The sequence below is a fragment of the Heterodontus francisci genome, chromosome 4 (genome assembly GCF_036365525.1).
Source record: "Heterodontus francisci isolate sHetFra1 chromosome 4, sHetFra1.hap1, whole genome shotgun sequence".
NCBI classification, from domain to species: Eukaryota; Metazoa; Chordata; class Chondrichthyes; order Heterodontiformes; family Heterodontidae; genus Heterodontus; species Heterodontus francisci.
Window position 1 is genome coordinate 49,749,643 of NC_090374.1, and position 72,089 is coordinate 49,821,731.

At 43.9% G+C, this 72,089-nt stretch overlaps 1 protein-coding gene across 3 annotated transcripts; it reads right to left on the minus strand.

The window, feature by feature from the left end:
• Positions 1–9,117: 9,117 nt before the first annotated feature.
• On the minus strand, positions 9,118–32,025 carry LOC137369014 (proteinase-activated receptor 1-like). Of its 3 annotated transcripts, XM_068029495.1 has the most exons (3): positions 31,877–32,025; positions 16,444–16,572; positions 9,118–13,093 (listed from the first exon to the last, which is right to left on the minus strand). In XM_068029495.1, exons 2-3 carry the CDS (start codon positions 16,445–16,447, stop codon positions 11,907–11,909), a joined length of 1,191 nt encoding a protein of 396 aa, XP_067885596.1. In that variant the 5' UTR covers positions 16,448–16,572; positions 31,877–32,025; the 3' UTR covers positions 9,118–11,906. The 3 variants fall into 3 exon arrangements, with proteins under 3 accessions (XP_067885596.1, XP_067885594.1, XP_067885595.1); XM_068029493.1 differs by lacking the exon at positions 16,444–16,572 and having other exon boundaries at positions 31,786–32,025; XM_068029494.1 differs by lacking the exons at positions 16,444–16,572; positions 31,877–32,025 and adding an exon at positions 19,658–19,750.
• Positions 32,026–72,089: the final 40,064 nt, after the last annotated feature.

Consider the following 72,089-nt stretch of genomic DNA (forward strand, 5'->3'; position numbering starts at 1 on the left):
GACCTGGAAATGTTCTAGGCATTGGGTTCCCGATCCTGTAACGAAAATTCTGAGCCATGTTTTTGCTCCCTTTCCTGGAAACCCTTATGGTGTGATTCATTTTCCTGGGTACAGACAGTCCTCTGTGTCTTTTTCAAGTTGCTTTCATCATCTTCATGCCTGGACAGTGAGTGTCATCAGAGTATTGTACCATGGAGTGGGGGGACGTCTCACTTGAAGCCAACTCTTACCCCACACACTGTCAACACACATGCACTTCCTAGCAGCAGTCACCAGATAATGCTGAGAGGGAACTCTCTCTAATCCAGTACCTCTGTAGCCAGTTGCCCTGCCACCACTGTTGCCCCGCTAACTCTACACCGACAAGAAAGTGAGGCTGGGACCTTCGGACTTCTAATTCCTCATGGTGATTTGACCGACCAAACAACTATTGTTTCGTCCAATACATTTAGCGTACCACATTTTCCAAAATAGTTTCTATACTTGGGCGGTACAGTGGCGCAGAGACTAGCACCACAGCCTCACAGTGACCCGTGTTCGGTTCTGGATACTGCCTGTGTGGAGTTTGCAAGTTCTTCCTGTAACCATGTGGGTGTGCTCTGGTTTCCTCCCACATGCCAAAGACTTGTGGGTTGATAGGTAAATTGGCCATTGTAAAAAGAAATTACCCCTAGTGTAGGTAGGTGGTAGGAGAATTGAGGGAAGGTGGGGATGTGAGAGGGAAAACGGGATTAATGTAGGATTAGTGTAAATGGTTGGTTGATGGTCAGTGTGGACCTGTTGGGCTGAAGGGCCTGTTTCGGTGCTGTATCACTCTATGACTAATTTGTTACTGCTTTTGCTAATTTCAGCCCCCTACTAATAACATCATCATGCATGTTACTCAAGAGCTTCCTCTATTCCAGTAAATTTCCCAAAAATTGCTAAAGGAAGGAAGCAATTTAAATTTGAAACCGGTGCAAATATTCAAGTGAAAAAAGTTATATAAATAGGCTACATGACAGGACAGACTGCAGTTATTTACTGGTGTACTATTTAAAAACCTCATTTGTACCTTCTACTTAAATGGCATATTTAATCATTTAATGAGGCGAAATAGAAGAGACTGGATTAAGATGTGCGTTCTGGGCTAGGGCTGGAGGACCCTTTGTGGAAGTTTGGCTTGATGGGCAAGGTGAAGAGTGCAATGCAGAAGAGGAGGCTGAATGAGTGGTTTCAATCTTAGTGACAAAGAAGTCCATGAACTCCTTGCACTTATTGTTGGGACAAAGGGTGGAACAGGCAAGGAAGAAGGGTTTAAGGAGATGGTTGGTAGTGGAGAAAATAAGCCAGGGGTTATCTTTGCAATCCAGGATGAAGCCGGGTTAGTGATCAGTTCTGGCAGTGGAGAGTTGGGCTCGTTATTGCTTGATGTGGTCCAGCCACATCTGGCAATGAAGGGCTAAACCATAAATGTTCAAACCTACATTCCTTGGACTTAAGGGAGCAAAGATGGACACCTTACCAAGGGGAACAAACAGGTTGGTAGAGAGTAAGGGTTTTACTGGAGGCCAGGGCACTGAAGGTGGAGGTGACGATGTGATTGAGCAGATTGGTAGCTGCAGATGTATCGTAGTGAATGGAAACTCAAAGGCTAGGTAGTTGGCAGAGAGTATTTTCAGAGAGATGTCACTGAGGTGGTGAGCACCCGCAGCATTATATCAAGGACATGGCTGCAGTGCAAGAAGAGATTCAATGATCTGATGAGGACAACAAGGGTGAGATGAAGGTCTTCCTGTCTCCAATTATTAGTCACACCTCTCCATAGTGTTTTTTTGTCACCCTAGCCCCATGCACTCTTCTCCCCTACTGCATACTTCTTCTGACAGATGTTAGATGTTAGATCTGGCTCAGTGGCAATACAGTTGCTTCTGAATCAGAAGGCTTTGAAATCAGAAGAGACTTGAGCACAGAATCAATGCTGACACTGCAGTGCAGTAATGAGGTGAGTGCTGCGCTGTCGGAATTGCTGTCTATCAGATGAGGCATTAAACTAAGGCTCCGTCTTCCCTCTCTGGTGGACTGAAAAGACTGCATGGCTCGATTTTAAAGATTAGGGGAGTTCTCTGCAGTGTCCTTGTCAATATTTTTCCCTTATCCAACACTTAAAAATAAATGAACTGATCCTTATCACATTGCTGTCTGTGAGCACTTGCTGCACACAAATTGACTGCCACATTTCCTATATTACGCTCAAAAGTACTTCATTAGCTGTAAAGCACTTTGAGATGTTCTGAGGATGTGAAAGGTGCTATATAAATTCAAGTTTTTCTTTTGTTTCCTTACTGTTCCTGCTGCTGGTGTGGCTGTTTTGCTTGCTCCTGTTCCTCCTCTTCTGCCCACAAATGAGAATGTAAAGGGAGCTCGGTAGCGGATGGTGATACTGGAGTCTATCCCTCAGTATCTCCTCCAGCAGCTTCTCTACCACTGACGTCAGGCTCACCGGTCTATAATTACCTGGATTATCCCTGCTACCCTTCTTAAACAAGGGGACAACATTAGCAATTCTCCAGTCCTCCGGGACCTCACCCGTGTTTAAGGATGCTGCAAAGATATCTGTTAAGGCCCCAGCTATTTCCTCTCTCGCTTCCCTCAGCAACCTGGGATAGATCCCATCCGGACCTGGGGACTTGTCCACCTTAATGCCTTTTTGAATACCCAACACTTCCTCCTTCCTTATGCCGACTTGACCTAGAGTAATCAAACATCTGTTCCTAACCTCAACATCCTTCATGTCCCTCTCCTCGGTGAATACCGATGCAAAGTATTAATTTGATAATTTCCACCCTCCAAGCAACCCTGGGTATGTGGATAACTGATGTGGGAAAATAATGTGATGTGTTGGTTTGAAGTTAGAATTCAGGCACAATGTTGGGTTTATGTAAAGGACCAGTAGATATTATCTATCTGTACAGAGCCAATCAAAGAATGCATTGTGATGTAAAGCAAAGAATGAGAAAAAGTAACTTCAAAAAATGACGTCCAAAAAGAGAGCCCAAAATGAAATAGTCTTTGAAGAAATGAACATATTGAGTTAGCATTTCTTGTTTCTCAGTAATTCATTACATAAGTTTATTTTTGAATCAACTTCAGTTGTTTAGGGGATTATTTTGGGGAAAGGGTGTAAACAGGCATTAAGTGAGCGCAGGGCTAATAAGACATGCCTGTTTAAAAGTTGAACCCACAACTTTGGGACTAATTGGTAATTGCCATGATTTAAACCTGCTTGGAGTGCTAAACCCTGCAGAGCCCTGCACCTTTAGTGCTCAAGCGCTGAACAGGAGTACTTTTTGAGGAGCAGTATATGTAGCCTCCATGTACACACACTTCCACTGAAGGAGTGGAGTGCACTAGGTGACAAACAATGGTATGTATCAGGATGGCTCAAGGACCGAGGGAGAAGGTTCAAAGCTTATTGGGTGTGGCACTGGAGGTCCTGGTGGAAGAAGTACGGATGAGGAAGGATGTCTTGTTCCCACAGTGGAGAAGGAAGCCACAGAGGCAAAAAATGCAGTGGATGAGGCAGGGGATCGGTGAGGCAGTCACACCCAAAAGCATTGCATCCACGACATGGCTCCAGTGAGTCAAGAAATTTAACAATTTGACATGAGTGGTTGAGGTAAGATCCCATTGCAAACAGACTTCTCAATAACTGCACCACTGCCAGCATCACAACTTCAACACACTTTATCCGTCATCTAACTATAGGCTGACATTCATGCACCCGACACTATTGTATCCTTCACAGGCACTACTCACACCTCAGACACATCTCACAGCTTTTCAACCATGTGAGGCATCAGCCACAAACACAATTGCCAATACACTCATTCACATTCACTACTCTTTCTGTTCCATGGCAACATAGCACATAACAGGTGCCAGAGGACTTGACCAGGGGAGGGTGAGCATGGCTGCTTGAGATCATTCCCCTGAGGAGTCAGAGCTGGCAATGATCGGGCAGGGAGTGGCAGATGCTGTGGCCACAGGCAGAGGACATCTTAGGAACATTGAAACATAGGAGCAGGCGTAGGCCCTTCAAGCCTGCTCTGCCATTCTAGATCATGGATGCTCATCTACCTCAACACCATATTCCCACACTATCCATATCTCTGATGTCATTAGCAACTAGAAATCTATCGATCTCGGTCTTGAACTTATTCAGTGACTGAGCTTCCACTACCCTCTGGGACAGTGAATTCCAAAGATTCACCACCCTCTGAGTGAAGAAGTTCCTCCTCATCTCAGTCCTAAATGGCTTGCTCTTTATTCTGAGATTGTGCCCCCTGGTTCTAGACCCCCACAGCCAGGGGTAACATCCATTCTGGATCCATCCTGTCTATCCTCTTAAGAGTTATGTAAGTTTCTATGAGATTGCCTTTCATTCTTCTAAACTCCAGAGAATACAGGCCCAGTCTCCTCAATCTCTCCTCATAGGACAATCCCGCCATCCCAGGAATCAGTCTAGTGAACCTCAACTGCACTCCCTCTATGGCAAGTATATCCTTCCTCAAGCAAGGGGACCAGAACTGCACACAATATTCCAGATGCGGCCTCACCAATGCTCGTTTCAACTGAAGCAAGACTTCTTTGCTCCTGTACTCAAATCCTCTTGTGATAAAGGCTAACATACCCTTTGCCTTCCCAATTGCTTGCTGCACCTGCATGTTAGCTTTCAGTGACTTATGAACAAGGCCATCTAGGTCCCTCTGGACATCAACACTTTCCAATCTCTCACCATTTAAGAAATACTCTGCACCTCTGTTCCTCCTACCAAAGTGGATAACCTCACACTTATCTACATTATATTCCATCTGCCATGTTCTTGCCCACTCACTCAGCCTGTTCAAATCCCCTTGAAACTTCTTTGCATCCTCCTCACAACTCTCATTCCCACCAAGTTTTGCGTCATTTGCAAACTTGGAAATATTACAATTGGTCCCCACATCCAAATCATTGATATAGATTGTGAACAGCTGGGGCCCAAGCAGTGATCCTTGCAGTACCCCACTAGTCACAGCCTGCCAACCTGAGAATGACCCATTTATCCCTACTCTCTGTTTTCTGCTTGTTACCCAATCCTCAATCCATGCTAGTATATTGCCCCCAATTCCATGTGCTTTAATTTTGCTTACTAACCTGCTATGTGGGACTTTATCAAAAGCCTTCTGAAAGTCCAAATACACCACATTCCCTGGTTCCCCCTTATCCACTCTGCTAGCAACATCCTCAAAAAACTAACAAGTTTGTCAAACATGATTTCCCCTTCATAAATCCATGTTGACTCTGCCCAATCAGACCATTATTTTCTAAGTGCCCAGTAATCACATCCTTTACAATAGATTCTAGTATTTTTCCTACTCCTGATGTCAGGCTAACAGGTTTGTAGTTCCATGTTTTCTCTCTCCTTTCTTAAACAGTGGGGTTACATTTGCAACCTTCCAATCTGCAGGTACCATTGCAGAATTTATAGAATATTGAAAGATGATCACCAATGCATCCACTATCTCTGTATCCATCTCTTTCAACACTCTAGAGTGAAGATCATTGGGTTCCGGGGATTTGTCAACTTTCAGTCCCAATAATTTCTCCAATACTACTTTTTTACTAATCCTAATATCTTTCAGTTTCCATTCTCACTGGGCCCTTGGATCTCAATTATTTCGGGGAGACTTCTTGTACCTTTCTCCGTGAAGACAGACACAAAGTAAGGTTGGGCAGTCTAGAATCAGGGGACACAATTTCAAAATAAGGGGAAGCCACTTAGGACAGAGATGAGGAGAAATTTCTTTACTCAGAGGGTTGTGAATCTTTGGAATTCTCTAGCCCAGAGGTCTGTGGAAGCTCAGACATTGAGTATGTTTAAAGCAGAGATTGACAGATTTCTAATTACCAATGACATAAAGGGATATGGGGATCGTGTGGGAAAAAGGCATTGAAGTGGATCATCAGCCATGATCTTAATGAACGGCGGGGGAAGGCTCATTGGGCTGAATGGCCTACTCCTGCTCCTATGTTCCTTTGTTTCTAATTATTTCGCCTCTCTGCCATTTCTCTGTTTCCCATTATAAATTCCCCTGTTTCTGCCTGTAATGGACCCACATTTGTCTTTGCTTTTTTTTTTCCTTTTTACATACCTATAGAAGCTTTTACAATTTGTATTTATATTTCTTGCTTGTCTACATTCATATTCTAGTCTCTGTTTCGTTATCAATTTCTTGTTCCTCCTTTGCTAGATTCTAAAATTCTCCCAATCCTCCGGCTTACGACTTTTTTTGGCAACTTTATAAGCCTTCCCTTTTGATCTAATACTATCTTTAAATTCTTTTGTTAGCCACGGCTGACTTGCATTCCCTATTGGGTTCTTTTGCTTTAAAGGAATGTATGTTTATTGAAAGCCATGCATTAATTCTTTAAATACTAGCCATTCCCAATATACTGTCAAACCTTCAAATGTTCTTTTCCAATCCACCATGGCCAACTTGCTCCTCATATCTTCAAAATTGCCTTTATTTAGATTTAAGACCCTAGTTTTGGATTGAACTACATCTTTTTCAAACTTAATGGAAAATTCTATCATACTGTAGTCACTTTTTCCTGAAGGTTATTTTACCACCAGATTATTAATTAGCACTTTCTCATTGAATAATACTAGACACAAAATAACACATTCCCTAGTTGGTTCCTCAACATATTGCTCCAGAAAACCATCTCAGACACATTCCAGGAATTCTTCTTCCACAGCCTTGATGCTCATTAGATTTACCCAGTCTATATGTAGATTGAATACACCCATGCCCTTGCTACATGTACTTCTAATTTCCTGATTTATACATGCCCTACATTATCACTACTGTTTGGTGGCCTGTAAACCACTCCTACCAATAATTGTTGCTCCTTGCTGTTTCTTAGCTCCACCCAAACAGATTCTACATCCCGTTCTTCCGATCAAAGATCCTCTCTCACTAATGCACTGATCCCATCGCACCTCCTTTTCCTTTTTGTCTGTCCTTCTTAAATGTTGAATGTCCTTGGCCAGAGATATGTGGCCACTCCAGCTTTCTTACATATCCACAGCAGGCTGATCCCTAACACCCACATATATCCTCTATCACAAGCTCCACATGGTCTCATCACAGTGGTTCATGAAGGCGGCTCCCATTACCTTCTCAAGGGTAAACGCTATCAATGAAAACATGACATAACCAACAGCACTTACAAATATTAAACTGGTGCTCATTCTTAGTGGCTATCCTACAAATACTCTTGCCTGTTCTGGTGCTCCTATGAAGTGCAGCCTAAGTGACATCAGCACTTAAGGCTGTTGACATCCTGAAGAGGATAGTTCAGATGTCCTCCTGGGACACCCTCGAGAGGCTGTGGGCCATGATGGCCTTTCCTTAAGCTGCACCATCTCAGCATGGCCTTGAGGAGTCTGGGCCACCTGGCTGACAGGCAACTGGACATTGGGAGTGGTAGGGGAGGGAGCAGAAATGCTGCCTTCTGGAGAGAGGCCAGTAGGTTCCTACTCCATGATTCCAATGTCACTACCTCAGAAATGTCTGTTCAGCCAGCACACTGATTTACTGGATGGCAGATCTGTGAGCAGTTGAGACACTCTGCAAGCCCCTTTCAGCCGAGGAGCCCAGAGCCATCATACTAGCTGCCTGAATTTCCATTGTAGCACTTTCCATTCCTTGGAAAATGCTAGTGGTGTAATGGAAGCTGTATTTTGTTTATTCATTCACAGGACGTGGGCATCGCAGGCAAAGCCAGCATTTATTTATTTTTTATTCATTTCATGGGATGTGGGAGTCGCTGGCTAGGCCAGCATTTATTGCCCATCCCTGATTGCCCTTGAGAAGGTGGTGGTGAGCTGCCTTCTTGAACCACTGTAGTCCATGAGGTGTAGGTGTATGTGGCTATAGCGCTCTGAAGGTGGAGGACATCTCTCAGAAGTGCTCTTCGATTAGATGGCTACGAGTGTCCCTCCCAGGTGCACGCCATCTACCTGGTACAGTTACCCCTCGTCCTCCTCTTCCTCCTCCTCTTCCAGCTCCTAAGTTTGACCCTCGGACACAAATATTGGTGGTAACATACAGTCTCTCATGGTTGTCAGATTGTGGAGCTTGTCGCAAGTCACCGCAAATCTGGAGCGCTCCTCACCCTGCCTCCTCCAGCAGCTGCCTGACCTCATCACTCATCCAGCAGCACTCACTCTCTTTTGGTGAAGACCTCAGAGAATTTGCGAAATAAATGTTGAAAGAGTGTTGTTGAAGTCTTGACAAAATGCCACAGGTATCAAAAGTCCTCTTCAAACGCAGTGTGGTTAATCAATCTCCAGCAGCAAGAGAACAGTGAAAGTTGAGCATGGCCGTAAATAGCACTCACAATCCTTACGAACAACTTCTTTACTCCTGTTCAACTGATTGCTGTTCGGAGATGTCATTAATTATAAGCCTGCAAGATGGCTTGCAGCCTCTTTACTGAGCATCAGGAGCAACTTTAATTGGTCATCAGAGCCTTAATGATTCATGGGGTGGGTGGGTGGGGCATTCCTCGAGCATGCTTAAGTCTTTTCCCAAGATGGTGTCTTGCGCTAAAGACAGGCTAACCAGATGTTGCAGCTGAAGACCCCATCTTGGCCACCTCAAAGACTCATTAGTGCCTAAAGTATCTGTGGACAATCGCTCCCTTAGTTTCTTAGAAATGTCAATGATAAAAATTTTCCTTGTAATTCTTTGGGGCAAAGAAATAGTAATCATCCATGATGTCAGTGCAAAACCTCAAATATGTTTACTTTCAACCCCGTAGCTATTTTCTCACACTGTCTGAAATAATCTTGTTCATTCAGGGTAAAAACTTTGATCTCTTTATACATCAAAAGGAGTCTGAATTTTTCTGACATCGAGAATCCATTTCCTACCACATCCAAATTAGCATCAGGGTCAAAAGAACCACTAAGAACTGGCCCTGCTCTGCAGCACATTCAGAGGCACTGAAGCTGACAAACTGACAGAGTCTCCTAATGGAATAAGGCCCAGGATTCACAATATAATCCCCAAGATCTACTGCTTTGCATATTTTCTTTAATTGTAAACATATTGATGAAACATTGGTGTTACAGCATAGTTACAGTATTCTTTTAAATTTATTCATGATTAAAGCATTTACATAACATCATTCATGACCTCACTTTGCAGCCACTGAAGTACTTTAGAGGTGTAGACACTGTTGTAATGATTATTTATGGAAGCATAGATACAACAGTGCTGAATTTCATCTGGAGGGATTTTACATCTCATGTAAATAAACAAACATGCCTACATCTCCAATTCAGAATGAACTTAAACCTGAATTCATTTAATATGATCTGTTTATGAACTATACCTGTACAATATGGACAAATATTTTTCAAGCAACAAATCACAAATACAAAAGTGAAATACTGCAGATGTGAAGAAGTTGGAAATACTCGCAAGGTCAGGAAGCATTTACAGAGTGAAAAACATGTCAGGTCGATGAGCTGTCATCAGAACAAGTCACATATTTTGCAGTATCAGAGATATACTGGACAAATTTTAACTATATTATTGAGACAGTGGTACAAAGGTACAAAATCTTCATTGCCATACTTTGTTCAATTTATCATATCTACCAAAATGTTTTATTGTTAAATTTTAACTTATGCCAAGATAACAATCAAGAAATATAAATAATAATACATAAAATAGGAAATTCTTCTATGTCTCCAAATCAGTCTTAAATCCAAAAGTTTATTTTCTCATTACAGGAGACGTGTCATTTTTCGCTTTTCATAAACTGTGGGAGATTTTGGTACAACAGAATTCTCAGCCTTTGGATTTGCATTGTCACTGCTTTGTGGCACTGCACAACATACTTCTCTTGACAGGCTGCTATCTGTTTTACATATTACATGGAGAGCCTTTGTAAATGACACTTAATGGGTTCAACAGCAGGTACAAAGGTGTTCTTAGTGGATTCCGAGTAAGTTTGATGTAATAGCCTTATGACAATGAAAAAAAGATTTATCCTTATCATTATTTAAAGTTGATTACTTTTACAGCTTATGAAATTGACGAGTGAATTATGACCCGTATGAATCACAAACTTACAAGGAAAGTAGGTTAAGGACATGCAACAGGATGGAATTTATTTGACCAGTGATGTTAAACCAGTATTAAATGAAAATGTGACTGTGGTTGCACTTCCTCTGTTCTTAGACAGAGATTTAATCTGGTCCAGTCTGTGGGTTACTACTTGTGGCATACTTGCAGTTCAATAGTTAAAATGCTGATAACAACAGCAATTGAATTACCGTTGACACTGTGGTCTGAACTTACAACACACAGGTGAAACCTAAACTGACAGGGTTAAAACACGATTAGATATTGTTAGAAGAACAGTAAAATTATTTATTTTTTTTTATTTAGAGATACAGCACTGAGACAGGCACTTTGGCCCACCGAGTCTGTGCCGACCAAGAACCACCCATTTATACTAACCCTACAGTAATCCCATATTCCCTTCCACCTACCTACACTAGGGGCAATTTACAATGGCCAATTTACCTATCACCTGCAAGTCTTTGGCTGTGGGAGGAAACCCGAGCACCCGGCGAAAACCCATGCGGTCACAGGGAGAACTTGCAAACTCCACACAGGCAGTACCCAGAATTGAACCCAGGTCCCTGGAGCTGTGAGGCTGTGGTGCTAGCCACTGCGCCGCCCTTCAATGACTTCAATGACTGTAAAGCATATTGGGACACTCTGATGTTACTAAAGGTGCTATATAAATGCAAGTTCTTTATTTCTTCATAAGTGACAATATTTGGGATGTTTCATAGAGGCAGGACAAGATGCTTTATAAATACAGGTTCTCACTTTGATCAAAGATGGCACAACGTCAACAAAATTACAAACTGCTCAAATACTTGCTCTAGCACCACAAAGCTTAGTCAGGAAATTCGTTTCCTTTAAACAGAAATAAATATAAAGAAAAAAACTTGCATTTATGTAGCAAATTTCACGACCTCAGGATGTCCCAAAGTGCTTTACAACCAATCAAGCACTTTTGAAGTTTAACTGTTGTAATGTCGGGACCTCAACGCCACTTTCCCACGCTATCCCCATATTCTTTAATGTCATTAGTATCCCGGAATGACCAGAGAACCTGTTTAAGTGATGTTGGTTGAGGGATAAATATTGGCCAGATCACTGGGAAGAACTTCCCTGTTCTTTGATCTTTTGCAACCACCTGAGGGAGCAGATGTGGCCTCAGTTTAATGTCTCATCCAAAAGACGATACCTCCGACAAGGCAGCACTCCCTCAGTTCTGTACTGGACTGTAAGCCTATGTTATGTGCTCAGGACGCTGGAGTAGGGCTTGAACTCTCAATCGTGTGATTCTGAGGCAAAAGTGCAACCAATTGACATATGGTAGCAAAGCAGACCACTGGCTCATAGGATTACATAGGATTGGTATATTTGTACTCAGAGCTCCCTTTGTTCCTCTACCCCACTTAGACTGGTTGCATCTTCCAAGTAATAAGTGACCTCCCTATTCTTCCTACCAAAATATACCTCAGATTTATGTGTTGAACTTAATTTGCCAATTATTTGCCCATTCTGCAAGTTTACTAATGTCCTCCTGTAATTTGTTACAGTCCTCATAGAACATAGAAGATAAGGTTTGATCAGAGGTACCAGTAAAGCTTTGTGCACAGACACAGTGAAAGAGTATGAAGAACAACACACACTAATTTGATTTCTGCTAGCTGGCTAATGCTATCCCTAACTGGAGGAAATCTGTTGTGCTTTATAACATGATCAAAAAAAAAATAGAACTTATACATCAGTGTATGGTAGCAACTTTTTGTCGATGCAATAATTGGGAGTGGAAGTTCCTAATTCCTTGTTCGACTCTTTTTTTTGACTACCAGCAACCTCCATAGGATAAAGGAGATGATGTAACTTACTCTGGAACACTGATGAGACATAATAATAAATTAAAGGGTCGAGACAACAGCTCACACTGCCTATGCACACACACAGCATATAGACGAAGTAGAGAGAGTCACTTGCTGCATAATGAAAATGAAGATAGTGTATGAGCAAAATGATATTAGTTGGTGCAAAACAAACAATAAACACAGAAAGCACAATAATAGCTAGAAAAAAAGCCCGTCTCTTTCCACACTGGTTTGTCTGATTTGCCGAATGAAGGGTTGAGATAATACATATATAACAAACAAACATCACAAGCAGGGGAATTACAAAGTACAGAATACACAATGTGGGAAAATAGTAGATGGAATAACTTTGTAGTGTAGACAGGGGTAGCACGTCATGGCAGGTTGTTATGTTCAGGTCAGTGACATACACTGTTTGCTCAGTAAGGAAAAGTGGTGTAGCACCACCAAAAGCTACAATCCACACAACAAGGCAAAGTACAACCGCACGTCCCTGGGTCCTCCAGGAGGCAGATCGTATTGGATAAACCACAGCAAGAAATCGGTCAACACTTATACACATCATCAGCAGCACTGAACAGTACATATAAGCATAAAAACCACCAGTAACCAACCGGCACAGGAAAGAGCCAAATTCCCAGTCATTACCAGAAAAATGGTAAGTGATCTTCAGAGGAAGTATCAGCACAAATAGCAAATCTGCTGCTGCCAAATTCATCATGTAAATTATAGCCGGCTTTCTCAATCCCATTTTAAAGAGGAATATTAAGATTGCCAGGAAGTTAAGAGGCAAACTTGCAGTAAAAACAATGGTGTAAACAAAAGGAATCACTAAAGTCGTCCATAAACCCGTTAGGTAATGTCTTGCTGTATCAGAAACTGTCACGCCAGCCATTTTGTATTTCTGCAAGTGCTGCGAGGAGTCTTTTTCATTAAATCCACGACTCGAAGAAGCTCCAGATATGTTCTGCTGCGGCTGAATCCCAGTTTCATTGTTACAAACTTGAGTGTTACCAGCAAAGCTTTTGCCTATAGATTTGATTTTACACCTTAAGTTCCTATCTGAAAAACAAAATAAATATGTAATTAATATCTTCTTATCACTCAATGTCATAAGCAAAAGATATAGGACCAGATGTAGGCCATACGGCCCCTTGAACCTGTTCCACCATTCAATAAGATCATGGATGAACTTTTACATCAACTTCACTTTCTTTGTTTTCTTAGTGCCCCAAAATCTATTGTTCTCAGTTATAGTGATACTGATCGACTGAGCATCCGCAGACCTTTGGGGTGAAGAATTCCTAAGGTCCACAAACCCCTGACAGAAGAAACTTTTCCTAATTGCTTGCTATATCTGAATGTCAACTTCCTGTGATTGTGTACAAGGACCACAAATCCCTCTGAATCCCAACATTTACTAGTCTCTCACCTTTTAAAAATATTTTGCCTTTACATTCTTCCGACCAAAGTAGATAATTTCCCACTTTATACTCCGTCTGCCACCTTCTTGCCCAATCACTGAACTGGCCTATATCTCTTTGCATGCTCCTCCCAACGTACTTTCCCACCTAGCTTTGTATTGTCAGCAAACTTAGAAAATAAGACACTCATCTAAGTTATTGATATAGTTTGTAAATAGCCCAAGCACTGATCTTTGCGGCACTCCATTTGTTACACCCGGTCATCCCGAAAATGACCCATTTATTCCTACTCTCCATTTTCTGCCTGGCAACCAACCCTCAGTCTATGATAATATATTGCCTCCAATTTCATGAGCCCAAATCTTGTGTAATAACCTCTTATATGGCTACAGAAATGCATGAGTGGCAGTTTGGGTCAGCGGCAAGTGTTGACTCTCACCTCTGAGTCAGAAAGAGTGTCATGGGTTCATAGGGTCATAGAGAGATACAGCACTGAAACAGGCCCTTCAGCCCACTGAGTTTGTGCTGACCAACAACCACCCATTTATACTAATCCTACATTAATCCCCATATTCCCTACCACATCCCCACCATTCTCCTACCACCTACCTACACTATGGCAATTTACAATGGCCAATCTACCCATCAACCTGCAAGTCTTTGGCTATGGGAGGAAATTGGAGCACCCGACGGAAACCCACGCGGTCACAGGGAGAACTTGCAAACTCTGCACAGGCAGTACCCAGAACTGAACCCAGGTCGCTGGAGCCGTGAGGCTGCGGTGCTAACCACTGCGCCACTGTGCCACCCCCTGTGCCATAGTTCAAGTCCTGCTCCAGAAACTTGAGCATATAATCCAGGCCGACATGCTAATGCAGTAATAAGGGAGTATTGGACTGCTGTCTTTTGCTTTGAGATGTTAAATTGAGGCTCCATCTGCCTGTTTAGGTAGACAGAAAAGATACTATGGAACTATTCAAAAGAGGAGCAGGGAAGTTCTTTCAGTCCTGGGCCACATTCATCCCTCATCAACACCACCAAGAAAGAATAACAGAGAAATTATCTCATTGTTGATTGCTGTGTGCAAATTATGTAAAATTTAGGTTTGTCCAGGATATGAATACTGCTACCATATCTGGAAGAGGAGGAGAGTAGGTATTCAAGCACATTTCATGAGCCTCCAACCTGTCTGGTGCTTAAGTGCCAAATATGCAGAAATGCGTGCATGTTCTTCCCCTCTCTACATCAATCTAGCATGCGATCTTGTAATATAAAATCATTCTTTCCCATAAGCTCATTAAAATGAATGGGTGGAAAATTGTGGGCAGAAGACTTGTGTTTTCCTAATAAGTGCAGTCGGCAAGTGATGCTCCTCATTGGTAAGGCACATCAACAAAATACGGTGGAATTAGTCCGAGGTAGTAGCAAATCAATACCCAGTTTATATCCTGCCTGATTTTCTTTCCCACTGAAGTCAATGGAAAAGAAAATCAGGTTGGGTACAATAGATACTGCTGATGCTGCCATCCGTTTTGTGCTACCACCCAAGACCAATTTCATCCCCTCCAATGCTTCAGCATGAAAGCTCAATTTTGTTTTGTTCATTCATGGGATGTGGGGAGTGGGGAGCTTGCTGGCTAAGCCAGCATTTACGGATCATCCCTTATTGCCTTTGAGAAAGTGGCAGTGAGCCATGATCTCATTGAATGGCAGAGCAGGCTCGAGGGGCCGAATGGCCTACTCCTGCTCCTGTTTCTTATGCCTTCTTGAACTGCAGCAATCCTTGTGGTGTAAGTGCACCCACAGTGCTGTTAGATAGGGAGTTCCAGGATTTTGACCCAGCGACGATAAAGGAACAGCGATATATTTCCAAGTCAGATGGTGTGTGACTTGGAGAGGAACTTGGAGGTGTTTCCATGTGCCCGCTGCTCTTGATTTTCTAGGTGATCAAGGTGACGGGTTTGGGAAGTGCTGTCAAAGAAGTCTTGGCATCTTGTAGTTGGTACATACTGCTCCTAATATTCAAACACATGCCTGAGTTGTGCCTTGTAGATGGTGGAAAGGCTTTGCGGAGTCAGGAGGTGAGTTACTCACCAAAGAATACTCAGCCTCTGACCTGCTCTTGTAGCCAAAGAATTTATGTGGCTGGTCCAGTTAAGTTTCTGGTCAATAGTAACCCCTGTATTATTCTGCGTACTGTTAGTCCAAACAGAATATCTAAAGAGTCAGAGGGGTTAAAGGAAACAGGAGCTTTATTGAAACATATCTTACTGCATGGCTTACATCTTCCAAGACTGTACAGGAGGGATACACATTGTGTTACATCACTTCCTGTGATGAGGTACACAGCATGATTAGCCTATTAACCCAATAACAACCCAATGTCCAGTATACCACATTATACTACATCTCCCCCCCAAATCTCTGACTTCCATTTCTACATGGACAATTGCCGCGGCAATTTTACAAGTCTACCATATCTAGTCCTCTTCCCCTTTGAAGGGGATTGAGGTTTTGAGTCCTCTGAGTGGCCTCTCTGACTACTGTGCAAGAGTGGAATTGGTAGACGATTCAGGTTCATCATTCAGGTTGTCATCTGGATTGGTGGATGAATGCAGCATCTCTGGTCCATTAGATTTTGTAGATAATTGATTCCCCAGGAAAGGAGGCTGCTTTTGTATGGCCACCAATGCACGTCTCTTCCTTCTCACCAATGCTCTGTTTGGATAAGGTAGGACTGTGGATGTAGTGTCTGTTCAACCACTTCTCCGTAACAATTTTGGTCTCGGATCCAAACTGGTACTCCTAGTAGAATGTCTGGTAGGTTTTGTGCCTTGTGATATTTGTCATAGTTCCACATCTGGCTGAAACAATCTCTATCCTCTTTCTCCCTCACTTTGTCCAAGTCATCAACTTGTACATGTGACATAAGTGTGTGTGTGTGTGTGTGTGAGTGTGAGTGTGAGAGAGAGTTCACATGGCACTAACCCATTTTGGAGTGCAGTTGAACGATAGCTCAGAAGTGCAAGTTGGACTTCATCATTCTTCTTTAACCATACTTTCATTGCATGCATTCCTCTTTCAGCTTCACCGTCGGCTTGTGGGTATCTTGGTGAGCTGGTGGTATGAACAAATCCATACAATACCATGAACTCTTTAAAGTATTCATTGGCAAACTGCAATCCATTGTCTGAGATTACAAGGTCTGCGATTTCATGTGTTGCAAATACCTCCTTCAACAATGTAATTACTGCTTCAGAACTGTGACCCTGCAGTTGCTTGCCTTCTATCCATCTACCACAATGAAGAACATTTGACCTCTATGTTCAAAACAGTCCATTCCAAGACGTTCCCATGGTCTTGACGGAAAGGGAGGTGACCTCAACGGTTGTCTTATCTCTTGACGATTAATAGCACAAGTAATACATCTTGATATCATCTCTTCTAGTGATTTTGATAGACTTGGCCATCAAACAGAATATCTTGCTCTGGCTCGACATTTTGTGATTCCAAAATATCCTTGGTGCAATCTTTGTAGTATCATACAGGCCCCCACCTGCCGACAATGAGGCATATTAATTTTTCCACAAGGATATTAAATTTCAAATTGTTGCTGGGAAGAAGAGAAGGCCAGTTACAAGGGTTTTTTAAAACTTTTTTTTTTATTTAGAGATACAACACTGAAACAGGCCCTTCGGCCCACCGAGTCTCTGCCGACCATCAACCACCCATTTATACTAATCCTACATAAATCCCATATTCCTACCACATCCCCACAATTCCCCTACCACTGACCTATACTAGGGGCAATTTATAATGGGCAATTTACCTATCAACCTGCAAGTCTTTGGCTGTGGGAGGAAACCAGAGCACCCGGCGAAAACCCACGCGGTCACAGGGAGAACTTGCAAACTCCGCACAGGCAGTACCCAGAATCGAACCCGGGTCTCTGGAGCTGTGAGGCTACGGTGCTAGCCACTGCACCCCTGGCTGGAAAGACATTTTTGCATATTAACAGACAGTGTTTGTAGTCACACACAATACACAGAGCCAAGACATGGTCAGATCAATTAGTCACATGACCTACCTGCTTGGCAACCTGGGGGTTTCTGAATTGTACAGTTTTGAACTGAGAGAAAGCAGAAAGCTGTTTGCTCCTGGACTGAAAAGACCTTTCCAGGCTGGCTCGCCACAGCCTCTCCTTTCTGCTCCCATCTCTTTCTCACAGAACTCCAAAACCCACTCAAGACACATGAACCCCAAGAGAGAAAAGTCTCCTACAGTGAACAAGTTTTAAGAATTATACTGGGCCCCAACGAAAAGCAAGATCTATCTACAATCAAGGACTCTACAATGAGCTCGAAACACAGTAACAAAAAACCCTCTTCAGAGATTGCCTCAAACTTTTCCACTTTATTTTTCTTCTGCTTTTTCTGTCCCTATCTGCATGTATGTATCGTGTATGCATGCTAGCATGGGCACGTCGTGTATCCGTAGGCGTTAACCGAATTAGAGTTTAAGTTTAATAAGTTTCAACTTTTCTTTTTTAAACCTGAGAAAGCCTGTCTGTGCTGGTTTCTTTGCCTTATAATTGGAAAGCGGTGAACAAGGATTCACCAAGGGGGAGATAAAAACACGGTGTATTTAAAATTAAACCCTGTTACACTAAGACCAGATGAAAGCTGAGAGGAACCCTAGACCTCTTTCTCACCTGGTTGTAACAGTAATATATCGAGTCTCAGAACTCTCGGAATGACCACTCTCTCATCATAGATGAGTAAATCATCAATGACACAGAGATGTCCTCTCTGTTCAGAGTACTGTGTGAGAATAGGATTTGTGGCATGTATGCTGGCCATCCTTTGATGCAGTACTCTCTGACCTGTGCACATGCTTCATCAGATTTCTGTGCATTTCTGATTTCCTTCAGTCGCTGAGTTGTTGCTGGTAGAGTTGTGGTTGTTGCCGATGCAAAGGTTTTTATCTCTTCAACAAAGGATAAGTCACCTTGTTCAGTTCTTGCAACTGGGATATGAGACAAAGCATCTGCTGTGATCCGCTGCTTTCCTAGAACATACTCTGTCTTTACATCAAACCACATCATTCTCAGTCTGAATCATCATACTCATGGAGGCATTTTTGCTAACTCTTTTGAATTTAAGAGAGTTACCAAAGGTTTGTGGTCTGTCTCCATCTTGAAGTGAAGACCAAGAACATAATCTGCAACTTTACACATGCCCAAGTAGCTACTAATGCTTCTTTCTCCATCACTGCATATTTCTGTTCCATCTTTGTCAGTGAACAGGATGCGTAGTAAACTGGTCTGCGCTTTCCATCTGTCCATACCTGAAAGAGTACAGCTCCCAGTCCTGTAGAAGATGCATTTGCAGCAATGATCATGGGGAACTCTGGGTCTTAGTGAGCGAAACCATCAGGTGATATCAGCATCTCTTTTATTCTCTCAAAAGATCTCTGTTGTGCTTCCTCCCAGCACCATGTATTGTACTTTAAAAAAAAATTAATTCATGGGATGTGGGCGTCGCTGGCTAGGCCACCATTTATTGCCCATCCCTAATCGCCCTTGAGAAGGTGGTGGTGAGCTGCCTTCTTGAACCGCTGCAGTCCATGTGAGGTAGATACACCCACAGTGCTGTTAGGAAGGGAGTTCCAGGATTTTGACCCAGCGACAGTGAAGGAAAGGCAATATAGTTCCAAGTCAGGATGGTGTGTAACTTAGAAGGGAACTTGGAGGTGGTGGTGTTCCCATGCATTTGCTGCCTTTGTCCTTCTAGTTGGTAGGGGTCATGGGTTTGGAAGGTGCTGTCTAAAGGAGCCTTGGTGCGTTGCTGCAATGCATCTTGTAGATGATACACACTGCTGCCACTGTGCGTCAATGGTGGAGGGAGTGAATGTTTGTGCATGGGGTGCCAATCAAGTAGGCTCTTTGTCCTGGATGGTGTTGAGTTTTTTTTGAGTGTTGTTGGAGCTGTACCCAACAGTTGACATAGTTACTCATTGACTACAGCTAGGCTGGGCAGAAACTTTCCAACTTGGTTTACCATCCCTATGAATCTCTGTAGCTCCTTCACATTTCTAGCAGCTGCAAACTTCTTGCTTGCTCTTGTCTGCTGTGGATCAACTCTTACACCACATCCATCTACAATATGTCCAAGAAACTTGGTAGTCAGCTGGTAGAACTCACATTTGTTATTGAGTGCAAGTCTTGCTGTCTGAGTGGATCCATGAATTAGGGCATCATCCATATGACAGACCACTCCAACCAGTCCTTCTAGAATGCTTGACATTGTCCTCTGGAAAATTTCAGGCACTGGATGTGATACCAGAGGGTAGTCTGTTGAAACAAAACCTTCCAAATGGAGTAATGAAGGTTGTGAGCAACTTAAGACTCTTCATTGAAGGATACTTGCCAAAAAACACTATTTTATCTAGCTTCCTGAAGATTGAACTCTTCCCCAATTTAGCCAAGCTCTTGTCTTCAGATGACATAGGATGGACTTTGCGTTCAACTGCTTTGTTCAGCTGTATAAGATCAATGCAAATTCTAATAGATCCATTTGGTTTTGGTACTGGTACCGTCCCTGAGTACCAGCTTGTAGGCTCTGTCACAGGCGAAATAACTCCTTGCTTCACTATAGAGTCGATTTCTTTCTTTATCTTTGGCAACAGTGGGTGAGGGACTTTTCTGGGTGTAAACAGGCACACTGGCTTCGCTTCTAGCCGTATGCTGTCTTCAGCTTCCCTAGTCCTGTGAACAGCTGAGGGAATTCAGCTCAAGTTTCTGCGCTGATCTCAGCTTTCCAGTTCCTCTATTCTGCAAATCAGATGCAAATTGGTACAAGTTTTCCTGCTCAAAAGTGAACAACTCTGATTTTGAATCACATACAGTGTTTCAGTGATTTATTTTTCCCGATATTGGAGGGTTGCCTTCAGTTCTCCTAAGACTTTGAATTCTATCCCTCCCGGCCCATATAATTTTTTGCCTGATGGCTGAAGAATGCCCCTCTCTAAGCACGGTTCAGCATCAAAAAGAACCAAAACTGCTGTTTCAGTGTCTAACATAAAGTGCGTCTTGTTTCCCCCTACAAGGATCTCTGCACTCCAGCAACTTCCGCTTGGTTCCTGGATCTCTCCAAGGAAAGGTACTTCAACATCGTGGATATCCTCTACGTCATGGATCTTTCCCCCTTTTAAAAGGTTTCCCTTTATGTTTATTCTGTGCTGGCTCTTTGCTACAGCACACCGCCTGGAAGTGACCCATCTTCGCACACAAATGGCATTCGGCTTCTTTGGTGGGACAGTTTTCCTGCCCGTGTCTCCCTCAGCCACACCTACTGCAGTTAGCTTGGGCTGCCGATAGACGCTCCTCCTGTCTCCCTTGCTTTTAACCACCAGCTTTCCCTTTCTTATATTTAACAAACTCAACTGAGTCGGCTGCCCTCGCAACTGGACTCTCCCTGTCACCTCGGACCATGGATCGATTCTGTTTCCTGACCTCCACTTGTCTGCTCCGTTGGATTGCCTTTGCTAAGTTTAGATAATCTCTTCACGGCAAGTGGTCAAACAAGGCATCATCAAACAGTCCAACAACAATTCTGACTCTGATCAGTTCATCCTTCAAGCCGCCAATCTCACACAGTCTTCTACAAGCTTGTGTAGGTTGTTTATAAATGCATCAATGCTTTCCCCTTGACGTTGGGTACATTGGTCAAGTTTAGCCCGCTCAACAATAATATTCTTTCACAAATTAAAATATGTATCGAGTGCTTAGATTACTTATTTGCATGCGGCTTTCTCCTCATCGATACTTTGCATGACAAGAATATCATCTGCTCAGTCCCCCATCGCATGCAACAGCATATTGACCTGCTCACAGCCTGGCTTCATCGCGAGACCCAATGCGGTGCGATACCTGGCAAATATTCAATACCCACTTCGGCCATGCTTTGGCTTGATTTGGGCCTGCAACCTTTTCGAAGCTTTCTGGGAAAGGTAGGGATTTTTCACTGTTGTCTCCATATGATATTCTGCGTACTGTTAGTGTCATACAGAATATCTAAAGAGTCAGACGGGTTAAAAGAAACAGGGGCTTTATTGAAATACGTCTTACTGCTATAGCTTATACCTTCTAAGACTGTACACGAGGGATCCACATGCATGGTATTTCAACACTTCTTGTGATGAGGTACACAGTATGTTTAGCATATTAACCCAATAACAACCCAAATTCCAGGATACCACATTATATTACAATCCCCTGGATGTTGATGCCAGTTTCACAATTAAAATTCAATGCGAGGTGTTTGGATTCTCTTTTGTTGGAAATGGTCGTTGCCTGGAACTTGTGTGGTGTGAATGTTACTTGCCACTTATCAGCCCAAGCCTGAATGTTGTCCAGGTCTTGCTGCACGAGGGCATGGACTGCATCATTATCTGAGGAGTCATGAATGAACATGAACCCTGTGCAATTATCATTGAACATTCCTACTTATGATTGAAGGAAGGTCATTGATGAAGCAGCTGAAGATGGTTGGGCCTAGGACACTACCCCTGAGGAACTCCTGCAGTGATGTCCTGGAGCTGAGACGATTGGCCTCCAACAACCACAACCATCTTTCTTTGTGCCAGGTATGACTCAAATGAGTGGAGAGTTTCCCCCCAATTCCTATTGACTTCAATTTTGCTAGGGCTGCTTGATGTCATTGTCTGTCAAATGCTGTCTTGATGTCAAGAGCAGTCACTCTCACATTTTTCTGCATCCAGTGTACTCAGTTGTTCTTGATATCATGTGGAGTGAATTGAGTTGGCTGAAGTCTGGCATCTGTGATGCTGAGGACCTCAGGAGGAGGCCAAGATTGATCAAGATGGTTGCAAATGCGTCAGCCTTGTCTTTTGCACTGATGTGCTGGACTCCGCCATCATTGAGGATGGGGATATTCAAGGAATCTCCTCCTCCAGTTAGTTGTTTAATTGTCCACCACCATTCACAACTGGATGTGGCAGGACTGCAGAGATTTGATCTGATTTGTTGGTTGTGGCATTGCTTAGTTCTGTCTGTAGCATGATGTTTCAGTTGTTTGGCATGTATGTAGTCTTGTGTTGTGACCTCATCAGGTTGGCACCTCAATTTTAAGTATACCTGGCGCTACTCCTAGCATGCTCTCCTGCACTCCTCATTGAGCAAGGCTTGGTCCCCTTCCTTGGATAGTAATGGCAGAGTGAGGGACATGCCGGGCCATGAGGTTACAGATTGTGGTGGAATACAACTCTGCTGCTGCTGATAGATGCCCAGCATTGAGCTATTTTGCCTGTTCTAAATCTATCCAATTGAGTTTAGTGGTACTAACATGATGAATGAAGGGTTTCCTTAGTGTGAATGTGGGATTTCATCTCCACAAAGACTATGTGGTGGTCACTCTTACCAATATTGTCAAGTAGATGAGTGAGGACAAGGTCAAGTAGGTTTTGCCTCATGTTGGTTCTCTCACCACCTGCTGCAGGACCAGTCTGGGAGCTATGTCCTTCAGGACTCGGCCAGTTCGGTCAGAGTGGTGCTACCGAGCCACTCTTGGTGATGGATATTGATGACCTGCACCCAGAATACATTCTGTGCCTTTTCTACCCTCAGTGATTGTTCCAAGTGGTTTTCAACATGGAGGAGTACTAAATCATCAGCTGAGGGAAGGCGGTAGGTAGTAATCAGCAGATTTCCTTGCCCATGTTTGACCTGCTGCCATGAGGTTTCAAGGTTTTCGGAGTCACCCTCCCACATGTACAACACTATGCCGCCACCTCTGGCTACAGAATTAACAATCACTATCCAGGCTGGAGCTTGTGCTAGACTGGCAATTCTGCACCTTCTTCATTATTACCTCAATAGAATTTCTTAAAATCTTTTTGCACTACCCAGCAAGTAAAAGGGTGAAATTCACAATACAGCTTCCCTTGCCACAGTTGACTGTGGCTGCTGCATGTTGCTGTATTACCAAACGCAGATACAAACTTCTCATTTATAAGAAGCCAGGGCCAACTTAGGTTTGTTGCAGATACTGGGTGGGCGGCCAATGTGAGGTTCGCACGGCCCATCCCACTGCAGCAGCAAGAGGCTCAAAGCATCTTGATACTTGGCCTTATTAGCATGTAGGTGGCGAGCTGCCAAACCCCTGCTCCTCCAAGCCTCACAAAAATGAAAGAATTTATTTTGCTCCCATTTTTTGCAGCAAACTGCAACAGTCCCTTTACAAACCACTGGTTAGGCTGCTCTATGCCAGGGACCAATAAGCAGGGCATATGTGGTGCACACCCCACCCATGGTCCACGGAATTTGCTTTGGTATCCTACAGTGAGTGGATTTGAATATTTACACAGGACTTGCCACTATTTTAGGTGGGAGCAGTAGACTCTCATTTTGAGTCACACTCAAAAATCGATTCAGGTGGGCGTTGAGTGGCTGGTGGTTGGATTTCCTTTTTTAAAATTTGCCTTTTCCTATCATCCTGTTTTCCATCAAAAACAAGGCAGCAGGAAATCAGCCCCACCATGTACCTTATTTTGGCAACAATGATGGCTGGAGTATGAAATAGAAAAGAAAATCAGATTATCTGCTGATTCATTTTCAATTTGTGAAATTTCCAAATGTGAATTGGAAATTTCACTTTTAGTCATTTTAGTCTTCCATATTCAACCAGTGCATTTTTTTATCCCCTGGAACATTTGGTCTCAGGAACAATACTATAAACTTTCTGCTCTGAATACTTCCTGATATGTAATTTAAAAAAAAAATCATACATTTCCATCACATTACTTCCCCTATCTTTCTAAAGCCGTTTAATGCCTTCACTGTTATGAACATATCTGTGAAATCCACATTTGATGACTTCACAAACTGAAAATGAATAAGTGGATAATCCGCTAAACTTTGCGTCTGAATTCTCGGTATGTGCTCCTGTTGAGCGAGCCCCACATGGAGAGCATAGGTTTGTAAATTCTACTCTCATTTTTCTTTTTTTTTTTCTTTTGTAATGCTTAATTTTAGTTAACTTTCCCACTTTTTTCCTTATCCCTAATATTTTTAGTAACTGTCTATTTATATCTTATTTTAAAAGTTACGTTCTCTCCTAGTTTGTTAAATAATTTCGGTTCAGTTCTTGAAAGTGACCTCTAATAACTCAGCTACAGCAATTCAAAACTAATACCACTGTTCCACTCTCTTCCTGTAGCCCTGTATTACATATGTAGGTACAGACAAACATACAATTTAGGTGCAGAAGTAGACCATTTGGCCCCTCGAGCCTGCTCCACCATTCAATAAGATCATGGTTGATATGTTTGTGTCTAGAATTCCACACTCCCATCTACCCCCGATAACCTTTGATTCCCTTGCCTAACAAGCATCTATCTACCTCCGCCTTAAAAATATTCAATGACCCTGCCTCCACCACCTTCTGAGGCAGAGGATTCCAAAGTCGCACAACCCTCTGAGAAAAAACATTTCTACTCATCTCGGTCCTAAAAGGGCGACCCCTAATTTTAAAACTGTGCCCCTAGTTCTGGACTCACCCACAAGAGGAAACATTCTTTCCACATTCACCCTGTCAAGACCCCTCAGAATCTTATATACTTCAATCAAGTCTCCCGTCACTTCTAAACACCAGTGAAAACAAGCCCAGTCTGTCCAACCTTTCCTCATAAGACAACCCGCTCATTCCAGGTATCAATCTAGTAAACCTCCTCTGAACAGACTTCAACGCATTTACATCCTTCCTTAAATAAGGAGACCAAAACTGTGCACAGTATTTGAGATGTAGTCTCACCAATGCCCTGTATAACTGAAGCATAACATCCTTACTTTTATTTTCAATTCCTCTCGTAATAAAGGAGAATAAAAAATTATCTTCCGCTTCCAATATTTATCTGCCCATCTTTTGAAAGATGCAATGGTCTCTACCCCCAACTGCTTCCTGTGACAAAGCATTCTGTATTCTAATAACTGCCTGGAGAAAGAAATTCCTCCTAACCTGTCCCCTTACTTTCTTAGTGATCATTTTAAATTGATGGTTCTTCATTGCTGACCGCCCAAACAATGGAAATATCATTTCTCTATTCACCTTAAAATCTTTCATAATTTTATAAACTTCTATTAAATTTTCACTTAATCTACTTTGTTCTAGTGACAAAAGTCACAGTATCTCAAATATCTCCTCATGGTTATGGTTCAACAAATGACTTCAAAAGGAAATTGGATGGCCTCTTCGAGGAAATGAACCTGCAGGGCTACAGGGATCGAGTAAGGGAGTGGGACTGACTGGATAGCTTCGTGGAGAGCCGGCGTGAACTCAATGGGCCGAATGGCCTCCTTCTGTGCTATAAATGACTCTACATCCCGACCGTAGATGCTGCATTATTTAACAGAAAAGAAAAGAAAGACTAACAGTTCGATAATACCTTTTGTGACCTCAGGATGTCCCAAAGTGCTTTTACAGCCAATGAAGTACTTTTGAAGTATAATCACTATTGTAATTTAGGAAACACGGCAGCCAATTTGTGCATAACAAATAGCAATGTGATAATGATCATCTGTTTTAAGGTGTTGGTTGAGGGATAAATATTGGTCAGGACACCAGGGATAACTTCATCATAATAGTGCCATGGGATCTTTTACGTCCACGTAAGAGACGGTGAGACGGTGTATGAAGCCTTGGTTTAATGCCTCATTCAAAAGATAGCACCTCTGAGAGTAGAGCACTGGAGTGTCAGCCTAGATTTTGTGTTCAAATCTCTGGATTGATATTTGAACCCACAACTGTCAACCCAAGTTGCATAATGTGTAAGTTTGAATGTTGTACCGATTAGTTTCTTGCCAGCCACAAATGAAACTTGCATGAGCATGCAACTCTGCAACATACCATGGCAATCATCAACAGGCAACTTCCACATGATGAATAATCACTCCCAAAACATTTTCACGTAAATGTATGATTTATAGGGAGTGTCTGTGATGGTCATATGTTAAGAGAATTATGGTTTATCCATCTATTGCAGGATGAATGAAATGGAATTAGAAAATTATTTGAAAAGGAATATGAAAAGATATGGGGAAAAGACAGGGAAGTGGGATTAGCGTGGATAGCTCCAGTTGACGTGCACAGGCACAATGAGCTCAATGGCTTCATTCTGTGCTGTTTGTATTAAATTAGCTAAGTGGCATGTCACGAAAATGTGCTATGCAGAATGATCATTTTTTAATCTACCAGCTGGAAAGCTGAATTAAATTTTTAAAAGGGAAAAAAGGAACAGATAAAAGATAACTACTGGCAGCTAAGATGGCCACCACAATTTGCATTGCGATACCCTACATTCCAATGCGAGTGGAGACGAGTTGTCTGCCCATTCCCTCCAGAACAATGACCTGGGGAATTTTGAATGAACTACCTGTCTTGCTCCCATGAACAAGACATTAAGGCAATCACTTTGGACATTAAATTAGTGGAGACGAACCACTCAAAACTAATCACTGGAGCAATGGGACCCTGGTTGCGAGAAGGGGATTTCTAGACTAGAATTGATTAAGTTGTAAGAGGGAATACACACTGAGCCATCATGTTGAATCACTGGGTGACAGTCATGTGACAGGCCCACCATCTGTGTGTTTAAACTGGTGTTTTCTCTGCAGCAACCGAGACAAGCAACTAGACACTGACAAGAGAAGACTCAACTGGGGTCCCTCCTCTCTCTCCAGTCCACCTTACATGCTTCGAAACCTGCTTGCTGGCCACAATCACCTAGGCTATCGCTGCTACAGACAGAGACCCCGTGAGGGAAATCATCTGCATCGCTGTCTCCAGTAAAACCCCAAATCAGCTGGCCGCTTTTTCCCCCAAAAATATATTTTATTCATAAAAATATGTAAAAAATACATTACAAGACAGCACCAAGTTGACATTCCAAAAAGTGCAAAGGAAATCAGTTTTCTTCAATACAGGAGTGAGCTGCCTCACAACCCTTCCATTCCATTTTACATGCCATGTACATTTTACAGTAAACCCATATTTGGTGTATACAGCCCAAGGGGTTTCCCATGGGTCCAGCCCCTCAGTTCACTATGGCGGGAGGACCTTACATAGTGGTCTTTCCCCATTGAGCCTTTGCAGAGGCTGCCTCAAGCTTTAGTGTGTCCCTCAGCACGCAATCCTGGACCTTGGAATGTGCCAGTCTGCGACACTCGGTCATGGACAACTCTTTGCACTGGAAGACCAGCAAGTTTCGGGCAGGCCAAAGAGTGTATTTTCACCGAGTTGAAGTTTATCTCGGTGTGCGTCCCTCGGAACAGCCCATAGAGCACAGACTCCTATGTTACAGAGCTGCTTGGGATGAACCTTGACAAAAACCACTGCATCTCTTTCTACACGTGATTTGCAAAGACACATTCCAGAAGGAGGTGGGCAACGGTCTCTTCCCCACCACAGCCAATGCAAGGGCAGCGTGCTGAGGGGGAGAGATTCAGGACGTGCAGGAAGGATCTGATGGGGAGGGCCCTTCTCATCACCAGCTGAGCTATGTCTTGGTGCATGTTTGAAAGTTCTGGTGATGAGGCATTCTGCCAAATGACTTTGGCAGTCTGCTCGGGGAATCATCCGACAGGATCCATCATCTCCTTTTCCAGTAGGGCCTTGAGGACATTCTGTGTAGACCACTGCCTGATGGATTGGTGGTCAAAGGTGTTTTTCCGCAGAAACTTTTCCACGAAGGATAGGTGGTATGGCAAGGTCCAACTGGATGGAGCACAATGTGACCCATCATTCGCAACACCGGGGACAGATAGAACCTCAGCACGTAGTGACACTTGGTGTTTGTGTACTGGAGGTCTACACACAGCTTGATGCAGTCGCACACGAAGATGGTCATCAGGATGAGGGCGACGTTGGGTACATTTTTCCAGAAATTATCCAGAGGTTTGAACATCGTGTCCCCACGGACACGGTCCATTTTGGATCTCCAGATAAAGCGGAAAATAGCTCGGGTGACCGCCATGGCACAGGAGTCAGGTATGGGTCAGACCTGCGCCACATACAACAACAACGTGAGCACCTCGCAGCTGATGACCAGGTTCTTACCCACAATGGAGAGAGATTCCTGCTCAGTTTATGGTGTACCCTGGCTACTCGCTCCTTCCAGGTTTTGGCACATGCCCCGGCCCTTCCGAACCATATCCCCAGCACCTTCAGGTAGTCTGGCCTGACGGCGAAGGGAACAAAGGATCAGCTGGCCACATCTGCAAGCCGGAAGCCTCAGGACCACCAAGTCCAGCCAGAAGCCAGCTGAGTCACCAAACCCTACAGACTGTATATCCCTTTTTACTGCTCCAGACTCTAATCCAACCGATCCAGCCTGCTGCACTCTGTAACTTATTTGTGTGTGTGTGTGTATACGTGTGTGTGAAAGTTGGAGTGATGTTATTATTTTACTTAGATTGGTTTAAGTATAATAAAGCTAATATCTTTCTTTGTTAAACTCAAGAAAATGTGTCCAATTGGCTCTTTTTTGATCATAGCACATAAATAGTTAAACACTCACTGAATTGGCAAGCATAGCCACTTTAAAAAAGAAATAAACCTGTTGTGGTCAAACAAGGAGAGGGAAAAGAAGGGGAGCCCTTTGACCCCTTCTCACCTGATCGGAACAGGTAGCATTCTTGTCAGACGATTTCTCACGGCCCATTCCAAGATTTGTGCAAATAATCTATGTTACTTTAGTGTAGCACTGAGAGAGAGCTGTATTGTCAGGGTTGCCATCTTTCAGATAAAATGTAAAACAAAGGCTTTAACTGTCCGTCCATGTGAACGTAAAACATTTCACAGTGCTATTCAGGGAACAGCATGGAAATTCTGCAATGTCCTGAATAATACTCACCTCTCAAACAACACCACCAAAACAGATTAACAGGGCATTTATCTTCTTGTTGTTGTGGAATCTTACTGGTATAGAGGTAACAGCAGGAGGCCATTTAGTCCCTTGAGCCTGTTCCACCATTCCATGACATCATGGCTGATCTGTGACCTTATACCAACCTTTGCCCCATGTCCCTGAATACCTTTAACAGTAATCTATCAATCTTAGATTTGAAATTAATTCAGTTTCCTAACTTCACTCCTGAAATCTCTTGCTCTAATTTTTAGACTATGCACCCCCGCCCACCACCCCGCCAAGTACTAGGTTCCCCAACCAGCAGAAATAGTTTCTCTCTTTCTATCCTATCAGTTGTCCTTAACAAGTTGAAAACTTTTATCAAATCACCCCTTAATCTTTTAAATTCCAGGGACTACAACCCAAGTTTGCGCAATGTTTCCTCATAAATTAACCTTATAGTCCAGGTATCATTTTAGTAAATCTACACCACACTCCCTCCAAGGCCAATATACTCTTTCTAAGGTGTGGTGTGCCAGAACTGAACGCAGTACTGCAGTTGTGGTCTAACCAGGGCTTTGTAAAGCTGTAGTATGGCATCTAAGCTCCTGTATTCTTGTCCTGTAGATATAAAAGCTAGCATTCCATTAGCCTTTTTGGTTACTTTCTGTACGTGTCCATGACAATTTAATGATCTACGTACAGGGATCCCGAAGTTTCTTTGGACGTCCATTTTTTCTAGCTTTTCACCATTTAGAAAGTACTCTGATCTATCCATTTTAGGTCCAAAGTGCAAGGCTTCACACTGCCTATATTGAAATCCATTTCCCACAGTTTTGCCCATTCACTTAACCTATTAATATCTCTATAATTTTACGCTTCCATCCACACGGCTCTCAATGCCACTTACAATGATACAACTTTGTCAACAGTGACTACACTTGGCTGTAAAATATTTGGTTCATCCCAGGGAAGTCAAAGATGCTGCAATAATACACAACTTTTTAAAATTCCTATGATTCTTTGATTTTATCCTTCTGCATCTGAATGATTTTATCAAACAAAAATCTCAACAGCAGCTTTTGCCCATACACAGCAGACAAGCTGTATAGTATTTTTCTGCTTTCTAAGATGATGGGAGAATCTGCTGGATCCCATGTACTCTCCAGTAAATAATTTACCCCAATTAAGTGGTAATTGTTTGACCGGGACTGTGCTAACTAGGCACAGCAAAGAATAAAGAATTGTCTCGGTTTATAAAAGATTTGGGCTATTTATGGAAACTCATAAAGCCATTAACTAAAAGTAAAGGTGATAGCGAAGAGTCCAAGTTATAACACTGAATGGGACCTCAGTTCAGGAATGCTGTGCTAACCGTTTCCATCTGGAAAAAACAACTGCAGATAGTGATCTAAAACATCATGAAGTAGTTTTTGCCTTTCCCATAAATTAGCAAACTTTGTGAGGGTATGGTGTCCATCTTTCCACCCTGTTTGATGTAAAAAGATCTTCTTTTGGTAGTCCTTTGAGTGTGCTATCCCTTTGTTGGTTAGCTCTATTCAGCTTTCTCGTCACTTTCTCTGCCTACTATGTGGGCTAGTCCTGTTTACCACAGCCCTCTCATCCCACTCCAAAACAGTGCCGAGTTTCAGTCGCAGTGGCCTCTCCTTATGATGGCACTCTCTCCTACCCACTTTATCTGGTAGCTACTCGGTTACTTCCAGCAGGTTTCCTGTAACCTCCCCGAGGTCCTCTGTGTCTGACCTGCAGTATTGTTTGCTCTCCCAGACTTCTCAGGATTCATCCGAGACTAATGTGGTATTTACGTAGTAATGTCGAAATGGTGTATCGTGACAATTGTTAAAGGGTTGCCTGCTCTCTAGTTTGGATTAGTAAATTATCATGATTGCCTTTGCATTTCTAACTGGCCTTTCCTGTAAATTGTTTTACAGAGAAATGAATGAGAAGTTGCACGAGGTTACTGCACTTAAAAAAAAACATTTTTAAATGAATCTTATCTTTAAAATGGCATCGCACACCACAAATGTACGGTATAGATAAAAAGCAAATAGAAAGTACAGTTCCTTTGAACTTGCTCATGTTAAATGAAGTGGGACTCTGGTGTTGGGATAAACTGCCAATTTTGTTCCTTGTGAAATTTTACACTGCAGAAAATGTCAAGGGTGGGATACTAAATCCCAGCACTCTGCTTCCAGCTGAGATCTACTGGCTGGAGTATATCCTATGTAAACTGTTGGGCACATCTACCTACTGCTGCTACTATGATCCTGGGTCTTTTTACCACACTTAGTGTGGTGAAATCCCAGATACGCCCTAGCTCATCCTCACCCCCTCCTCCCATCCCTTCTCCCCCACCACCCCCCACTTCTCCCCAGACCAATTTCTTACCAGCTTTGGAAGCTGAGATCGCGGGAAGCAGCGCGACCCACAACACAAACTGAACTTTCCAGCCCATCCTGAGTTAAAGGAGCCGCCGTACCATGCACCACAATTCCAATCCGGCTCCGGTTGGAAGTAGCTGTTTCCGAGCCCCTTCCTCGGGTCTCCCCTCTCAGTAAGATCAGTTCCTATTTCCGTTTCAGAAGTTTTAGCAGACGAGTTCGCCTTTCCTGCGTTCCGCTGTTCGACTCCGGAACTTCCGGGGCAGGGCTGATTGTGTAGGTGTTTGGGGGTGTTCTTAAAGGGAATGTGCCAGCTCAAGTTAACCATCCCACTATTATATCCCGAAAGAAACAGAACACAAATGCATATTTTCTTTCTTTATTATATTGCTACATTCCAACAGGGACTACACTTCAAAGAACTTCAATGGATGCAAAATTCTTTGTGGCATTCCAAGGTTTTGAAAGAGTCATTATGGCACATGAGACCATTCGGCCCAGGGAGTCCATGCTGCCTCTCTGTAAAGCAATCCAGTCAGTCCAATTTCTCCATTCTATCCCCATAGCCCTGCAAGTTTAATTCCCACAACTGCCCATTCAATTTCCTTTTGAAATAATTCATCATCTCCACTTCCACCACACTTAGGGTGGCGCAGTGGTTAGCACCGCAGCCTCACAGCTCCAGTGACCCAGATTCGGTTCTGGGTACTGCCTGTGTGGAGTTTGCAAGTTCTCCCTGGGTCTGCGTGGGTTTCCTCCCACAGCCAAAGACTTGCAGGTTGATAGGGAAATTGGCCATTGTAAATTGCCCAGTTAAGGTAGGTGGTAGGAGAATTGAGGGAAGGTGGGGATGTGATAGGGAATATGGGATTAATGTAGGATTAGTATAAATGGGTGGTTGATGGTCAGCACAGACTCAGTGGGCCAAAGGGCCTGTTTCAGTGCTATATCTCTCTATGACTCTTGTTCCAGGCCATTACCACGCCCACTGAATAAAAAATTTCTTCCTCACATCTCCCATGTATCTCTTGCCCAAAACTTTAAATCTTTTGCTCTGATGTGCTGGGCTCCGCCATCATTGAGGATGGGGATATTTGTGGAGCCAGCTCCTCCAGTTATTTGTTTAATTGTCCACCACCATTCACGACTGGATGTGGCAGGACTGCAGAGCTTAGATCTGATCCGTTGGTTATGGGATTGCTTAGCCCTGTGTAGCACATGCTGCTGACGCAGTTTGGCATGCAAGCAGTCCTGGGTTGTAGCTTCATCAGGTTGACACATCATTTTGATGGTGCTGCTCCTGGCATGCCCTCCTGCACTCTTCTTTAAACCAGGGTTGGTCCCCTGGCTTGATGGTAATGGTGGACTGGGGAATATGCTGGGCCATGAGGTTACAGATTGTGGTTGAGTACAATTCTGCTACTGCTGATGGCCCACAACAGCTCATGGATGCCCAGTTTTTTGAGTTTCTAGATCTGTTCAAAATCTATCCCATTTAGCACAGAGGTAGTGCCACACAACATGATGGAGGGTATCCTCAATATGAAGACAGGACTTTGTCTCCACAAGGACTGTGCGATGGTCACTCATATCAATACTGTCATGGACAGATGCATCTGCTGCAGGCAAATTGGTGAGGATGAGGTCAAGTATATTTTTCCCTCTTGTTGGTTCCCTCACCACCTGCCGCAGACCCAGGCATCCTTTAGGACTCGTCCAGCTCGGTCAGTAGTGGTGCTACCGAGCCACTCTTGGTGATGGACATTGAAGTCCCCATCCCAGAGTATATTCTGCACCCTTGCCACTCTCAGTGCTTCCTCCAAGTGCTGTTCAACATGGAGGAGTACTGACACATCAGCTGTGGGAGGGCGGTAGGTAGGCGGTAATCAGTAGGAGGTTTCCTTGCCCATGTTTGACCTGATGTCAAGAGACTTCATGGGGTCTGGAGTTGATGTTGAGGACTCCCAAGACAACTCCCTCCCGATTGTATAAAACTGTGCCGCCACCTCTGCTGGGTCTGTCCTGCTGGTGGGACAAGACATACCTGGGGATGGTGATGGCAGTATCTGCGACATTGTCTGTAAGATATGATTCCACGAGTATGACTGTCAGGCTGTTGCTTGACTAGTCTGTGGGACAGCTCTCCCAACTTTGGCACAAGCCCCCAGATGTTAGTGAGGAGGACTTTGCAGGGTAAACAGGTTTGCCGTTGTCATTTCCAGTGCGGAGGTTGATGCTGGGTGGTCCATCCGGTTTCATTCCTCGTTGACTTCGTAGCGGTTAGATACCACTGAATGGCTTGCTAGGCCATTTCAGAAGGCATGTAAGAGTCAACCACATTGCTGTGGGTCTGGAGTCACATGTATGCCAGACTAGGTGAGGACAGCAGATTTCCTTCCCTAAAGGACATGCACTTGAAATGTCATAGCATACAAGGTTATGGGCTGGGTGCTGGAAAATGGGATTAGAAAAGATAGGTGCTTGATGGCCAGCAAGGACACAATGGGCCGAAGGGACTGTTTCTGTGCTTTATGACTCTATGACATTAGTGAATCAGATGGATTTTTACAACTATCAACAATGGACAATGGTTTCATGGCCATCATTAGGAAATGGCTTATAACCTGCACCAGCTTCCCCCCCCCTCCACCCCCCTTTACCCCCCTTCCACCTCCCCGTCCCCTTCCCTGCTCCACCCTCTCAGCTCACCCCCTCACAACCCCGTCCCAGCCCGCCCCCCCCTCGCACCATCTTCACCCCGCACCCCCTTCCCCTGCACCCCCCCACCCCCCTACAGCCCCCTTCTCTGCTCCCCCTCACACCCCCCTCCCACCCCCTCCCTCTACCCCTCCCCCTTGCATCCCCTCCTCCCACCGGCACCATCCTACACCTGTGTAGGGGCCCCAACAACCCCACTGCCTTGTGGGCGTCTCGGGAGAGACCAAGGCTAAGGGAGTAAACCCTAACAGATAATCCGGAGCGGAACCCCGTAGGCGGTCATGTGTCACCTTTGGCATGTTTCCGGCAGTTCCTGCAGCCATACTGGTGCCAAACGTCGTGTCCTGCACTCCTTTGGACCCCACCAGAAAGGCCGAGAGGGGGATTTTGATGACTGGGCAACTCTCAACCTCCATAAATTCGCCCAGGCATGCGCCATGGAGAGGTCACTCCATAGTTGCCTCACAGCGACTGACACAACATGGAAGGCAGCAGTTACGGGTTATAAGTCCAGATAAATTGGCGTAGAAACTGGGCGCCACGGGTTGCCTTTGTCGGTGGGAGAGGTCATTGCACCTCACTGGACAGCTACCGCCCGCCTCAAACCGGGCAGCCCCCGGTCAATAAGGTTCTGGCCCGCCACAGTCTGCCTGCTTCAATGGGTGCTTGGAGCTCAGGGTCATTGCCCGAAAGGTGGACTGATACACCGCACCAAACAACACGAAAAAAGGAAAGAAGGTACCAGCCCTTCGCTTTGCAAGCTGGAATGTCAGAACTATGTGTCCTGGCCTGTCGGAAGACCTTACACAAATCAACGATTCTCGGAAGACCGCCATCATTAACAACGAGCTCAGTAGACTCAATGTAGACATTGCAGCACTTCAGGAGACTTGCCTCCCCGCGAGTGGCTCTCTAGAACAGCAAGACTACACCTTCTTCTGGCAGGGCAGGGATCCTGAAGAACCAAGACAGGAACTCCTTGCTCAGCATGATAGAGACTCCCTCAAATGGTTCGGAACGCATACTGTCCATCCGACTGCTCACCACCTCTGGTCCAGTACACCTACTCAGCATCTATGCTCCAACACTCTGCTCCCCACCTGAAGCTAAAGACCAGTTCTATGAACAACTCCATAACATCATTAGCAGCATCCCCAACACCAAACACCTATTCCTGCTGGGGGACTTTAATGCCAGGGTTGGGGCCGACCATGACTCATGGCCCTCCTGCCTTGGGTGCTATGGCGTTGGAAGGATGAATGAGAACGGGCAGAGACTGCTGGAGTCGTGTACCTATCATAACCTCTGCATCACCAACTCGTTCTTTCACACTAAACCCTGTCACCAGGTTTCATGGAGGCACCCAAGATCGCGTCGTTGGCACCAGCTAGACCTCATTGTCACAAGGCGAGCCGCCTTAAACAGTGTTCAAATCACACGCAGCTTCCACAGTGCGGACTGCGACACCGACCACTCCCTGGTGTGCAGCAAGGTTAGACTCAGACCAAAGAAGTTGCATCATTCCAAGCAGAAGGGCCACCCGCGCATCAACACAAGCAGAATTTCTCACCCACAGCTGTTACAAAAATTTCTAAATTCACTTGTAACAGCCCTTCAAAACACTCCCACAGGGGATGCTGAGACCAAGTGGGCCCACATCAGAGACGCCATCTATGAGTCAGCTTTGACCACCTACGGCAAAAGTGCGAAGAGAAATGCAGACTGGTTTCAATCTCATAATGAAGAGCTGGAACCTGTCATAGCCGCTAAGCGCATTGCACTGTTGAACTACAAGAAAGCCCCCAGCGATTTAACATCCGCAGCACTTAAAGCAGCCAGAAGTACTGCACAAAGAACAGCTAGGCGTTGCGCAAACGACTACTGGCAACACCTATGCAGTCATATTCAGCTGGCCTCAGACACCGGAAACATCAGAGGAATGTATGATGGCATGAAGAGAGCTCTTGGGCCAACCATCAAGAAGATCGCCCCCCCTCAAATCTAAATCGGGGGACATAATCACTGACCAACGCAAACAGATGGACTGCTGGGTTGAGCACTACCTAGAACTGTACTCCAGGGAGAATGCTGTCACTGAGACTGCCCTCAATGCAGCCCAGCCTCTACCAGTCATGGATGAGCTGGACATACAGCCAACCAAATCGGAACTCAGTGATGCCATTGATTCTCTAGCCAGCGGAAAAGCCCCTGGGAAGGACAGCATTACCCCTGAAATAATCAAGAGTGCCAAGCCTGCTATACTCTCAGCACTACATGAACTGCTATGCCTGTGCTGGGACGAGGGAGCAGTACCCCAGGACATGCGCGATGCCAATATCATCACCCTCTATAAAAACAAAGGTGACCGCGGTGACTGCAACAACTACCGTGGAATCTCCCTGCTCAGCATAGTGGGGAAAGTCTTTGCTCGAGTCGCTCTGAACAGGCTCCAGAAGCTGGCCGAGCGCGTCTACCCTGAGGCACAGTGTGGCTTTGGTGCAGAGAGATCGACCATTGACATGCTGTTCTCCCTTCGTCAGATACAGGAGAAATGCCGTGAACAACAGATGCCCCTCTACATTGCTTTCATTGATCTCACCAAAGCCTTTGACTTCGTCAGCAGACGTGGTCTCTTCAGACTACTAGAAAAGATTGGATGTCCACCAAAGCTACTAAGTATCATCACCTCATTCCATGACAATATGAAAGGCACAATTCAACATGGTGGCTCCTCATCAGAGCCCTTTCCTATCCTGAGTGGTGTGAAACAGGGCTGTGTTCTCGCACCCACACTTTTTGGGATTTTCTTCTCCCTGCTGCTTTCACATGCGTTCAAATCCTCTGAAGGAATTTTCCTCCACACAAGATCAGGGGGCAGGTTGTTCAACCTTGCCCGTCTAAGAGCGAAGTCCAAAGTCCTCATCAGAGAACTCCTCTTTGCTGACGATGCTGCTTTAACATCTCACACTGAAGAGTGCCTGTAGAGTCTCATCGACAGGTTTGCGGCTGCCTGCAATGAATTTGGCCTAACCATCAGCCTCAAGAAAACGAACATCATGGGGCAGGACGTCAGAAATGCTCCATCCATCAATATTGGCGACCACGCTCTGGAAGTGGTTCAAGAGTTCACCTACCTAGGCTCAACTATCACCAGTAACCTGTCTCTAGATGCAGAAATCAACAAGCGCATGGGTAAGGCTTCCACTGCTATGTCCAGACTGGCCAAGAGAGTGTGGGAAAATGGTGCACTGACACGGAACACAAAAGTCCGAGTGTATCAGGCCTGTGTCCTCAGTACCTTGCTCTATGGCAGCGAGGCCTGGACAACGTATGCCAGCCAAGAGCGACGTCTCAATTCATTCCATCTTCGCTGCCTCCGGAGAATACTTGGCATCAGGTGGCAGGACTATATCTCCAACACAGAAGTCCTTGAAGCGGCCAACACCCCCAGCTTATACACACTACTGAGTCAGCGGCGCTTGAGATGGCTTGGCCATGTGAGCCGCAAGGAAGATGGCAGGATCCCCAAAGACACATTGTACAGCGAGCTCGCCACTGGTATCAGACCCACCGGCCGTCCATGTCTCCGCTATAAAGACGTCTGCAAACGCGACATGAAATCGTGTGACATTGATCACAAGTCGTGGGAGTCAGTTGCCAGCATTCGCCAGAGCTGGCGGGCAGCCATAAAGACAGGGCTAAATTGTGGCGAGTCGAAGAGACTTCGTAGTTGGCAGGAAAAAAGACAGAGGCGCAAGGGGAGAGCCAACTGTGCAACAGCCCCGACAAACAAATTTCTCTGCAGCACCTGTGGAAGAGCCTGTCACTCCAGAATTGGCCTTTATAGCCACTCCAGGCGCTGCTTCACAAACCACTGATTACCTCCAGGCGCGTATCCATTGTCTCTCGAGATAAGGAGGCCCAAAAGGAGCAAAAGGATTAGACCAGCTTTTGTAATTCAAGATTTTTATTAATTGAATTCACCTTCCGCCGTGGTGGGTTTCAAACCCATGTCCCCAGAGCAATACCCTGGGTGACAATACCACTGCACCACCAAAGTGTTCTCCAAGACACTTCGTCCACTTGAACCACCTTATTCCCAACACCAGAATAGCATGCCTCCTTTTTAGTTGAACATACTGATCAAGGAAGTTCTCCTGAACACATTTCAGAAACCTCTCCCCCTCCTTACCCTTTACTCTAACATTATACAAACCAATATTTTGGTAATTAAAGCCAATCAATATCATCACTCTATAGTTCTTACACATCTCTGTGATTTCCCCGCAAGTTTACTCCTCTATCTCTCTCTCTCTCTCTCTATTTAGAGGCCTAAAGAAAATTCCCAGTAGCATCGCAACAATGGATTCTGTCTTTGTCCCCTCAAGGCCATACTCCCTTTCCGACACTATAACGTCTTCTTTAATCAGGACTGCCACCTGACCTTTTTTCCTTCCCAACCTTTTCTGAACACATTGTAGCTGTGAATATTAAGTGCCCAATCCTCAACATTTTTAAGCCATATGTCTGTTATTGCCATTATATCATAGTTCCATAAGGTTATTTCTGCTTGCAGCTCACCAACCTCATTCACCACACTTTGTGCAAGTACATACATGCATTGTAAACCCATCTTTGTATTTCTCGTAGGCCTCTTTAGTCTGCTCCTATCTAATATGGTGCTACTTCCTTCTCTAGTACTGTCCAACACATTCACTCCTTTATTCCTCTTTTCTACTTCTATATGCTGGTGTCACCCACCACCCCACCCCCCAACTCCCCGCCACCCCCCACCAATTTAGTTTAAACCCTTCCCAATCACACGAGTTAACCTTCCCATGAGGACATTGGTCCCAGTTCTGTTGAGGTACAACCCATCCCTTTTGAATAGGTACCTCCTGCCCCAGAACTGTTCCCAGTACCTGAAGAGTCTGAAGCTCTCCCTCCTGCACCATGCCTCACACCACGCATTGATCCTCCCTATCTTCCCATTTCTACTCTCGCTAGTGCTTGGCACTGGAAGTAATCCAAATGTTATTATCTTCGAGGTCCTAATTTTTAACTTCCTCCCTAGCTCCTGAAAGTCTGACCGTAGGACCTCAATACTTGTCCTCTCTATGTCATTGGTACCAATGTGTATCACAACTTCTGGCTCACTCCATTCCCCCTGCAGAATATCCTGCACATTCTCCGTGTTATATTTTACCCTGGCACCAGGAAGGCAACACACCATGCGGGACTCACAATGATTATTTCTGAAACACCTACCCATTCCTCTAACAATGGAACCTCCTCTCGCTACTGTAACTTTACTCGTTGCTGTTTCCTCCTGTGCAATCCCTTGCTGATTGGTGCCATGGCCTGGACTGCACTCCTTCAAGGTGTTTTCACTCCCAGCAGTCTCCAATGCTGAGTACTGGTTTGAGAGTGGCACACATCCCGAAGATTCCTGCACTTTCTGCCTCTTCCAGATGGTCATCCATCTCCTATCCTGAACTCTCGCTGCCTGCGGGATGGGCGCCCCTGGAATGTATGATCCAGTAAACCTTCAGCCTCCCTGTTGCTGTATAAATGCATGTACTTTCTTAAAAGTTCCATTGGTACATACACCTGATTTTCCTCTCCATGCCTTGCCCAGACAATGCATAACATCAGGAAAAAATCTACTCCAATGTGCATTGATGTTATTATCAATTCAAATGAACGAATGCCAACTAGCTTTTAAATGGTGAAAAGCTAGGAACAGTGGAGATCCAAAGAGATTTAAGGATCCATGTACATGGATTACTAAAATGTAGTAGTTAAGTACAAAATATAATAAAAAAGCCTTTATAACTAGAGAGCTAGATTATAAAAGGGAGGCAGTTTTGCTATACAAAGCCCTAGTTAGACCACATCTGGAGTCCTGTGTACAGTTCTGAGCACCACACCTTAGAAAGAATATGTTGATTTTGGAGGGAGTGCAGTGCAGATTCACCAGAATGCTAGCACGGCTCCAAGTCCTGCATTATGAGGAGAGATTACATAAACTAAACTTATATTCCTGGAATATAGAAGGTTGAGGGGAGATTTGATTGAGATTTTTAATGATATGGGTACATGAGCCCTTAAATCTTTGAAGGGAATTGATAGTGCAGATAGAGAGAAACTTCTTCCATTGGATGTGGGTCTAGCCCAAGAAAACATAACCTTAAATTCAGAGGCAGGCTATTCAGGAGAGAAGTTAGGAAACAATTCTTCAAGTGAAAAGTGGTCGAAGTATGGAACTGTAAGCCACAAAATACAGTAGATGCTAGTGCAATTATTAATTTCAAATATGAGATCAATAGATTATTGTGATCCAAGCATATTAAGGTATTTGGTGCCAAGGTGAGTGGATGGAGTTAGGATACAGATCATCCATGATCTCATCAAATAATGGAACAGGCTTGAGGGGCGTTATGTTCTTATGTACTTAAGGGAGAAATCTGCAACCTTCCTTTCCCATACTGTGGCAGTATTGAATGGAGGCAATGGTGTTCTGTCCCACAGGCTGAAGAGCCAGTGACAGCCCGGACCACCTCTTTGCGAGAAGGCCCGCCACATTACATGTCGATTAGGCACTTAACTAGACAGCAGCGGGCTTTCCCTAGGATTAAGGACCCCGGGGACGCAAGTCCTGCCCGCTGAGAGCTGCTGACCAATCAGAGGCCGGCAGCTCTTTTACTTAGCAGTGCCACTCGGGAGGCAGTGACTGCTGCCAGTAATGCACCCACCTGAGGCCCAGGATCGTCGATGGACCCAGACCACAGGTGAGTGATGGCGGGACGGGCTTCGCGGGCTGGGGGTTGCGAGGGAGGGGAGTGTAGGGGGCCGGCAGCAAAGGCAGGGGGGTGCTCTTAGTTCGCCTCCCCCTTCCCAATGCCAGAACCCTGAATCAGACACTGAGTGTCTTTGAATAAGGGACCCAACCCCACCACCCCTCCACGAGTCAGCAAGCAATCCACACAGGTTTGACCATCATGCTTCCCGCATGGTGACAGGCCCACCCGCCGCTGGGCTAATACCGGCGGCGGCGAGAAGAGGCCCTTAATTGGGCATTAAGTGACGGCAGGACGGGAAGGCCATCCATGGGCCTTCCCGCACGGACTCAATTGGAGTAGAGACGGGAAGGTGGCAGGATCCCCACCTACCAACATCTCGCCTGATTAAATGCTCTCCCCGCCTCCACACTCACCACGGGGGATAGCATAAAATCCAGCCCTGTATGTGTAGTGTGCTAATGTTACCAATTTCAAAACGGCATAAAGCCCAGTCAGGTTTACACATGTTGGTAACTGATTACCTAAAACTCCCACGTGCTATCAAGGAATGGATATTACTGTCAGTGTTCCTTTACCACAAAGAATATCAAGTATTTTAGACAACAACATGTGACAAAAAAGTAACCAACCCTATCTACAGGCTCAGGCATGCCTACTTAATGATTTTTGTGGAATGCTACCATTCAGACCCGTGTTTAGCAGGGTAACAATCACGGTATTATTTGCTGCGTGGAGACCACAGTAAGTATGGCTCCTCCAGTTGCAATTAAAGTGGGAATGGCCATCACCTTATATACCTCAGGCTCCTTCCAGGGCTAGACCAAGGGACCTGCAACCCATAGATGTAGCAAACAGGTGAGTCATGCTTGTTCGGCAGTGCCAAATATCCTCATCTCCTTTTCCTGTAAAGCACACAACAAGGCTATCCAATTTCATCACTCTACTAAATTTCCAAAATTGCAGGTATCATTTATGACCATCTGGGCCCCAAGGCATAATGCAAGTGCTTACATAAACAGGCAAATTTTCTATTCCATTTGCACACATCTGTTGAAAAGCAGTGGCCCAAATTTTGATGTGAGCTGCGAAGGAACGGCTTTCGCTCCTCACATTGTGTGCAGTTTTCTTGCATACAATAAATGTACAGACTTTTAGCGGGCTTGTCAGTGGAGACTTCCAGTCAATGGTATTTGTTTAGATTCAGTGCCCTCTACAGGGAATATGTGATGTCTGTGAGCAGGAAAAGAAGCAATCACATTCAATCAATCATATTGAGGAATACACCGAGATGCACAGACTGCAAAGCAGGAAGTAAAAAGCCGGAAATATAAAGTACATTTAAATCACTGTACAGGCAGTGAAATAAAGATTGGGCCATATACATGGGATTATGAGAAAGATGTAAAAGAGCAGATTAGGAAATAAATGCAAGTCTTTATTCCTTATAAAGAAAAATTAAATCTGCAACATTAATTTTCTTCTGAGGGAATGAGACTCCACATTTGTAAAGATTAGTTTTTCAGGGCCAGAGAGGTTGTTCAGCAATAATTATCACTTACTATGCCCTTAAAAATTCAGTTACTCCTGATGAACAAGGCCAGCCTTTTCATTTGTCTTTCGAGTGAGACTAGTGTGTATTTAGTCTAAGCTCACACCATCACAGTGATCTCTGTGCAGATTCCATCTGTGAAGACTGCAACAGCAGACCTTGTGGAGGAGCAGGGTATCATTGACAGCAACTTTCAGATTTCACGTTTACTTGTGTATGCGTGAACATCAGAGGTTGCTGTCCATTGTACCCAGCAACAACAGCCATTATTAGTACAGCAAAACCCTGGCCAGTATCTGGTTAAGATGAATGCCTGGTTGCGAGGCAGCAATCAGGATGCTTTAATTTTCAGACAATAATCTGTACTAGGCTTCCCTGAAGGGTGACTGGATGGGTGGCTACTGTGAGCCCAAGAATACTGTCTCCATCTCTAGCTAGCAATATCCTTGCAACAGCCACTCGCAGAAGCAGTGCTAGGTACAGTTAGTTCTATGCAACTGCTATGGTTAACATAGAGCATACCATTGGCATGTAGTCACAACTTGCTTCAGATGAGTTAATCAGGAGGCATCTGACATATTGCTCCCAAATTTCCTGAAGATTACTGTTATCTGCTGCATTCACTGCATGAGAGGGGATTGGATTTCCACACAAATTCTCCAAATCGTCCACCATAAATCCAGCAGAAGAGCATATGGAAACTCTGGAGAAAGGGCAGCTTACAACATTTCTCCAGGGTTTCCATGAATCTTCTGGCAGTTCCAATAGAAGATCAGGAAAAACCCCACTGGGATTCAACCCTGGAAGTGGATAGTCCACCTGAAGATAGACAAATTCCAAATATTGGAATTAAATGGATATGCACATGGAGTCACAGAAATTACTCACAATGAGGCACCTTTACTTCATTTACATGGGAACAGAAATTTCCAGGCTTATATTAACCAGTCAGAGGTCACCGCAGCATGGGAATGGTAGCCTATGGATAGAGGTTATTAACAGGAGGAGGAAGCTCCACAAATATCCCCATCCTCAATGATGGGAGAGCCCAGCACATCAGTGCAAAAGACTAGGCTGAAGCATTTGCAACAATCTTCAGCCAGAAGTATCACGTGGATGATCCATCTCAGCCTCATCCTAAGGTCCCCAGCATCACAGATGCCAGTCTTCAGCCAATCTGATTCACTCCACATGATATCAAGAAACAGCTGAAGGTACGGGATACTGCAAAGGCTATGGGCCCTGACAACATTCCAGCAATAGTACTGAAGACTTGTGCTCCAGAACTAGCCGTGCCCCTAACAAAGCTGTTCCAGTACAGCTACAACACTGGCATCTGCCCGGCAATGTGGAAAATTGTCTAATTATGGCCTGTACACATAAAACAAGACAAATCCAACCTGGCCAGTTACTGCTGTATCAGTCTACTCGTAATCATCAGCCAAGTGATGGAAGGGGTCGTCAACAGTGCTATCAAGTGGCACTTGCTCAGCAATAACTTGCTTACTGATGCTCAGTTTGGGTTCCGCCAGTGCCACTCAGCTTCTGACATCATTACAGCCTTTGACCAAACATGGGCAAAAGGGCTGAGCTCCAGAGGTGAGGTGATAGTGACTGCCCTTGACATCAAGGCAGCATTTGAGCGAAATAAAACCAAAAAAGTGCTGGAAATACTCAGCAGGTCTGGTAGCATCTGTGAAGAGAGAAGCAAAGTTTGTGTTTCAGGTCAGTGACCTTCATCAGAACTGGCAAAGGTTAGAAATGTAATAGGTTTTAAGCAAATAAAGTGGGGGTGGGGCAAAAGAGAACAAATGGGAAAGAGTTGAATGGACAGAGGGTCACAGAGAATAAATAACGAGGAGGTCATGGGGAAAAGACAAAGAGTGTGTTCATGGTGTGGTGAAATATCAAGAGTTGTGCAGAGAGGGTGTTAAATGACAGAATAATGAAAGCCCTAGCCACAAGCAAAAACAGGATTTTTTTTCTTAAAAACAACAGTGGGCATGCACATGGTAAAAAAAAGTGTAATGATGAAACAAACTAAAATAAAATGAAATACAAATAAAATATACAAAGTGAAACTAAAAAAAAGGGAGGGGGGCAGTCATGCTCTGAAATTATTGAACTCAAAGTTCAGTCCGGTAGGCTGTAGTGTGCCTAATTGGTAAATGAGGTGCTGTTCCTTGTGCTTGCGTTGACATTCACTGGAACACTGCAGCAATCCAAGGACAGATATGTGGGCATGAGAGCAGGGGTGTGTGTTGAAATAGCAAGCGACAAGAAACTCAGGGTCATGCTTTTGGACTGAGCGGAGGTGTTCCACAAAGCAGTCACCCAATCTGCGTTTGGTCTCCCCAGTATAGAGGAGACCGCATTGTGAGCAGCGAATACAGTATACTAAATTGAAAGAAGTACAAGTAAATCACTGCTTCACCTGGAAGGAGTGTTTGGGGCCTTGGATAGTGAGGAGAGAGGAGGTAAAAGGGCAGGTATTACACCTCCTGCGATTGCAAGGGAAGGTAGCATGGGAAGGGGACGAAGTATCGGGGGTAATGAAGGAGTAGACCAGGGTGCCATGGAGGGAACGGTCCTTTCGGAATGCTGACAGGAGAGGGGAGGGGAAGATGTGTTTGGTAGTGGCATCACGATGGACATGGCGGAAATGGCGCAGGATGATCCTTTGGCTGGTGGGGTGGAAAATGAGTACAAGGGGAATTCTGTCGCAGTTCTTGGAGGGAGGGGAAGGGGTGAGAGCAGAGTTACGGGAAATGGGCCGGACACGATTCCCCACCATCCCCCCGCCCGCCCCCCCCCCCCCCCCCAACCGGGGGGAAATCCACGGTTAAGGAAAAAAGACAGAAGTGCTGTCATGGAAGGTAGCATCAATTCAGATGTGTTGGAGATGGATAAACTGGGAGAATGGAATGGAGTCCTTACAGGAGGCAGGGTGTCAGAAATGTAGTCACGATACCCATGGGAGTCAGTGGGCTTATAATAAATATTAGTAGACAGCCTATCCCCAGAGATGGAGACAGAGAAGTCGAGGAACAGAAGAGAAGTGTCAGAGATGGACCATGTAAAAGTGAGAGAAGGGTGGAAATTGGAAGCAAAGTTGATAAAGTTTTCCAGTTCAGGGCGGGAGCAGGAAACGGCACTGATACAGCCATCAATGTACCGGAAAAAGAGGGGGAAAAAGGAGGCGGCCTGAGTAGGACTGGAACAAGGAATTTCAAAATATCCCACAAAAAGACAGGCATAACAACAACCCATACGGGCACCCATGGCAACACCTTTTACTTGAAGGAAGTGAGTGAAGTTGAAGGAGAAGTTGTTCAATGTGAGAACAAGTTCAGCCAGACAAAGGAGGGTGGTGGTAGATGGGGACTGGTTGGGGGTCTGTTTAAGGAAGAAGCAGAGAGCCCTCAATCCATCCTAGTGGGGGATGGAGGTGTAGAGGGATTGGACGTCCATAATGAAGAGGAGGCGGTTAGGGCCAGGAAACTGGAAATTGTCAAAATGACGTAGGGCATCAGAAGAGTCAGGGATGTAGGTGGAAAGAGACTGGACTAGGGGAGAAAAGATAGTGTGGTAGCGGTCACGGCATTTGACCGAGTATAGCATCAAGGAGCCCTAGCAAATCTGGAGTCAATGGGAAACAGAGGGTAAACTCTCCGCTGGTTGGAGTCATATCTAGCACAAAGGAAGATGGTTGTGGTTGTTGGAGGTCAATCATCTCAGTCCCAGGACGTAATTGCAGGAGTTCCTCAGATAGTATCCTCTGCCCAATCATCTTTGGCTGCTTCATCAATGACCTTCCCTCCTTTATGAGGTCAGAAGTGGGGATGTTCGCTGATGATTTCACATGTTCAGCTCCATTCGCAATTCATCAGATAATGAAGCAGCCCATGTCCAGATGCAATAAAACCTGCACAACATCCAGACTTGGGTTGATAAGAGCCAAGTAACATTCGTGCCACACAAGTGCCAGGCAAAGATGATGTCCCCTTAGCCACATAAATACTGTGGCTACAAGAGCAGGTCAGAGGCTGGGAATTCTGTGTCAAGTAACTCACCTCCTGTCCATCATCTACAAAGCACAAGTCAGGAGTGTGATGGAATACTCTCCACTTGCTTGGATGGATGCAGCTCCAACAACACTCAAGAAGCTCGACATCATCCAGGAAAAAGCAGCCCGCTTGATTGGCACCCCTTCCACCACCTTCAACATTCACTCCCTTCACCACCAATGCACGGTGGCAGCAGTGTGTACCATCTACAAAATGCACTGCAACAACTCAGCAACACTTCTTTGACAGCACTTTCCAAACCTGCGACCTCTACCACCTAGAGGCACAAGGATAGCATATGCATGGGAACACCACCACCACCTGCAAGTTTATCTCCACGGCACGCACCATCCTGACTTGGAACTATATCACTGTTCTTTCACTGTCCATGGGCCAAAATCCTGGAACTCCCTTCCTAACAGCACTGTGGGTGTACCTACACCCCAAAGACTGCAGCGGTTCCTGAAGGCAGCTCACCATCACCTTCTCAAGGGTATTTAGGGATGGGCGATAAATGCTGTCCTCGCCAGTGATGCCCACATCCCATGAATGAATTAAAAAAAACGAAAACTGTAGTTAACACAATATTCTAGTCTTCCTTAGGCAGGCAATTTTTCTTTTATGTTTTCAGTTCACACCACTTCTCAAATGTCAGGTATGGTGTTATTAATGCAATACTAGCCATATGCAACGAGAATGATCAATAATTTTAGAAACGTAAATACTTCAGTTTATGAGATTTTTCTTTTTCCTCATTCCCTGAATTCATTTTCTGTTCATTTTTTACAAGCTTAACTTTGTCTTTATTACTATTGATTTACAGGATTCCCACATTACGACAATGATTACTCTTCAAAAAATACTTCATTGACTATAAAGAACTTTGCAATATTCTGAGGTTATAAAAAAGGCTATGTAAATGCAAGTTCTTTCTTATCTATTCTATACCTTTTGTTTAGAAAACAGAATAATTTAAAAGTTTATCTCTTAATGCAACTTCCCTGATCCTATCCCCTGTCTATTTTTGAGGTGGTATCTATATCAACCATGCCTCTAATTGGATTAAACTGGCTAAAAAGGTTGCTTGCTCACCCAGTCAAACTGTACATATCTGAATATTGACAGAATCATGTCAGACAATGTTCTTGAGTTTAATATTTAAGTGCAACAATTAGTGGTGCGGAGTTCAGCATCAGTTGCTTGCCTCTCTGTAATGTAATTGAGGTTGGCATTGAACCCTGGAAATATGAATTACAAGAATTTGCAACACTGAAACCGGTTACTCAGTGCAATAGGTCCATGTTGCCTTTTATCCTCCACACAAGCGGCAGTCGTATTTTCATGTACCTGCCATATTTTCATATCTCTTTAATCCCTTCCCTTCGACCACCTATCTAACTTTATTCTTAAATATTGGCATGGTCTCTGCTTTCAACACTAACTCTGGTGGTGCATTCCATATTCATTAAACTCTCTGTGTATAAGAATACTATATTGACTCTGCCTTAAATTTCTTAAATTTAACCTTATATTTATGTTCCCTAAATCAAGATCCCTCAGTTACTGGAAAAGTCTGTTTCTATCTGTTGTAGATACTGTAGATCATTCCTTCATAATTCTAAACACATCTATCAAAATATCCTTTAATCTCCTCTGTTCTGATGAAAACAGCCTCAATTTTCAAGTATTTCTTCATATTTGTATTTATTCAAACCAGGTAGCGTCCTATTAAATCTGCAATGTGCCTTTTTTATTGCCTCAGTAATTTTCCGATACTACACACAGCCTTACTGATACACCATTATATCTCAACTTTGATAGTCTATCTTTCTTGCCATTAAACCCAATCTTCCATTAGCTATTATTGTAGTTTAATCCACTTGAAATGTTGCTTTTAATGGTCACATCACTCAGCTTTCCCCTGTTCAAAGTATAATTAATTTTTTTAACCAAAATGTGCCACCGTACATTGACTGACATCGAATTCCATCTGCCACTTTTTTGGCTACTTCACCATCTTATCAACATGCCCTTGCTGAGTGTTTAGAGATTGACGTGCTCTGTGAGCCCCTTGCCTACATCTTCAATGGTGGCAGTTCCTTTAGACTGGAAGTTAGCTCATGTAGTTCCTATTGTTACGACCAGGTGAGAAAGGGGTCTAGGGTTCCCTCTCAGTTTTCACCTGGTCTTACTGTAGCAGGGTTTAAATTTAAACACATCGTGTTTTTAGCTCCCCCTTAGTGTTCACTAACTTCCAATTATAAGGCAAAGAAACTAGTCAAACAAGTTTTCTTAGGTTTAAAAAAAGGTTGAACTTTATTAAACTTAAACTCTAATTTGGTTAATGCCTACAGATATGCGATACGCCCACGCTAGCATGTATACGCGATACACACATGCAGATAGAGACAGAAGAGAGAAGAAATAAAGTGGAAAAGTTTGAGGCAATATCTGAAGATGGTTTTGGTTACTGTTCTTCGAACTCGCTGTATAGTCCTTGATTATAGGTGGGTCTTGCTTTTCATTGGGGCCCAGTATTCTTCTTAAACTTTGTTCGATGTAGGAAACTTTTCTCTCTGGAAGTCATGTGTCCTTGGTGGGTCCAGAGGCTTGTGAGAAAGAGATGGGAGCCAACAGGAGAGGTCTTCTCACTCCAGGAGCAAATAGTCTTTGAGTTCAAAAACTCTGGCTAGTTCAAAAAAACCTCAGACCAGCCAGTTAGTCACATGACCATCTGGTTTAACCAGTCCTGGCTTTTGTGGATTGTATCACCTTAGCAGTCTCTGGAATGCTATTCCTTACACCTTCAATGTCTGGTGATCAAAATCTATTGTGGGTAGAGTGTGTAAGGGAATTATCCTTTTGTCTCCACAAGCACTGTCTGTTAGTATGCAAATGTTTTTCAGCTAAATGTCTGGCGTCCCTTGTAACAGGCCTTCTCTTCCCAGCAAGTTTACAATCAATGTTCATATGGCAAAATTAATATGCCTCATTCTTGGCAGGTGGGGGCCTGCATGACACTATTTTTTTAAAAAAGGGATAAATTAGAGCCTGGGCAATCAGCCTGACATTTAATATTGGGAAGATGCCAGAAACAATCGTAAGAGATGCCTTTATGACTGCAAAAGGGAAGGGGTCATGAGAGATGCACAACATGGCTTCTGGAAAAGTAGTTCTTGTCATACACAAAGGAATGTAATTGCTGTAGGCTGAGAGACTAAGGTTGATCTTGGTTCTGATAATTGGCATACTCAGATAGCCACAGACCATGAACAAGCTTAGATTCTAGAAAGTCAGTTCAAAATCAGACAAAAAAGACAAACAAATTACAAAGAAAAGAAATGGATTGAAAATCCTATATCCTTCCCCGAGTGGCTCTTTTTAAAAGTAGCTTTCTATGAGCCTTGAGGAAATACATAGGCTGTTGTGTGTGACAAGACATGATGAATCTACAGATTACTTCGTAAGTAGTGAAATCAAAACTCAATTAGTTTATCAACTTCATCTGAACTGACAAGCCTTGAAATATACTTATACCTAAACTATTCTGAATAGTGCATTAAGGGATTTAGTTTATCTAAAGTAATACAAAATTACTGGTTCATGTAGTTTTTTCAAATGTAGGCTGTGCCCTGCAATTAGTCTAAACTGAAATGATACTGTACCATATGATTCACATTACAGCGGTAATGGAAATTTACAGAACGTTATGGGGAAATAGTACAGAAGAATTTGCATCCAGATACACTGGCATCTTGCCACAGAGCTTTGGTCTAAGCAAGGACAAAAGAGCTGAATTCCAGAGGTGAGGTGAGTGGCTGCTCTTGACATCAGGCAGCATTTGGCCAAGTCTGGCATCAAGGAGCCTTAGCAAAATTGAAGTCAATGAGAAGCAGGAGTAAAACTCTCCACTGGTTGGAGTCATACCTACTATAAAGGCTGTGGTTATTGGAGGCCAATCATCTCAGCTCCTAGACATTGCTGCAGGAGTTCCTCAGAGTAGTGTCCCAGGGTCATAAGTGTCATAAGGTCAGAAGTGGGAATGTTCGTTGATGATTGTACAATGCTCAGTACCATTCACAATTGCTCAGATACTGAAGCACTCCGTGCCTACATGCAGCAAGACCTGGACAACTTTCAGGCTTGGGCTGATAAATGTCAAGTAACATTCGTGCCACACAAGTGCCAGATGACCATCTCTAACAGGAGAGACTCTAACCATCTCCCCATGATGTTCAATGGCATTACCATCACTGAATATTCCACCATCAACATCCTGGGGGTTACCATTGACCAGAAACTTAACTGGACCAGCCATATAAATACTGTGAGTACAGGAGCAGGTCAGAGGCTGGGAATTCTGCAGCGAGTAAATCACCTGACTCCCCAAAGCATGTCCACCATCTACAAGGCACAAGTCAGGAGTATGATGGGAATACTTTCCACTTGCCTGGATGAGTGCAGCTCCAACAGCACTCAAGAAGCTAGACACCATTAAAGACAAAGCAGCCCGCTCGATCGGCATCCCATTGTCACAACCGACCACTCCAGTCATAGCCCCCAATCAAAATATACGATTCTGATTGTGGCGGGAGAAATGCGCTGTTAATTCAATCCCGTCCCTCCACAGATCACCTAAGATATCATTTTTAAACTTTCCAAATTAAAGAAAGACCCAGCCAAATTGTCAAATAAACCCCAAATGAGGCTAATCAAACCAGGTGTCTTTAAATCAACAAATTAACTGCTTAGTTAGAAAAACTAAATTCTTAAACACTATGAAGATATAAACAACATTTAAAATGGAAAAAATTAGAGTCTTTGCAGATTTATGCTCTTGCCGGATGTGGAACAGTCCAAGGTTTCTTGAAGTCCTTACAGCCATCCGATGGGGGGAAAAAGGGTTCTTCAACAATAGAACAGTCCGTAGTCTAATTCAGAAGTCACAATTCTTGCTTTTCTTCTCCCGCGATGAATTTCAACAATTAACAACTTGCAAACACTTTTTAATGAATCAATTTGGCTTTAGAATTTTTGAGGGATAAAAGATTGTCACAGTCTAACTTCCCTTCCTTCAGTTTAAATTATCAGAGATCTCTGTTTGGCTTGACCTTTTAGAATTTTGAGAGAGAATAATAAATAGATTAAATTCTCTTCCTTCAGTTTAAATGGTCTGAGAGTGCTCCTTTCACGTGCTAACACACAGCTGTCTGTCTATTTCTCTGTTAGAACAGTCTGTCTCAACTAAAAAGCCAGTTCAAAAAATAATTGCAACATTGGTCTTGGTCTCTGAATGGCTATTGCCAGGAGACCAGGATGCATTCTTTGAAGCTGGTTGGTTCCCTCGCCATATGGTTGTAACCAATGGCAACCAAAATGCACTTTCTCCAACTCTTGAGGCTTTCTGGTTCTTAAAGCATAAAATTAATTAATTAATTAATCAAGGATAGTCAGCATGGCTTTGTTGGGGGAAGATCATGTCTAACAAACTTGATTGAATTTTTTGAAGCAGTGACTAGATGCATAGATGAGGGTAAAGCAGTTGATGTAGTCTACATGGACTTCATTAAGGCTTTTGATAAGATCCTGCATGGGAGATTGGTTAAGAAGGTAAGAGCCCATGGAATCCAGGGCAATTTGGCAAATTGGATCCAAAATTGGCTTAGTGGCAGGAGGCAGAGGGTGATGGTCGAGGGTTGTTTTTGCAATTGGAAACCTGTGACCAGTGGTGTACTGCAGGGATTGCTGCTGGGACCCTTGCTGTTTGTACTGTACATTAATGATTTAGATGTGAATATAGGAGATATAATCAGCAAGTTCGCAGATGACACGAAAATTGGTGGTGTCATAAATAGTGAGGAAGAAAGCCTTAGATTACAGGATAATATAGATGGGCTGGTAAGATGGGCGGAGCAGTGGCAAATGAAATGTAATACTGAGAAGTGTTAAGTGATGCATTTTGGGAGACTAACAAGGCAGGGGAATATACAATGGATGGTAGGACCCTAGGAAGTACAGAGGGACCTTGTTGTACTTGTCCATAGATCACTGAAGGCAGCAGCACAATAGATAAGGTGGTTAGGAAGGCATATGGGATACTTGCCTTTATTAGCCGAGGCATAGAACATAAGAGCAGGAAGGTTATGATGGAGCTGTATAAATTGCTAGTTAGGCCACAGCTGGAGTACTGTGTACAGTTTTCGTCGCCACACTATAGGAAGGATGTGATTGCACTGGAGAGGGTGCAAAGGAAATTCACCAGGATGTTGCCTGGGCTGGAGCATTTCAGCTATGAAGAGAGACTGAAAAGGCTAGGGTTGTTTTCCTTAGAGCAGAGAAGGCTGAGGGGGGACCTAATTGAGGTGTAAAAATTTATGAGGAGCATAGATAGGGTAGAAGGGAAGAAACTTTTTCCCTTAGCGAAGGTGTCAATAACCAGGGGGCATAGATTTAAGGTAAGGGGCAGGAGGTTTAGAGGGGATTTGAGGAAAAAAAATTTCACACAGGGTGGTTGGAATCTGGAACACACTGCTTGAAGGGGTTGTAGAGGCAGGAACTCTCACAACATTTAAAAAGTATTTAGATGAGCACTTGAAACACCATGGCATACAAGGCTACAGGCCAAATGCTGGAACATGGGATTAGAATAGATGCTTGATGGCCGACATAGACATGATGGGCCAAAGGGCCTGTTACAGTGCTGTATAACTCTATGACTCCTTTTCCAGCCTTAAAGGCACACCGCATTCTTCCTGATTTACAAAACCTACTGGATCATAACACCATCAACCACACTAAACTATCACTCCCTCCACTACAGGTGTACAGCAGCAGCAGTGTGTACCATTTACAAAATGCACTGCAGCAACTCACCAAGACTCATTTGACACACCTTCCAAAATCTGCAACCTCTACCATCTAGATGAACAAGGGCTGCAAACACATGGGAGCACCACCACCTGCAAATTCCTCTCGAAGTTACACATCACCCTGACTTGGAACTATATCGCTGCTTCTTCAGTGTCAGTGGGTCAAAACCCTGGAATTCCCTCCCTGTGTGTATCTAAACCACATGGACTGCAGTAGTTCAAGAAGGTGACTCACCACCACCTTCTCAAGGGCAAGTAGCGATGGGCAATATATGACAGTCTTGGCAGTGACTCTCACATCCTATGAATGAAGAAAAATGTAGGAAGCTCTAGATTCAGTGCTTCACTTAGTTTCCCATCCTGAGTTCCTCTGCACAGGGGGCATCAATCAGATGCAAGAAGTCTTGCTGCAGGAGGGAGGGAAGATAGAATGGATGTTCTCAACGTGTTGCAGTCCTATGTCTCCTGACAGTAAGTAATGGGGCACCATAGATGCTGGTCTGGCAGCAATCATTCCCTTCCTATTTGCTGCTTAACCCAAAGGACCTATTAAGGAGAAGAAAAATAGGGAAACGGATCCGAGGATATATACCTTCATTCAGTGTAATAGCCCTCACCTAAAAAGATTATATTTAAAAAGAGTATTTAACCTTGGGACTATAGCATCAGATGGTTTCACTATGTTTGCACATTGTTAAGAGTTCTTACTTTTGTTCTTTCCAAAGATAGCCTCTTCATCTCTGGCTCACAACTCCATGAACAGAAGTGAAAAGCATAATGCGGTTCTTCCATTCACCAGGATCATGATGGAACATATCAAGGGTATGTGTGTTGCTAGTTAGTGGCATCAATCAATAGCAATGAATTTTAATTCCCCCTCATTGCCCATAGCACTGGATTTCTGTGTCATTTCACCATTGAGCGACTGAGTAGATGCAGGTTCTCTAACACAGCATGAGAAGTATTGCAAATTGTTTTTCTGGAACAAAATGATAGGAAGCTCTGTGCTGCTGTCTTCATGGTCAGGGAGCCATCGATTTTTAAGATTCTTATTATAGTAATGCCGACAATTAGTCAATGGTGTCAAGTTGGCATTAATAGAACAAAATATAACCTTACACTTTAGTTGAAGCCCAAGTTCAAACCCATAATCCAACTGCCATTTATCTGGAAAATGTTAATGATCAGAAATTGTTTCGGTTCCAATGCCTATAAAACGTAACACTGCTGTTCAGTCTGCCCAAAGATGTTCAGTTGGTAAGTTCAGTGCCTAGAGTAAAACCAAGCGACACCGAGGAAAGAAATCCCAGACTTTGCCCCCATTGTATGCTGAATGAGCTGATCTCAGCCTGGGGAAAAGTAGTGGGAGCACATTTTGTTTGGCATGAATTTTATCGTGGATGTCGGGATTCCGACGTCGGGGCGCAAAGTGGTCCCGAGCTTGAGCTTGCCGAAAGTGGGTCCACCTCGGCAATCTTACCACAGGTAGCCTCCAAACTGGCTGCCAGACCTGCTGAGTGATTCCAGCATTTCTTGTTTTTATTTCAGATTTCCAGCATCCGCAGTATTTTGCTTTTACTCCTAACTGGCTGCTTGCGGGCCCACCATCCAATTAAAGATGGTGGGTGGGGTCTCCATGCTGCCACACCAATCAGAGGGCTGGCAACTGTGAACCCTCAGCCACAGCATTGGGAGAGCTGGTGGCTGTTGAGACATGCAGGAGACCTGGGCAGCTCGGAGATTTAAGTTTTAAAAAATATAAAAATTCAGAGGGGCTGGGGTTGATGGAGACCAATAGGGTCACAGGGGCAGCCTTCCCTGCCTGCAGTCCCCTCTTTGGGCCTTGGAGCCTCTGGTTCTCTTGACCTCTCCACCCCGCCGCAGGTAGGCCGTCTCCATTAAGCTGGAGGGGAAAGTCGCCCTTCGCTGGCAAAATGCCGGTGGCCCCGTAAAATAGCCCTTAATAGGGTCTTTAATTATGCTAATCGGCTGCTTGCCTTCTTGCTCTACGTCCAATCTCGTGCTGGGAAAATGCCCCGGTGATGGGACTGCGTTGGGGAGCTATCCCAACACGGATCCCTGATATTTTATCGGACCCCCTCACTTCACAGCCACCACCCAGGGGCTGGTAAAATTCTACCCCAATGGTCCACGCTTTAGCACCAGAACAATGCACTCTGCTGTCCTGATATCCTCCAACTGCCATGAGCAGTGTCTTAGGAGATGCACTAGTAATACGAAAGTGTCTTTGGTGCCCTAATTCTGCTACTTGTACTGTAACCACTCAATCCACATTCTCCATTTCAGGGAAACTCGCACTAATGTACTGTACTCACTTCACTGAAGTGGTTCTTGCTGTCTGAGTAATCAAGACTAGACATGTGTAAGTCATTGTCTGACTTCATAATTATAGAACTTTGGGTCAGTATTTGTGACTGGCCATCAAGCTACAAATATTTTCTGCTGTTTTCTTGTAAACACATAATCACAGGATACATATTTTCCTTCTGATTTATATCTAATGCAGACGTGTTTTTTTTTCTTTCATAGGTTGTAAGCATTGCTGACAAGGCCTACATTTGATGACCTTGAGAAGGTGATGGTGTGCTGGTATCTTGAACTACTGCAGTCCATGTGGTGTTGGTATACCCACAGTGCTGTAAGGAAGGGAGTTCCAGGATTGTGACCCAACGACAGTGAAGGAAGGGCAATATAGTTCCAAGTTAGGATGTTGGGTGGCTTGGGAGAGGAACTTGCAGGTGGCGGTGTTCCCATGCATCTGCTGCTCTTGTCTTTTAGATAGTCAAGTTCATGGGTTTGGAAGGTGCTGTCGAAGGAGGCTTGATGAGTTGCTGCACTGCATCTTGTAGATGGTACACACTGCTGCCACTGTGCGCCGGTGGTGGAGGGGATGGATGGGGTACCAATCAAGCGGGCTGCTTTGTCTAGAATGGTGTCGAGCTTCTTGAGTGTTGTTGGAGCTGCACCCATCCAGCCAAGTGGAGAATATTCCATCACACTCCTGACTTGGTCCTTGTAGATATTGGACAGGCTTTGGGGGGTCAGGAGGTGAGTTAATCGCTACAGAATTCACAGCCTCTGACCTGCTTGCATCACCGTGGTATTTAAATGGCTGGTCCAGTTAAGTGTTTGGTCAATGGTAACCCCCCAGGATGCTGATGGTGGGGGATTCCGTGATGGTGATGCCATTGAGCATCAAGGGGAGATGGTTAGATTCTTTATTGTTGTAGATGGTCATTGCCTGGCACTTGTGTGGTGCCACTTAACAGGCCAAGCCTTTATGTTATCTAGGTCTTGCTGCATGTGGGCATGTACTGCTTCAGTATCTGAGGAGTCGCGAATGGTACTGAACATTGTGCTATCAGCGAACATCCTCACTACTAGATGGAAGGTCATTGATGTAGCAGTTAAAATGGTTGGGCCTAGGACACTACCCTGAGGAACTACTGCAGTGATGTCCTGGGGGTTAGATTTTTTGGACTCCAACAACCACAACCATAATGCTTTGTACTAGATATGACTTCAACCAGTGGAGAGTTTTCCGCCCATTTCCCATTGACTTCAACTTTGCTAGGACTCCTTGATACCACAGTCAGTCAAATGCTACCCTGATGCAAAGGGCAATCACTCTCACCTCACCTCTGGTATTCAGCTCTTTTATCCATGATTGGATCAAGGCTCTGGCAGGACCCAAAAGGAGCATCAGTGAGCATGTTGTTGCTGTGTAAATGCCACTTGACAGCACTGTCGATGACATCTTCCATCACTTTGCTGATGATTTAAGGATGTGCTGATGGGGTGGTAATTGGTCGGATGTGGATTTAGAGTCATAAAGCCATACAGTCATTACGGCACAAGAGGAGGCATTTGGCCCATTGAGTCCATGCTGCCTCTCTGTACAGCAATATAATCAGTCCCACTCCCCTTTTCTATTCCCATACATAGCTCTGCAAGTTTATTTCCCTCAAGTGTCCATCCAATTTCATTTGGAAGTCATTCATCGACTCCACTTCCACTACCCTTGTAGGCAGAGAGTTCTTGGTCATTACCACTCACTGCCTATAAAAGATCTTCTTCACATACCCCCCCCCACCCCCGCGTCTTTTGCCCAAAACCGTAAATCTGTGACACCTAGTCCTTGTGTCTTCAGTTAATGGGAACAGTTTATCTTTGTCTGCCTTTTCTAAATCTGTCATAATCTTATACACCTCTATCAAATCTCCCCTGAATCTCCTTTACTCCAGTGAGAAAAACCAAACTTCTCCAACCTAACGTTGTAGCTAAGATCCTTCGTCCCTGGAACCATTCTGGTAAATCTCATCTGCACCCTCTCAAGGACCTTCACATCCTTTCTAAAGTGTGGTGACCAGAACCGGACAGTTAGGGCCTAACCACAGCTTTATTAAGGTTCACCATAATTTTTCTGCTTTTGTACTCAATAAAGCACAAGGTTCCAAATGCTTTGCTAACTAATTTCTCAGTATGTCCTGCCACTTTCAAAGATCTATACATGCACCCCCAGGTCCCTCTGTCCCTATAGACTCTTTAGAACTGTGCCATTTAGTCTATATTGCCGTTCCTTACCCCTTCCGCCAAAATGCAATACTTCACACTTCTCTGTTACATTCCATCTGCCCATTCTGCTGGCCTACCTATACCCTGTTGCAGTTGTTTGGTACTATCCTCACTATCTGCCATACCTCTAAGTTTGGTCTCATTGTCAAATTTTGAAATTTTATTCTGTATTCCAATATCAAAGTCATTTATATATATATATATATCAAAAAAGCTGTGGTCCTAGCACTGATCCTTGGGAAACACCACTGTCTATCATCCTCTAGTCTGAAAAACAACCATTTACCACAACTCACTGTTTTCTGTCCTTAAGCTAATTTTTTAATCCAAGCTGACATCAACCCTCCTCAAAATTAATGTGCTACTTTATCAAATGCTTTCTTAAAATCCATGTCGACAACATCTATTGTTTTCCTTCATTAACCTTCTCTGTTACTTCATCAAAAGATTCAATTAGATTAGTCAAGCATGATCTGCCTTTTACATATCTGTGATGGCTCACCTTAATTAACTCAAACCTCTCCAAGTGTCTGTTGAATTTTTTCCTGATTATTGTTTGTCAAACCTTACCCACCACTGATAGGAACATAGGAGCAGGAGTAGGCCATTCAGTCCATCAAGCCTGCTCTGCTATCCAATACAATCATGGCTGATCATCCACTTCAATGCCTGTTGAATTAACCAGCCTACAGTTGCTAGAATAAAAGCAAAATACTGCGGATGCTGGTAATCTGAAATAAAAACAAGAAATGCTGGAACCACTCAGCAGGTCTGGCAGCATCTGTGAAAAGAGAAGCAGAGTTAACGTTTCGGGTCAGTGACCCTTCTTCGGAACTGACAAATATTAGAAAACTCACAGGTTATAAGCAAGTGAGGTGGGGGTGAGGCAAGAGATAACAAAGGAGAAGGTGTAGATTGGACAAGGCCACATAGCTGACCAAAAGGTCATGGAGCAAAGGCAAACAATATGTTAATGGTGTGTTGAAAGACAAAGCATTAGTACAGATTAGGTGTTAACGGACTGAATATTGAACAGCAGCAAGTGCAAACCTGAAAAAAAAGTGGGTAAGCAAACTGAACAAACTAAGATGAAATGAAATAAATGCAAAAAAAATAGTAAAAAAGAAAAAATAACTAAAAATGAAAGTAAAATGGGGGGCTGTCATGCTCTGAAATTATTGAACTGAATGTTCAGTCTGGCAGGCTGTAGTGTGCCTAATAGTGTACCTAGCCTGTATCTGAAACATCTCTTCTTTAAAGATCATGTGTTGTTCAATTACAGTTTTTTCTGTCAATCTTTGGTTCCATTTTACCCTGGCTAAATCCCCTCTCATCCCATTGAAGTTAATCCTCTTCCAATTTAGAAGTTCTACTTTAGATAGTTCCTTCCTCTTCTTCATTACTTATCTAAACCTTATGATACAATAATCACTCTCACCCAAGTGTTCTCCCACAGACACTTGGTCCACCTCATTTCCCAGCACCAGATCCAGCAAATGCCTCCTCCTTAGTTGGACCGAAAATGTACTGGTCAAAGAAGTTCTCCTGAACACATTTCAGACATTCCTCCTTCTCCTTTCACTTTACTTTAACATTATCCCAATTGATTTTTTTTCAAAATAAGTCCCCCAATATCACTGATCTATAGTTCTTGCACATCTCTGTGATTTCCCTGCAGATTTGCTCCTCCATCTCTCTCCCGCTATTTGGAGGCCTATAGAATACCCCCAGTAGCATGATCATACCTTTTTTGCTTCTTATCTCTAACCAAATGGATTCTGTCCTTGCCCCCACAAGGACATACTCCCTTTCCAACACAGCAATATCTTCCTTTGTCTGTACTGCTACCCCACCTCCATTTTTCCTTCCTTAATATTAAGCGCCCAGTCCTCAACATTTTTAAGCCACATTTCCTCATTGCCACTACATCATATTCCCGCATGGGTATGTGCTTGTAGCTCACCAACCTTGTTTACGACACTTTGTGCATTTACATTCATGCATTATAAACCTGTTTTTGTATTCCTCATAGTCCTTCTTCATCTGGTCCTATATAATATGGTACTACTTTATTCTCCAGCACTATCCAACACTCTCACCCCTTTATGCACCTTATTCCTCATTTCTATTCCTATATGCTGCTGCCCACCCCCTGTCAATTTTTTCTAAACCCTCCCCGTGAGGTCATTGGTTTCAGTCCTGTTGCTGTGATGCAATCCGTCCCTTTCAAATAGGTGCCTCCTGCCCAGAACTGGTCCCAATGCCCCAAGAATCCAAAGCCCTCTCTATGCCTCAAGCCACATATTGATCTTCCCTAGCTTCCTATTTCACTTTCACTGGTGCGTGGCACTGGAGATAATCCAGTGCTTACGACCGGCAAGATCCTACTTTTTAATTTCCTCCCTAGCTTCTGAGAGTCTGACCATAGGACCACAATACGTGCACTCTTTGTGTCATTGGTTCTGGTGTGTACCACACTTTTGGCTCACTCCCTTCACTCTGCAGAATATTCTGCACCCACTCTTTGATGTCCTTTACCTTGGCACCAGGAAGGCAACACACCATGTAGTCCATGATGACAGTTATGAAAACATCTGCTTATCCCCTTAACTATGGAATCTCTTAAAACGACTGCATTTCTGCGCTTTGCTGTTCCCTCCTGTGCAGCCCCTTGCCCATCGGTGCTCTAATTTGGATGGCACTCCTTCGAGATGTCGTTGCTCCCAGCAGGCTCCAATACTGTGTATCAGTTTATGAGTGGTACCTACCCTGAAAACTCCTGCACTTCCTGTCTCTTCCTACTCTTCTGGATGGCCACTCATCTACTATCTTGAACTCTGTCTGCCTGTGGTGATGTATAATCCAGGAAACTCTCATCTGCATGATGCCCTGCAGTGACAGCAGCTGCACCTCAAGCTCGGAAACCCTGAGCTCGAGCTCAAGCAGCCAGAGCCACTTCCTACACACGTACTCCTCCAAGAGACGTGGTGTCCTGCAGTTCCCACACAGCACAGGAACTGCGATCAACAGGATTCAGCTGCCCATCCATGATCCAAAATAAAATCTCTATTCCCTCTTTTAGAATCTAGTCAATAAGTTGTTTAAACTATTACTTTTAATTAATGCCTCTCGACCTCAGCTCACAGGTTTCACTGTCTCCTGCAGACACATGGCAGATGCAGTGTAATGCAGAGAAGTATGAAATTATACATTTTTGTAAAAAGGAAGAGAGACAATATAAACTAAACTATACAATTTTAAACGGGATGGAGTAACAGAGAGACCTAGGGGCACATCTACACAGATCTTTGAAGTTGGCAGGACAATCCAGGAAATTATAGGCTGGTGAGCCTTACGTCAGTCGTAGGGAAATTATTAGAGAGGATTCTTTGGGACAGGATTTACTCCCATTTGGAAACAAATGAACATATTAGCGAGAGGCAGCATGGTTTTGTGAAGGGGAGGTCGTGTCTCACTAACTTGATTGAGTTTTTTGAGGAAGTGACGAAAATGATTGATGAAGGAAGGGCGGTGGATGTTGTCTATATGGACTTCAGTAAAGCCTTTGACAAGGTCCCTCATGGCAGACTGGTACAAAAGGTGAAGTCACACGGGTTCAGAGGTGAGCTGGCAAGATGGATACAGAACTGGCTCTGTCATAGACAGAGGGTAGCAGTGGAAGGGTGCTTTTCTGAATGGAGGGATGTGACTAGTGGTGTTCCGCAGGGATCAGTGCTGGGACCTTTGCTGTTTGTATTATATATAAATGATTTGGAGGAAAATGTAGCTGGTCTGATTAGTAACTTTGCGGACGACACAAAGGTTGGTGGAGTTGCGGATAGTGATGAGGATTGTCAGAGGATACAGCAGGTTATAGATCGGTTGGAGACTTGGGTGGAGAAATAGCAGATGGAGTTTAATCCGGACAAATGTGAGGTAATGCATTTTGGAAGATCTAATACAGATGGGAAGTATACAGTAAATGGCAGAACCTTTAGGAGTATTGACAAGCAGAGAGATCTGGGAGTACAGGTCCACAGGTCACTGAAAGTGGCAACTCGGTGGATAAGGTAGTCAAGAAGGCATACGGCATGCTTGCCTTCATCGGTCGGGGCATAGAGTATAAAAATTGGCAAGTCATGCTGCAGGGCGGCACAGTGGCGCAGTGGTTAGCACCGCAGCCTCACAGCTCCAGGGACCCGGGTTCGATTCCGGGTACTGCCTGTGTGGAGTTTGCAAGTTCTCCCTGTGTCTGCGTGGGTTTTCTCCGGGTGCTCCGGTTTCCTCCCACAAGCCAAAAGACTTGCAGGTTGATAGGTAAATTGGCCATTATAAATTGTCACTAGTATAGGTAGGTGGTAGGGAAATATCGGGACAGGTGGGGATGTTTGGTAGGAATATGGGATTAGTGTAGGATTAGTATAAATGGGTGGTTGATGTTCGGCACAGACTCGGTGGGCCGAAGGGCCTGTTTCAGTGCTGTATCTCTAATCTAATCTAAAAAAGCTGTACAGAACCTTAGTTAGGCCACACTTAGAATATTGCGTGCAATTCTGGTCGCCACACTACCAGAAGGACGTGGAGGCTTTGGAGAGGGTACAGAGGAGGTTTACCAGGATGTTGCCTGGTCTGGAAGGCATTAGCTATGAGGAGAGGTTGGATAAACTCGGATTGTTTTCACTGGAATGACGGAGTTGGAGGGGCGATATGATAGAGGTTTACAAAGTTATGAATGGCATGGACAGAGTGGATAGTCAGAAGCTTTTTCCCAGGGTGGAAGAGTCAGTTACTAGGGGACATAGGTTTAAGGTGCGAGGGGCAAAGTTTAGAGGGGATGTGTGAGGCAAGTTCTTTACACAGAGGGTGGTGAGTGCCTGGAACTTGCTGCCGGGGAAGGTGGTGGAAGCAGGTACGATAGCGACATTTAACAGGCATCTTGACAAATACATGAATAGGATGGAAATAGAGGGAGACGGTCCCCGGAAGTGCAGAAGGTTTTAGTTTAGACAGGGATCAAGATCGGTGCAGGCTTGGAGGGCCGAATGGCCTGTTTCTATGCTGTACTGTTCTTTGTTCTTTGACAAGTTGAGAAGGCCGTCAAAAAAGCATATTGGATCCTTGGCTGCACAAACAGAGGCATAGAGTACAAAAGCAAGGAAGTCATGCTAAATCTTTATAAATCACTTGCTGGGCCTCAGCTGGAATAGTGTGTCCAATTCTGGGCATCACACTATTAAACGATGTCAAGGCCCAAGGAGGGTGCAGAGGAGCTTTTCTGGAATGGTACCAGGGATGAGAGACTTCAGTTATGTAGAAAGACTGGAGAAGCTGGGGTTGTTCTCCTTGGAGCAGAGAAGGTTAAGAGAAAATTTAATAAGGCGTTCAAGATTATAAAAGATTTTGATAGAGTAAAGAGCACAGGAGTGATTGCATGTGTGCATCTGGACAGTCAATGTCAGCAGCAATTCAGCTGTGGGGAACAGAGTTGGATCCTATCAGCACTATTAAAAAAAGTGAAAACAGAAGTTCAGAAGGAAAGTAATGACGAAGGAATAAGGTAACCATCTACATAGTGCTGTATATCCACAGGACAACGCAAAGTACTTTACAACCAATTTTATTTGCTCTTGAAGTGCAGTCACGATTGTTATGTTACTTCATACCCTGTGTTTTGACCAGGGCTATTGTCCTGTGGGTTTTTTTTGGCAAGCAGAAGACTCAAAAATAGCTGCAATGGTTGTAATCTGTTTTCATGTGGTCAGCCAAGCCTCAGAATCCTGCCTTTGCCACTTAAACTAGCTACTCAGATGCAAATAATAACTGGGATGGGGAGGATGTGGCAAGAGGGAGGGAGACTATTTACCTAATGAAATAGAGAAATCTGTGGATATGTCTGAGAGAACTGGCTGATTCATGTATGCAATGAGGTGATGCAGCCTCAAGGCAATAAAATATAGGGCAGAAAGGACAGCCTTTACTTCTCTTTTTATTTTGTGGTCTTTAAATGCCTTGCTTTGAGCGTCATAGAACAAGTGGTGCTGGCAGTGATTGCCCAGACTAGCATTTGGAATCAGCTTCGGAAAACCCCTGGATATCCAGGTACTAGGAGCGAGGAGAAAAATAACAGTTGTATTTCAGGACAAGATAATTTTCCAAGGAAAGTGGATTTCCCAAGAATCACCTCAAATAAATATCACAAGGCTTTTTATCTCTGCTGTCTCTATTCAAAGGTGCAGATACAGTCTAACATAGGTGTTTGATGTCCATTAATTGGATAACAACTGTCTTCTAAAATAGAAGCATAGAATGTGCACATAAAACAAGTTCTCATACAGCTACATGCTGCAAACTATGATATGGTTCTCTGTTGAGAGGTACCACTCAGATTGAAGACACAGCCAAGCCCTGATAGAATTAATGAAGGCAGTGCTGAAGATCTCACATCTTCAAAAAAAAAAATCTGCTTCACAGTGTTAAAAAGTCACAAGGAAATACTGAAGGAATACTGTACAAGATGAATGATTCCAATACATTCTGATTGCTCTTATGGGACCATTGCTTATGGGCAAAACTTGAAAAAAGTCTCTTTTTTAATTCCTGCAATTCTCTCTGTTTGGTTGCACTATGCAGTTCTTTTAGTCTGTCTGTTTTATGGTGGCCTTCCAGTCGTGATTGTGGTAGATAGAGAGCTGTGACCCCATCAGAATTAGTGTATTCAGGAACTGCAGTAACACTTGGCGATGGAAGTTGGGCCACAGAGTTAGTGGAGATCTGGGCCTGAGAATGGGCAGTCTGAGACATGGGGCTGAGCAGAGATGATGCACCAGATGCAGACTCCTGTACCTAAGGCCAGAACTGAGGCTGATGGGCTGAGAGGTGAGAACCAGGAAAGTGCAGAGGAAAGAAACTGATGTTAGAATAACTGGGGAAAAGAAGTTTCAAACAGTTGCAGAGATACTGAATCTTGCACCCAATTGCTCCTTGCTGACCACGATCTATAATACAAGGACCAATTGTAGGTGAAGTGTACTGGTTGTGTGTTTGGAATGGACCAGATATCTGGCACATAATAACACAGGAAAGTAGAGGATGGGAAAAAGTCTGCAATCCATCTGACCAGTTCCGATTATTACTATCTCTCAATCACTCCCTTTCTCAATTATTTATCCAATGTTCCTTTAACCATTTCCTCACTATCTGCCTACACACATTCACTGCATTAGGTATTAAATCCAAATCATCTGTGAAACTTCCCTCTTCTAAGTTTAGGCCCTCACTCTTGGTTTTAGAGTTTGTAGCAATCTCAAACAAGGGTTATCAGGGTTCAATTAATCTGTTCCCGCAAGAACTTTGAACATTTCTCAAGACTTAATTCAGGGAATCCATGTACATTTTTCATAAGTGAAGATTTTTCACTGTACATCAAAAACGTACTATGAAATTTGCAGAATATTATAAAATCAAACAATGTTGCAGCACAGAAGTAAGCCTATGACATAAGTCTGTATCACTGTTTTTCTCAAGGAGCCATCTAATTTAAACCCTTGCTTGCTTGCATCCATTCCCTTTAACATTTCTCTTTTGCATACAAGAATCCACTTCACTTAATGACTCTGCTTCACTATGGAGACACATATTACCCAGCTAGAGTAATTAGAACACATTTACATGGACAGATTAAATTGACAATCAACTGTACCTTCCTCTACAATTCAAATACCAAAACACCATAGTATCACTATGTTTTTGATATACTTTGGCTCTCTCTCCACCATATCAATTCTGGTTTCATCCACATCAACAGGGAACACAAATAATTTAGTCTGGATTCTTTATCATAGAAGCCAAAAGGATTTGCCAAAGGCAGTTTTACATTGGTATTTATCTAGTGCGCAATGTGGGAGAAAGGTTTGTTTGAAAAGATAAATCTAATCTGGGAGCTATGCCTTTCATTATGTCAATGCACTCACTCCCACTGACAAACTGGCTGAGATGAGATCATTTGACTTTTTATACATTGATTGCATAGCCATTTATATTGACAACACCAGAGCACTTTCTGATAGCTGCTGGCTTTGTTCTATGATTGGTCCATTAAGACAAAGGGAATTTGGAGTCCAGTGCCAAATAGGCTCAGTCTGATACTTAATAGATGATTTTCTTTATTTCTCTAAATATACGTCCCATCACGACATGATGCAGTACATCTGTATAGGCAGGACACTCGATACCAGTTCTTTGACCTCCTTGTCTCGAGAGACAATGGGTAAGCGCCTGGAGGTGGTCAGTGTTTGTGCAGCAGCGCCTGGAGTGGCTATAAAGGCCAATTCTAGAGTGACAGACTGTTCCACAGGTGCTGCAGATAAAATTGGTTGTCAGGGCTGTTACACAGTTGGCTCTCTCCTTGCGCTTCTGTCTTTTTTCCTGCCAACTGCTAAGATTACACACCTGAAATGCTACAACTTCTGTTTTCTCTTCACACATTGCTCACTGATCTGCTGTTTACTTCCAGCATTTCTATTTTCGCTCCAGATCGATTGCTGTCTTTGTGCAATCCAACCCAAGGTACAATTCCAAATTCCTTTGAAGACATCTCAAAACAAACTGACATTACAAAGCATATCGTTCATAACTAGATTAGGTGATCAGCAATTTACTCGATACCAGTAATACATAATTATGTCCTGCTTTATACTGTTTAATATATTGTTTCCATCACATTTTGAAGGTTCTAATTTCCTATAATACACACAGTAACATTGACTGTGATTGTTCCCATGGGTCTAATATCAACTATTAGAGGTTGCCACCAGGTGACTGTCCTCCATAGTAAATAAAATTTAAAACAATTTCTGATAAAAGTACTGCAGGTCAAAAAAAGGTCTAAACATTGGATTCAACAATTTACATTTTTTTTAAAACTCTCAGTAAAAGGAGCACAGAGATCACTCATTTAAAACTAAGCATCCTAAGAATATTTCTGATCTCCTAAAACTTAAAAACCACAAAATTTAAGGTATTTTATTTGACAAATAAAAATCACGCCAGATAAATCCACATAACATGAGAACTTGCCCTCAATTTCCAAATGTATCATTGTAAATGAGTTCCATTAAGCCAGAGTTTATTGTAAAAATAACAATGAGGCTAATGGCGTTTATTACTACTTGTGTAAGTTGGACAGCAATGCACCAAGGCTCCTTCGACAGCACCTTCCAAATTCACAACCTCTACCACCTAGAAGGACAGGGGCAGCAAATGCATGGGAACATCACCACCTGCAAGTTCTCCTCCAAACCACACACCATCCTGACTTGGAACTATATTGCTGTTCCTTCATTGTCACTGGGTCAAAATTCTGGAACTCCCTTTCTAACAGCACTGTTGGTGTACCACATGGACTGCAGCGGTTCAAAAAGGTGGCTCACCTTCTCTAGGGCAATTAGGGACGGCCAATAAATGCTAGCATAGCCAGTGATGCCCACGTCCCATGAATGAATAAGAAAAACTTCAGGCAAGAGCAGATGCACAGTTAAATGTGCAAATCTGGAAGTTGCTTTTTGAGATGCACCACCCCTTTCTCTGCGGGGATTGGCACCGACATGTTGCACCACATACATTTGACATAATTATTGACTCAGCCACAAACATGAGGGCTATTAAGCTGTATAAAAAGTGTACAGTGAATCTAATGCCATCAAAACACAGTCCTATTTAAAACACATTTCTCCCTATGAATAAAGTAGCTTAACATACAAACACCAATGAAGTGCAGCATGACTGTATTAGCTAGCTAGCAAGCAAAATATTATGCAATGCCAATTGAGCGGTTGTTACTGCACGTATTATTCAATTACAAAATGTTTAGTCACTATCAACATGGTGGCTCCTCATCAGACCACTTTCCTATCCTGAGTGGCGTGAAACAGGGCTGTGTTCTCGCACCCACACTTTTTGGGATTTTCTTCTCCCTACTGCTTTCACATGCGTTCAAGTCCTCGGAAGAAGGAATTTTCCTCCACACAAGATCAGGGGGCAGGTTGTTCAACCTTGCCCGTCTAAGAGCGAAGTCCAAAGCACAGAAAGTCCTCATCAGGGAACTCCTCTTTGCTGACGATGCTGCTTTAACATCTCACACTGAAGAATGCCTGCAGAGTCTCATCGACAGGTTTGCGGCTGCCTGCAATGAATTTGGCCTAACCATCAGCCTCAAGAAAACGAACATCATGGGGCAGGACGTCAGAAATGCTCCATCCATCAATATTGGCGACCACGCTCTGGAAGTGGTTCAAGAGTTCACCTACCTAGGCTCAACTATCACCAGTAACCTGTCTCTAGATGCAGAAATCAACAAGTGCATGGGAAAGGCTTCCACTGCTTTGTCCAGCCTGGCCAAGAGAGTGTGGGAAAATGGCGCACTGACACGGAACACAAAAGTCCGAGTGTATCAAGCCTGTGTCCTCAGTACCTTGCTCTATGGCAGCGAGGCCTGGACAACGTATGTCAGCCAAGAGCAATGTCTCAATTCATTCCATTTCGCTGCCTCCGGAGAATACTTGGACCGTATCTCCAACACAGAAGTCCTCGAGGCAGCCAACATCCCCAGCTTATACACACTACTGAGTCAGCGGCGTTTGAGATTGCTTGGCCATGTGAGCCGCATGGAAGATGGCAGGATCCCCAAAGACACATTGTACAGCGAGCTCGCCACTGGTATCAGACCCACCGGCCGTCCATGTCTCCGCTTTAAAGACGTCTGCAAATGCGACATGAAGTCCTGTGACATTGATCACAAGTCGTGGGAGTCAGTTGCCAGCGTTCGCCAGAGCTGGCGGACAGCCGTAAAGGCGGGGCTAAAGTGTGGCGAGTCGAAGAGACTTAGCAGTTGGCAGGAAAAAAGACAGAGGCGCAAGGGAAGAGCCAACTGTGTAACAGCCCTGACAATCAAATTTTTCTGCAGCACCTGTGGAAGAGCCTGTCACTCTAGAATTGGCCTTTATAGCCACTCCAGGCGCTGCTCCACACACCACTGACCACCTCCAGGCGCTTACCCATTGTCTCTCGAGATAAGGAGGCCAAAAAGAAAAGAAAAAAAAAGAAAGTCACTATCTGCAATATTGTACCCGAGACTAACCAATTTATGTCCAAGCCAAATTTCTTACCTGTTAGCAAAGTTGCACTTATAACATAATGCAATGCCAATATGAATTACTTTTGTTGACAGAATAGAGCTAGTTACATCATGTCACGGGGTGGTAAATGGACTTTATCGGATGACCTCTGTGGATTCACACTGTGTCAGGAGTGCAAATTCATCCGATAAACCATTAAACTCGAGAGGATTGTTATTATGGTTATTGAGGGGAGGCAGTAGAAAAATCAACAGTAGGAAGACAGATCATTTCTCACACTACTGTTGTCACAAGACAATTTAACCTACGGTTAATGTCAGTGCAACCTCTCCATCTGCTTGTAATATGTGTCTGAAGACAGGGCAGCCAACAAAAGGACAGTGATCTCCAAATCAGGAGAATTTTATAGGATGGAGCAGATAGTACTTCAAAAGAGTCATGTAAAACAAAAAAGCAGAGTGGGACAGGAAGGGACAAAGAGATAAACAGCAGATAGCCGAGACTTTGGCAGGAACCCTCACAAGATTTAAGAAGTATTTAGATGAACACTTGAAATGCCAAGGCTACGGGCCAAGTGCAGGAATATGGGATTAGAATAGTTGGATGCTGTATGGCCGGCACAGACACGATGGGCTGAAGGACCTGTTTCTGTGCTATATAACTCTATGACTAGTTTATTCATCTTGACAGGCTGTCAAACTAGGTCCTGGATTCTAAAATATGGAAACAATAGAATCTCTCATGGACAAAATGTCATTTGCTCACCAAAACTCATGGCAAAATTAGAAAAACACAATTACAAATAAAGAGCGCCCTTCAATTCCTCCAATAAAGTGATTCCCTTAAATCCACTATGCCTATATCTCTGTCTACCACTGTCGATTCCAATTCAGCTCTGACAAGATAATTATTCACAAAAGGTTGAGCGGTTGTTACTGCACGTATTATTCAATTACAAAAGGTTTAGTCACTATCTGTAATATAGTACCCCAGACTAACCAATTTATGTCCAAGCCAAATTTCTTACTTGTTAGCAAAGGTGCACTTATAACATAATGTAATTATGTGATACAGACAACTTTCAAATGACATTGGCCAGTCAGGTTATTTTCCCTCAAACTGGATAGTAAATGATGCACATTGCAGTTACTGATCTTCGACACACTTGTCAAACTTGTCCTTTAATCCAATTCACAGCAAAGAAACAGTTAATGACTGTTACGAACATGACCATTGAAACATAATAAAGTTTTACTATGTCTTCCCCGACAGCTTTTAAAATTGCAAATACAGAATGGATTTTGCTAAGGGATCGTAGACAGTTCATCATAGATTAAGGATTATTAAAGATATCTGTTACATTGTATTTACTAACTATTGTATATGGGTCAACAGCATCCCATTTTCGCCAATGTCACTCAGCTCCATTACACCATACTCTTGTATTCATGAGGAACATACAGTGCTGACTTCTGGAGATTTCTTGGATTTTCTTGCCTATTTTCCCCTCAATATAAATTCTGGAACAATGTGATTTCAAATGGATAGCAGTGCAATTGTGATGTTTATATAGAAATAAAAGTCCAATAATTTTCAATATGTCACTGAGCTTGTGTCCCAAGTGAGATTAATGTGTGCCAGTCTGTAGAAATTGAAACATTCCCTAAGTGACTTTTACCATTTTAAAATGAATTTACATAACACAAGCCTTTAAATTTGTGTTTTAAAGTAACCTAGCTGCTAGGTTATTTTAAACACAAGGTTTAAGGCTTGGAGCAGGGGTGTCCAACCTTTTCACGTGGAGGCCACATTACAAATTTGTCTTACGTAGGGGGCCAATAGGACAATTTCATAAAGATAAAGGCATTAAAAAATTATCTTATTAATCAAAACAATAACAAATGTGCATTTTTGTGAAGAAGGTTTAAATGAGAAGACTAATTTTTTGACTTACTTTCTCGTCACTATGTTGGACACTGATTTCATGAGATACCTGGCACTTTTTTAGCTTGAAAAAGTAGTCAATGTCTACTCACACAGTTGTGTAGCAATGCAGAGTATTCCAGATAGATGTCCATCTGTCTGGAGTGATCTTGATTGCTCTCTCTCCCCCCTCATTCTCTGCCTCTCTCTCTCCTCCTCCCTCTCAGTGTTCCCCCCTCTGTGTTTACCCCTGTGTGCTGTCCTCCCCTCTGTGTTGCTCCCTCCCCTATGTGTGGCTTCCCACCCCTTGTGTCATCACCCCCACCTGTGTTTCTTCCCCCCTCTCTGTCATCCCCACCTCCCTGTGTTGTCCCCCTCTATGACACCCCCCATCTTTGTGTTGACCCCGCACTCTCTGCCCCCCTATCTCTCTGTCCCCCTCCTCCATTCGCTCTCTCTGTCCCTCCCCTTTGTTCCCACATTTACTCTCACTCTCTTTCTCCCTCCACTCTCCCCCGACTCTCTCTCCCCGCAAACTCTTTCTTTCCCCCAAACTCTCTCCCTGTCCCTGACTCTTTCTGACCCCCACCTCTCTCTCTCTTTCTCTGTCCCCCACTTCTCTGTCTCTCTGTCCTCCCTCCTCCATTCGCTCTG

Excerpts from the sequence above, each read along its gene's own strand:
- LOC137369014 (XM_068029493.1), bottom strand. The coding sequence starts at position 31,852 with ATGGGCTGGAAAGTTCAGTTTGTGTTGTGGGTCGCGCTGCTTCCCGCG. Across the intron at positions 13,094-31,785 it reads GATCTCAGCTTCCAAAGCTG|ATAGGAACTTAAGGTGTAAA; the intron begins GTAAGAAATTGG and ends TTTGTTTTTCAG.